The sequence below is a fragment of the Hyaloscypha bicolor genome (assembly GCF_002865645.1).
Source record: "Hyaloscypha bicolor E unplaced genomic scaffold K444scaffold_60, whole genome shotgun sequence".
In the NCBI taxonomy this organism is placed as follows: Eukaryota; Fungi; Ascomycota; class Leotiomycetes; order Helotiales; family Hyaloscyphaceae; genus Hyaloscypha; species Hyaloscypha bicolor.
Genome location: NW_020194562.1, coordinates 1 through 67,583, shown reverse-complemented (window position 1 = coordinate 67,583; position 67,583 = coordinate 1). Strand labels below are relative to the sequence as shown.

General features: G+C 40.8%; 18 protein-coding genes across 18 annotated transcripts; 10 read left to right on the top strand and 8 right to left on the bottom strand.

The window, feature by feature from the left end:
• The first annotated feature begins 1,582 nt into the window (after window positions 1-1,582).
• Window positions 1,583-2,569, top strand: K444DRAFT_390126 (uncharacterized protein). Its single transcript, XM_024872428.1, has 2 exons — window positions 1,583-2,022; window positions 2,102-2,569. The coding sequence occupies exons 1-2, from the start codon at window positions 1,756-1,758 to the stop codon at window positions 2,477-2,479; spliced, it is 645 nt and encodes a 214-aa protein (XP_024737206.1). The 5' UTR covers window positions 1,583-1,755; the 3' UTR covers window positions 2,480-2,569.
• A 1,052-nt stretch (window positions 2,570-3,621) lies between these two features.
• On the bottom strand, window positions 3,622-4,610 carry K444DRAFT_528146 (kinase-like protein; the record flags this gene model as incomplete). Its single annotated transcript, XM_024874694.1, has 2 exons — window positions 3,622-3,953; window positions 4,019-4,610. The coding sequence occupies 2 exons, from the start codon at window positions 4,608-4,610 to the stop codon at window positions 3,622-3,624; spliced, it is 924 nt and encodes a 307-aa protein (XP_024737205.1).
• Window positions 4,611-4,793: 183 nt separating this feature from the next.
• On the bottom strand, window positions 4,794-5,369 carry K444DRAFT_528291 (uncharacterized protein; the record flags this gene model as incomplete). Its single annotated transcript, XM_024874710.1, has 1 exon — window positions 4,794-5,369. A coding segment is annotated over one exon (576 nt), but the record flags the coding sequence as incomplete, so codon positions are not given.
• A 1,245-nt stretch (window positions 5,370-6,614) lies between these two features.
• On the top strand, window positions 6,615-7,866 carry K444DRAFT_560836 (uncharacterized protein). Its single transcript, XM_024876913.1, has 4 exons — window positions 6,615-6,721; window positions 6,775-7,069; window positions 7,119-7,430; window positions 7,488-7,866. Exons 1-4 carry the CDS (start codon window positions 6,639-6,641, stop codon window positions 7,788-7,790), a joined length of 993 nt encoding a protein of 330 aa, XP_024737203.1. The 5' UTR covers window positions 6,615-6,638; the 3' UTR covers window positions 7,791-7,866.
• A 1,230-nt stretch (window positions 7,867-9,096) lies between these two features.
• K444DRAFT_390092 (uncharacterized protein) lies at window positions 9,097-10,405 on the top strand. The gene is made up of 3 exons (XM_024872427.1): window positions 9,097-9,122; window positions 9,443-9,786; window positions 9,831-10,405. The coding sequence occupies exons 2-3, from the start codon at window positions 9,551-9,553 to the stop codon at window positions 10,081-10,083; spliced, it is 489 nt and encodes a 162-aa protein (XP_024737202.1). The 5' UTR covers window positions 9,097-9,122; window positions 9,443-9,550; the 3' UTR covers window positions 10,084-10,405.
• Window positions 10,406-10,607: 202 nt separating this feature from the next.
• K444DRAFT_612496 (uncharacterized protein) lies at window positions 10,608-12,261 on the bottom strand. Its single transcript, XM_024880146.1, has 2 exons — window positions 11,087-12,261; window positions 10,608-11,032 (listed from the first exon to the last, which is right to left on the bottom strand). The coding sequence occupies exons 1-2, from the start codon at window positions 12,156-12,158 to the stop codon at window positions 10,728-10,730; spliced, it is 1,377 nt and encodes a 458-aa protein (XP_024737201.1). The 5' UTR covers window positions 12,159-12,261; the 3' UTR covers window positions 10,608-10,727.
• A 1,251-nt stretch (window positions 12,262-13,512) lies between these two features.
• K444DRAFT_612494 (uncharacterized protein) lies at window positions 13,513-17,162 on the top strand. Its single transcript, XM_024880145.1, has 4 exons — window positions 13,513-13,937; window positions 13,996-14,489; window positions 14,542-15,096; window positions 15,148-17,162. Exons 1-4 carry the CDS (start codon window positions 13,600-13,602, stop codon window positions 17,079-17,081), a joined length of 3,321 nt encoding a protein of 1,106 aa, XP_024737200.1. The 5' UTR covers window positions 13,513-13,599; the 3' UTR covers window positions 17,082-17,162.
• Window positions 17,163-18,141: 979 nt separating this feature from the next.
• Window positions 18,142-20,035, bottom strand: K444DRAFT_663143 (CoA-dependent acyltransferase; the record flags this gene model as incomplete). Its single annotated transcript, XM_024886791.1, has 1 exon — window positions 18,142-20,035. One exon carries the CDS (start codon window positions 20,033-20,035, stop codon window positions 18,245-18,247), a length of 1,791 nt encoding a protein of 596 aa, XP_024737199.1. The 3' UTR covers window positions 18,142-18,244.
• A 648-nt stretch (window positions 20,036-20,683) lies between these two features.
• On the top strand, window positions 20,684-21,559 carry K444DRAFT_497022 (S-adenosyl-L-methionine-dependent methyltransferase; the record flags this gene model as incomplete). Its single annotated transcript, XM_024873289.1, has 1 exon — window positions 20,684-21,559. A coding segment is annotated over one exon (876 nt), but the record flags the coding sequence as incomplete, so codon positions are not given.
• Window positions 21,560-22,275: 716 nt separating this feature from the next.
• On the bottom strand, window positions 22,276-24,744 carry K444DRAFT_652594 (udp-n-acetylglucosamine enolpyruvyl transferase; the record flags this gene model as incomplete). The annotated part of the gene is made up of 2 exons (XM_024885810.1): window positions 22,276-22,316; window positions 23,487-24,744. The coding sequence occupies 2 exons, from the start codon at window positions 24,742-24,744 to the stop codon at window positions 22,276-22,278; spliced, it is 1,299 nt and encodes a 432-aa protein (XP_024737197.1).
• Window positions 24,745-25,585: 841 nt separating this feature from the next.
• K444DRAFT_663140 (mating factor A secretion protein STE6-like protein) lies at window positions 25,586-29,737 on the top strand (the record flags this gene model as incomplete). The annotated part of the gene is made up of 2 exons (XM_024886790.1): window positions 25,586-29,311; window positions 29,374-29,737. Exons 1-2 carry the CDS (start codon window positions 25,746-25,748, stop codon window positions 29,735-29,737), a joined length of 3,930 nt encoding a protein of 1,309 aa, XP_024737196.1. The 5' UTR covers window positions 25,586-25,745.
• Window positions 29,738-32,103: 2,366 nt separating this feature from the next.
• K444DRAFT_629278 (uncharacterized protein) lies at window positions 32,104-32,976 on the bottom strand (the record flags this gene model as incomplete). Its single annotated transcript, XM_024883036.1, has 2 exons — window positions 32,104-32,667; window positions 32,734-32,976. The coding sequence occupies 2 exons, from the start codon at window positions 32,974-32,976 to the stop codon at window positions 32,104-32,106; spliced, it is 807 nt and encodes a 268-aa protein (XP_024737195.1).
• A 5,329-nt stretch (window positions 32,977-38,305) lies between these two features.
• K444DRAFT_612492 (uncharacterized protein) lies at window positions 38,306-39,289 on the top strand. Its single transcript, XM_024880144.1, has one exon. The coding sequence runs from the start codon at window positions 38,327-38,329 to the stop codon at window positions 39,074-39,076; it is 750 nt and encodes a 249-aa protein (XP_024737194.1). The 5' UTR covers window positions 38,306-38,326; the 3' UTR covers window positions 39,077-39,289.
• Window positions 39,290-43,756: 4,467 nt separating this feature from the next.
• K444DRAFT_588850 (uncharacterized protein) lies at window positions 43,757-44,387 on the bottom strand (the record flags this gene model as incomplete). The annotated part of the gene is made up of 2 exons (XM_024878078.1): window positions 44,001-44,387; window positions 43,757-43,850 (listed from the first exon to the last, which is right to left on the bottom strand). Coding segments are annotated over exons 1-2 (306 nt in total), but the record flags the coding sequence as incomplete, so codon positions are not given.
• A 2,458-nt stretch (window positions 44,388-46,845) lies between these two features.
• K444DRAFT_390023 (uncharacterized protein) lies at window positions 46,846-47,529 on the top strand. Its single transcript, XM_024872426.1, has one exon. It carries the CDS (start codon window positions 46,970-46,972, stop codon window positions 47,144-47,146), a length of 177 nt encoding a protein of 58 aa, XP_024737192.1. The 5' UTR covers window positions 46,846-46,969; the 3' UTR covers window positions 47,147-47,529.
• A 2,725-nt stretch (window positions 47,530-50,254) lies between these two features.
• K444DRAFT_390017 (uncharacterized protein) lies at window positions 50,255-51,501 on the top strand. Its single transcript, XM_024872425.1, has 2 exons — window positions 50,255-50,603; window positions 50,654-51,501. The coding sequence occupies exons 1-2, from the start codon at window positions 50,346-50,348 to the stop codon at window positions 51,326-51,328; spliced, it is 933 nt and encodes a 310-aa protein (XP_024737191.1). The 5' UTR covers window positions 50,255-50,345; the 3' UTR covers window positions 51,329-51,501.
• Window positions 51,502-51,605: 104 nt separating this feature from the next.
• K444DRAFT_663136 (carbohydrate-binding module family 6 protein) lies at window positions 51,606-52,475 on the bottom strand (the record flags this gene model as incomplete). The annotated part of the gene is made up of 3 exons (XM_024886789.1): window positions 52,390-52,475; window positions 52,192-52,299; window positions 51,606-52,045 (listed from the first exon to the last, which is right to left on the bottom strand). Exons 1-3 carry the CDS (start codon window positions 52,433-52,435, stop codon window positions 51,606-51,608), a joined length of 594 nt encoding a protein of 197 aa, XP_024737190.1. The 5' UTR covers window positions 52,436-52,475.
• Window positions 52,476-56,562: 4,087 nt separating this feature from the next.
• On the top strand, window positions 56,563-61,412 carry K444DRAFT_588846 (uncharacterized protein). Its single transcript, XM_024878077.1, has 10 exons — window positions 56,563-58,492; window positions 58,539-58,553; window positions 58,608-58,761; window positions 58,834-58,907; window positions 58,958-59,593; window positions 59,668-60,256; window positions 60,329-60,552; window positions 60,596-60,748; window positions 60,799-60,901; window positions 60,952-61,412. The coding sequence occupies exons 1-10, from the start codon at window positions 56,609-56,611 to the stop codon at window positions 61,140-61,142; spliced, it is 4,023 nt and encodes a 1,340-aa protein (XP_024737189.1). The 5' UTR covers window positions 56,563-56,608; the 3' UTR covers window positions 61,143-61,412.
• Window positions 61,413-67,583: the final 6,171 nt, after the last annotated feature.

Here is a 67,583-nt window from a genome sequence, read left to right as displayed (position 1 = left end):
CTTTGAGCCTTTATACCATTGCCTCGATCCCGCCGTCACAAATAGTATTTAAGGGAACTATATAATAAACTAAGGAAATAAGTTTCAAAATATAATTCTTAATTTCCTGAAAAGTTATTTTAAGTTTTTATTATTATTACTTTAATTTAATTATATATTAAAAATATAATTATATAATATTAAGTTAGAATAAGCTATTAATTAAAGGAATTATCTTATAAGCTAAGGGAATGCGTTTTATTATATAATTCTTAATTTCTAAAAAAAAAATAAGTATTCCAAGTCCGTGAAATTCCAGGCCCTTATTACGGCGCTGAAAAGGGGATCCACGCCGCGCAGGGTATTTGGGTGTATGCCAAGGTCGCCGTCAAAAGTGTTTTGGTTAAGAAAGCAAGGCCAGCCCCGATTCGAAGAAACCACTGCTGCTGATTATCGCTTTGAACGATTACCCCATTTAGAGAATAATAGAATAGGTGGTGTGTGACAGCTGCCGACGTGCCTGGCGGGATCCGGCCGCATATAAGCCTGGGAGAAAGTGGATCCTCGCTATTGTGTTGCCGCACGGTGGGTCCTGACTCCTGACGAGCCCACCCTCAAAAGTCCGTGTTTTTAGGGCATTTCGCTAAGAAGCGAACGCCAAACCCAATTTTGTGCCTTTTATCTTATTCTCTAAATCGCTTTAAAAGAGTTTTAAAACTCACTCTAGCTTCTTTAATCATATATATATATAAATTATAATAGGTTATAATTAATAGTTATTATATATTTGTCAAGTGAAGTGGGAGACTTTGGTTTTGCGATACCTGAAAATATCGCTAAAAACACGGACTTTTGAGGCCGGGCTCGTGAGAATAGACGAGAGTAGGCAAAATATAGAGGAAATCGATGGCACATTTTTTAAGCCAGAGAATTCAATAACAGCCACCTGGGCCTTGAACACGCCCTTACAAATAGAGGCCTGGATGCATATGCGGGGAGAGATAGGGGTCAAAAGTGCGGCTGATTGTGCGCCACTCACCAAAGGTGGTTCAGCGACGGCAGGCCGGCTCCAGGTTGGCACCGACCAAATGGCACCAACACGAGCTCTTCATTCGCCTCCTATCTTTCCTCGGCAGCGGTCGTCACATTTAACATGGTACAGGGGGTGTAAAGCTAAAGTGCAACGCTTTCACAAGGGAAAATGAATATGGAGGCATATATAAGCTTATGTTCTTCAGCTTCTTCTGGTTTAGCATGCATGAAGGACGAACCCAAGTCTGTAAATATGATTTGTAGGTCTGCCCCGTTGAGGCTCGGTTCCAGATCTTAAAACCAGCAGGTTACTTCAGCTGCAAGCCACACATAAAAAGCTCGCCCAAGCAGCAGTCGTACGCCCGTGTTTTGCCACATTGATTTTCTTGGCAATGGCTACCTTGGACTCTTTTAGGGTTGTAGATCTTCGCCAAGACGCGGGAGAGCCCGGTGAACGAAATGAGCGAGGACAGCTCCTGCAGCCACAGGAGTATTGAAACAATAACTCCAGGATTTAAGCATGCGATGATTGGCCGTCTGATATCAATTGAACCAAGAAGGTAACCATTGGCGATACTGAAGAGCCTAATCTAGACCACCAACTCCGTGGCGAAATGCTCATGGCTACTCGTACATATTGTGCGCGAAGGTCGCGACTGAGGATGCGAAATTCAGAGCTTTTCAAAGTCGCATTAGCTACCGTCGAGATCGCATTGCAACTGCGCCGCAGACAATTCCCTCACAATGTTGAACAAAGTTCTACCCCTACTGTTTCTCTTTTTCTTTTCGACACACCGAGTTAAAGCACAGACTGGAACGATTAGCGTTGGCCCTCTCCTGAGCTGTGGTATCACGACCTTTAACTGTCCTGGCGTGAGCGGGTGCTGTACAATTGGAGGCTGCTGTGGAGGAGGATGCTGTGAGAATGGTTATACCTGTATCAACGAAGGGACATCGGCCGAGGCATGTTGCCCAGCATCTGATCCAACCAAGTGTGGCACCGCAGCAGCGGTAAGTCTCTAGAGCAAGACATACCATCTTGTTCTCTCCTGTCGCGAAAGCCAACGCTGATAAATGATGCGTATTATAGCCATCTAGTTCTCCTTCCGGGGGACACACATGTACAAATGTCGAAGCTTGCGCTGCGGTAACCGAAGACGGTGTCGGCTGGACATGTGTCTTGGGAAGGACATGCGGGTTTTCATACGGAGAGTGCAATCCATGTCCCTACATTGCGGGCAGTGGGTCTGGTCCATCAACCGTCAGCTATGCAGGGAGTAGTCCAAGCACTACTAGCTATTCAGGAAGCAGTCCAAGTTCTGTTAGCTCTCCTGGGACTAGCCCAAGTCCCAGTAGCGGCTCGACAACATCTTTGGGGTATAGCTCAAGAGGAAGTGGCGTTGGATTACGCTGGCTGGCGGCCGTTAGTCTTGGGGGTGTAATTGCTATAGCTGTTTTGTATACTTAGAATTCTTCCGATCCCCGCAAGACTTGATGGGCAACTACACGAAAGAAAAGTGGCCTTGATGGTTTTCTTATCTTGGACAAGATTTCACCAACGAGCATGCCATGTGTGTTAACGTCTGTGACAAGGTCTTCGGCATTCATAGTTTGGTCAAGGATTGCTGTAAGAAAGCCGTCCCTGTTGACTACTCTAAGGCCCCGGTTCAACTAAGGTGATGTTCTCTTGCACGCCTTTCGGCACCATCGACCAAGTGGATTTCAATACGTTCAAAGTAGTCTGAGGAAGGTTTGAGGGGAGTGAGGAGTTCTTGCTTCTCGGGGGTTCTGCCTCGTCCACTGTTGATATTCTGGTTTTTTTTGGAAAGCTCGAGGTGGTTCGCAGCTCTTGCTTGAAAATTTCAAGCCACACAGGATCCTTCTCAAGCATGTCATCTCCAATTCAACCCCCAACTTTCTTTCTTGCTCTAATTAGGTAGCAGACCTCAACTCAACGAAGAGTGCGGCCATGCCTCCTCCTGCTCCACGTGTGTCCAACCTTCAGCTGAGGATGGTTATCCTACTGTGCTTCTACTTCATCTCGTCCTTTAACATCCCGTGCCGAGCAATTTTCTCCGCAAGTCCAGCTCTCCGTCCACATGATAATATGCTTGTGAGCAGTCTGGTCGGCCAGTTCGCAATTCTAGCACATGGCCGGGCGACTTCCGAGGATGGTTGATCAGTTCGCTTTTCAGTGGATTTGGCATCCTCGCGTTCTTGATCAGGAATTATGTCGTGTTGAAGCCTAGGCTGGATGCAAAAATTGTCTTCCATATGTTTCCTGTTGACTACCTTGCTGGTGGGAAAGTGCTGGTGGCCTAATCGAAGTCAACAACATAAGTCCGTGGCATACATGGAATGATCTTTGCGAGAATGGTGCCGCTGATATGTGTCCTTGGTGATGGGAGGAAAAGATTGATCGGCGAGTCGGACGCTTGACATAAGTATCACCAGGTGGGCCAGAACGAAAGTCGTCAGCTCGAAACCATCTCGAGTTCAGGAAGATTTAGGCAGCCAGTTAGTGGTTGGTTCTGTTGGTTGGATCTGGACAAGGCAGTGAGTCAGCGCTCCATCTGCTGAAGGCCCCGTGCAGCAGCGAAGCCTTAACAATCAAGTGTTCGAAACATGATGTGAGTAGGGCAGCTCAGTCCTGAAAGAAGGGCACTGAGAGACTTCGTGCTTAAGCTCCTGAATACTGATCCGCGTGGATGGATCACGATCGAAGATTTGACACAATATAGAATTTGCTTCTTCTGATAGCGGTAAAGTGGTCCTGAGAAAGTTACGGTCGTTCATAAAGGCAACATACGTGGGGTCATCGAAAGTTGCTTCTTTCCACGGATTGCGACCGCAGGTCAAGTTTACTAGGATAACACCTAGCGACCATATATCATGAGGAGCACATCTATATGACGCGTCTGTGAAAAGTGCAAGCCGGTTTTCTGATGTTGATGTCACTGGTAAGTTTATGAACGTTTGAAGGATCGCAATCAATACGTGCCTGGACTAGCGTAAAATTTGCTTCCTAAATAGCCTGCTATCTCTTCCGTTCTTGACAGACTAAAACCAGCCAGTAAAATTTGATTACCAGAGACCAGAATATGCTCAGGCTTGAGATCCAGGTGGTAAACTCTGAGGCGGTGACAGTGTTCTACAGCATCCAGAAGCTGAAGAAAGGTGTTGCGAATGGAATCATCGTCAAAAGTCCTCCTTGACTGCGTAATACTGTCGAAAAGGCCGCCTTCCGGGTAGTAAGGCATGACAGTATAAAGATAGCGGTCGGAGTCAACTATCTTAATAAGGGGAATTATATTTGGGTGAGCAGATACTTTATCATGGACGCAAATAGACTCTTTATGTACGCGTAGACGCGCCGATGTTTTGTTGAGAGCTTTCACTGCATACCAAAGCTGGGTCCTCGAATCGAATGCTTTATACACCACTCTTTCATTTTCGAGACAAGTCACAGAATTCACTACGCCAAGGATGTGAAGCGACCCGCTCAAGGTCATACCAATCATCGATTCCGGTTTGCAATGGTGATTGCATGCAAATTGCTGATTTGAGTGGGGTGTATAGATTCGATTTTTATGCTCCATGCGATTGACACAAATGACGATTTGTGTGTAAGTACGATGCTCTGGATTTTGGATCCTCGTACCTAGCTGTTCAAGAGCCCACTCGCCGTTGATATAGTTTCTAGTCATACGGATTCCAGAGAGATTGAGACCACCGTTAACAATCCTACGGGTTCCAGAGAGATTGTGATCAATGTTTTCAATCCAGCGGTCCATAGCTTCGGCAATGTTGCGTATCGCGTCAGCGCGTTTGTTCCATCGGCCATCCCTAATACCACAGGAGATGAAAAGGTAGCACTGTATGAGTTCATTCAGGAACACCCTGATTAATATGGCCCTCTCTTCAGACTCTTGCTCAAAAGCCCTTAGCCTTGCTGAGAGCATGATCGACGTCTCGTAACCCCCATTCGCGCTGGGTCGGACTCCGGTGCTCGAGAGACATAAACCGCCGTATGGTTGCTCTTGCGACCAATGCCATCGTACACGACCAGAAAGTGCTTCATGGAAGAACGCTTTGTTGGCTATGGTCAAGATGCTGTCTAGGGCATCATCGTCGACGAGCCAGGTTCCCGAGATAATACCCTGAAGCATTGTCCGGAGCCTACTCTTTGACCACCTATGTTGAACCTCCAATTCAACCCTTCGGACTGCCTCCTGGATACTTGATGTCTTGTAGGGCGGGTACCACCGGCCAGGTTTTGGACTAAGGGAGTTCTCGGCGTCATGCCAATGGCCAAAATGAGAAATCGATCCACGAGATACGGAGACATCCGAGGACATTTCATCTGATGAGAAGGTTATAGTCGCAAGGTTTGACCCGGGTTCATTTTGAGTTAGATTCCTATCCGAGGTCTGTAACCCGTTGGTTCGCGGGACGGAAAAACTCTGACTCGGTTCCTCCGTGAGATCGATAATCGGTACGTTATGCTCTATGCCACCAATCATCGCTGTATCATCCTCCAGGTCCATATTCTCCGTTTGAATATCTTCGAGTTCGTGCTCGGGAAGATTCCCTCTAAGAAGAGTCACAATTTGCGACTTGTTTCTGTAAAAGATCTCTGGAGTTAAGCCGGCGGATTGCAAGTCCTTTCGAATCTGTCTCCAGATTTCCTTGCGATTCGGGGTTAGTGAACGCGATGTGTCTACTGAAAAGGCAGAGGTCTCGCGGGATTGCCGCCGAACCTCAACGAACCTCCCCAACATTTGTCGCAGCTTCAAGGTTTCGAGGGACCTGACTCCGATGGCTGGTACTCCATTTTATAGTTCGACGGAAGTATGTCTCCAGAAAGCTTACTGTGTGTATTCGGTATGCTTCATGGTGAGCCAAGAAGTATCCGCCTTTATTCTCGTCTTGGTATCTTTCATCTGGGTCGACACTTCGCTTCTCTCCACACTCGATGCCGAGTCATCCTCAATTCGCAACCAACGTTCCCGAACTGCCTGTAGATCTTCAATGATTTTTGCATGGCGCCGCTCGGCCAACGCAACAGCTTGCTTGCCATTGTCGTCCACCTCGATATCTTGCAAGAGTAGCCGTGTGTCCTCCAAAATTGCGGCAAGGCTTTGGGCCAAGTATTCTACTGCTTGGAAAGAGTTCGAGGATTCTGGCCCGCACCGACCGTTAGCATACGGTAGCGTTCCTTCGCTTCGGGGCGTGAATCATAGCCTGGAATCTTACCGGTATAGAATTGCCTCATATCGTTCAATTGCCCGACATTGTGATTGCCCTGGAATATGTGGCCCGAGCCGTGGGCATTGATCGTGCCAGAGTACGTGCGGGGGCCATCAAGCTGGGAGTCGTTGGAAGCGCATTCTCTTGACATGCTTGCCACCGACTCTCTTCGTTAAAATGCGCATAAACCCCATAAGGAGTATAGAAAAATGTTCAGATGATAGCGAGCAAGTGAGGCTGGATTGCGAAGTGATTGATTGGTCGGATACGAGTACGAGAACGAGGACCCCGCGTTTACGAACCCAATGTGCTCAGACAGTGGAGTTGAAAGATAAATAGCCTCACTGCAACTACAAGCAACTTCTCAAGACGAAGATATGGCTGCGGCCAACGAGCTGCCTTCCACAGCTGGCCCCTACGGTCTGCAAACACTAGCAGAACCCGTATTCCCAACGCTAGAGTAAGCGCATAATTCCTGGCCGTGGCAGGTGGGTGGTGCTGAGCAAACCGCAGTATTGTTTTTGTCCACGGATTGACAGGAAACCGAGAAACAACTTGGACACATAAAACGACCCGAACTTTCTGGCCCTCAGATTTGCTACCCAAAGATCTTCCAAACGCCCGAATACTTACATTTGGCTACGACGCAGACGTCGTCCGCGCGTTGGATGCTGCGTCTTCCAATTCGCTCCGCGATCATGGCAAGAGCCTTGCGCATGAGCTCGCTATGAACAAAATGAGGGCTAGAGCTATCGATCGGCCGACATTCTTTGTAGCCCATAGCTTGGGAGGCCTTGTGTGCGAGCAGGTAACCAATTCTTACCTACGTTACGCCAAGCTTCTGATCATGTAGTCAGGGTCTCTTAATATGCCGGAATGCAGCAGAAGCACACCTGAACGCGCTGCTAGACGCTGTTAAGGGGATCATTTTCCTTGGAACGCCACATGCCGGCTCTGATTTGGCCAGATGGGGAAATGTGTTGACTGGAATATCGTCGATCTTCTCGAAACCCAATAGAGACATCGTGCGTGTTCTGACTCCAGGCTCAGAGATGTTGGCAGCTGTCCAGCAAGACTTCCATACCATGCTGGATACCAGACGCGAAATTGGGAAGAAGATGAAGATATTTTGCTTCTATGAAGAATACCGCGTTGGCGGCGTTGGAGAAGTGAGTTGATGACATTAGCATGAGATAATCATGGGCTAACATGTATCCTTCGCGCAGATCGTCCCAAAGCACTCTGCCATTCTCCCCGGGTATGAAAGCCAAAGCATACACAGTAACCATATGAGCATGGCACGGTTCACCGGATTGGATGATGGAGGTTATATAATGGTTTCTGGACGACTCTGGCTGTGGGCCCAGGAGCTTGAACAGATTCCTGCCCAGCTTCCAAAGGAACGAGAGAAAAGGATCGAATACTCGGGGACTGTGAACATGATGGGTAGCGGATCCATCTTCCAAGGAAATGCAAATATTGGGTCGCTTAACCTGGGAAGAACCAATGCAGCATGTCGAAATTTGTGAGATCTGGCTTATTAACGCACGCTCTCTGAAATACTCACTCTTACTTAATAAGTAAAGGTTAGAAGTTCAGATTTGCTATCTATATTACTTAATATATATTTCAAACAAGTTTTAATTAATATATAAGTTATAAATATAAGTACTAATATAATTTTAAAACTTAAATAATATATAGCTTTAATTTTTAATATTAGTTTTTTATTAAAGAAATTAGTAAAGGAAATTAATAAAGAAATAATAAGAGATTTAAATCTTATTTTTCTTTTAAAATTTAATAAAAGTATTATAAAGTTATATAATATTAAAATAAAATTAAGTTTTAATAAAATTATAAAGAAAATATAATAAAAAATTAATTTTTAATATTAATTCTAATATCAGTAAGAGTAAGGAACCATATGACTGTGATAGGGGGCCTCGTACGGAGATCGCGGCATAATGTATCGGGAATACAGCGCGTTGGGACTCTAAACCCACTATAGCGTGCAATAGTAGGGGCTGAGCCCGCTATAAGACCCTGTAACTCTAGGCTATACGCCCTGAAAGCACGCTGTGAGACATTCGCAAGGCTGTGGAAGATCTTCAGGGGTGTTAGCGCTGCTGGCGGAGCAACTATAGCGCTCGGACGCTGTAAGGAGAGCAATCATAGGGCTCTTTAGCGAGGTAGCCCCTGTAACGACAGGGGAGAAGGCTTTAAAAGGTGTGCCACCCCTTGTTAACTGCTTATAGGGCATTTTCAGGGTAATAGCCTAGAAATATAGAGGCTTATAGCGGTTGAGTGTGCCAGAAATGAGCTCTATAGTGGACTTTCAGCACAAATGCCCTGTATTCCCGATACTTTATGCCGCGATCTCCGTACCTGGTGAGGAATTACTTTTCGGTGAGAATTTCTGTCGACAGCCACAAATGCTAGCCTTGCACCCACTTTTGCTTTCGAGTACAGCTATGCTTAGAATAGTCACTTATTAAGCCTCCCTGGTGTTTCAAATGCACAGCCTTCCATGCCCTTGCACCGATGACATGCGATGGCGCTGGAGCCTGCCGCACGCCCCGGGGGCCCCCAATGAGATTGTCGCACCCCTGATCAGGCTCTGAGAGTCAGCCTCGTCGAGTTGGTCTTGAAAAGGCAGACCTTTCCCCGTTTCGGTTTTTTTCTCCTCAACACTCTTGTGTGTGATCCATCGGTAGGTCAACACCTTCTTCTCTGCACCTTGGCAAGATAATTGGAGTATATTTTTCTAATATTAAATGGTATTTCTAGTTAGTCCCCGCCCATTCAAGGTAAACCCCCGACGAAGCGCCAGAGGGGCGGCTTCGTCTTCCCCATCATTCCCCCAAATCATCATGGTCATGACCTAAAACTCAGCGGGTCATGTCAATCTAACAAGTCTGAGTTTCTTCTTAACCCATACCCTCCGTTAGCATCGTATCAATTGCAGGGCCAGGTTTGGAATGATGAATTCCGCGCCGCCGTCACGATCGCTGCTCCGCATCCGCCTTGGTGGATTGATAATATCAATCCCGAATTCGTTTCGGGTGATGTTGAAATCCACCAGGGATGCCCAATTGCGCTTGAGAGTGTTTCTTACGAACCTCCGGGCGCAATTGTGGCTGGAACGGACAGCTTATCAGCGGTATTTCAACCAGCCTATGAACCATCTGGATTCAGTCAACAATCCCTTGACCTTAATGTCCCCGCCAATTTTGACATTGACGTCGAACTGGAAGCTTTGCTAGCTTTCCCAGATGGTTCAAACTGCATGGTATTTCAGGATTCCACATCACTACTTCAATCAGATTGGAATTCTATGCCACTATCGTCGATTCCGCGCTCTGATTATGATTTCTCCGGCCTGAGCAGTACAGTTTCAACACCACTTGGGAATGAAACTCTCTGTCATAAGTCACATCAGAATCGCAAGAGTCAAATATCGGTCCTTCCGTCCTTCAAATGTCCGCATTGTTCCGCATTTTTCACAAGCGAACAACGAGTCGGGTATGTTCTGTTGTCATATGGCTGGATTTTGCTAATGACTACAGGTCTCACATTCACACATCCCATCGGCATGCCAGCAAATGTGATGGTTGTGGGCAGCGTTTCACGATCCCAAAAGATCTAAGACGCCACCTACAAACAGCATCATCATGCCGAGAAGGATCAGCACGTCCCTTTGCTTGCAAATGTGGAGAGACATTCATTCGAAAGGATCATCTTCTACGTCACATCAGAAGAAAGACCGAGAAATCAAAAGATGGCAAACGCCATGCAGTTCAGGTTGGCCCTAGCAACTGAAACGATGCCGACGAAAAGGATGATGTTGGGTATTCTAGACATGAAGAACTAGCCACGCTGCGATCACAGAGATCCACGTGCTAGTTTTATCCGTCCAGACTATTATCGGACATCTTATGGAGCCCCCACGTGCCTGGCACCAACCTGTCGGCACTGTTGTTCCGTGGATGCCCTCTGACGAGCGGCACAAACCCACCAAAAAATCCCGTCAGGTACAATGGAACTCTGAGTTGGAAAGAAGAACTAGACTTGTAGATTGGCAGGATCTTGCCTGTCAAAGTTTAAGGGAATGATCACAGAAGTGTTTTGGGGATTATTTTGGGGAATCGATGGGGAATGAATGGGGCCTGGGGAGATGGATTACTGGTTGTCGTTGGTAACTTCGTGACAGCCGTTAAGGCCAAGCAAGGAGCCACAACCAATACGTTATTTCGTCATAGAATTTGAATACAACACATTCTTTGATGATAAAATCTGCCTGTCTCATCATTGTGCACCATCCCTCATGTGTTTTGCAGGTTTCAAGTTATCACGCAATTTGTCATCACTGCTTGAATTCTTCCACAAGACATATTTGGCAAAACATATCAGTTCTCAAAGATAAGTTGACAGAAATGGAGAGTCCATTGACTTGGAAAACGATCTTACATAATAACTTTTGACAACTTTGAACCCCGATTGCGGAGGGCGATACCCTGAAGCCTCCTCCTGCCCACCGTCACCCAAGCAGAGAAATCCTCGCTCTTCGTGTCCAACTGGCTCTCTTCAATGGCACGACTGGGAACAACTTTGGGTATTGCCTTCGTCTTGCCTCTTCCATTTCGGTTCTCCCAAGCCTTGTATGCTCGATGATTAGAATCAAGACAATGCTTCGAACTTCGGTTCCGCCCTACCACGGCAGCATAAGAAATCCTGTTTTTGTTTGGGCGAATCTTTACAGACTTCGGATCTAAGAAATTATTGTCAGCTCCAGAATTATTTAGAAAACCTGTGGACTTCTCACCAATACCTGGCAATGGTGGAAACTCCTTTTGCGTATTATTGAGATGAAACTCCTCTGCGTTTGGACCGGCCTTCATGATAATGATAACCCTTCCTCGTTGAATAGTCTCAGTAAGAAAATCTCGACTTCCCCGCAGGTGCTTCATCTTCCTCTTCGCAAATGTAGACCAATTGCCCGACAAACCATCATTCAAGAAAGCATGAGCGTGGTACAATTTGAATGGGTTGTTGGGATTTTGAATCAAGTAAACATCGGCATGACTCTCATTCCGTAGAAAACGCAAAACAGGAAAACACTGAATCCCGGCAACTCTCCAAGGTCTTTTGCTACCAGGCGCGTCTGATTTTGAGAGATCGATTTCCGAAAGGTATGCTTCTCGTGTGAGGTTCACGTCCTCACGGTTGATTGTGAGACGGAGGAACCCCAATTCAGCTCGATGTTCACTCCCCTGACGTTTAGCCCATCCAAATACAGGACGCCCTCTTGGGAGTGGGACATATCGATTCTGGTCTACAGCCAGATACCCAGATGTCCGAGCGGTTGACAATCGCTTTTGTGTGGGTTCCGAATTGACACGTATGCCGTGACTTCGAGCAAACAATGATGGTGTTACCATACTAGAGAATTGCCACCCGAAAGAAACTGAGCGTGTCTGTGACTGCGCCAGGAGCTCTAAGTCACCTTGGCTTAGTTTTGTTCGTCGACAGTTTGCCCAGGATTTGCTTCGTCCTGAGGATTTCTTCCACATGGTAAGAGTCTTTACGCCGATGATGTCGGCAATGTTGTCCTCCTTTTCCTGTTTGTGGAAAACAACGATTGGTGTTTTGGTGGTTCCATCTTCGTCAGGCTGTGGCTTCTGGGGTGATTTAGATCCTTTTCCAGCTGAAGGAGGGCTGACAACTCGAAGAACGGGCTCCGTGAATGAGGATGGCGTCAAGTTATTCTTGTTTGCATTTTCAGTTGTTGTTGTCTCTTTTGTCGTTTTTGTCTTCTGAATTGATTTGGTCTTCTGTGTTGTTTTCGTCGATTGGGTCGGACTCGGCTTTAACTTCGGCTTCGCCTTGTGGGCCATGTCGACTTACTCCAAATAGACCAGTTCTCAGCTTTTCTGGAGGGAAAGAGAACTGCTCACTCGTATATCCTAGCAGGCGAAAGAGCACTGAGAATCATTGTGAGTTCTGAGAATATATGATGAGGCCCGTAGGTAAGGCTCGGGGCTGTGTTCGGGGGCCTTCAATAATAGCCAATCGATTTCACAGCCCAACCAGGTTGCAGCCACGTGACCAAGCCCCAGCTTTGCTTTTGTTTGGAAGTGAGACAGAGCGTACGTAACTTATTCCCCAAGATATAATCGAGAAGGAACTTTCCCCGAGAAGAGGCAGGTCAGGTATCTGGCCTCTCTACTCGCTTCGCCCGCTCTTTCCATCCCTAGTCAGCCTTATCATTGGGCCAAATCCTCAAATACTGAGCCAACAGGGAGTACCAGCCATGATTCCCTAGCCAGTTCACTCGATGCATCCAAAAGGGGCTAGCGGCCGGGCAGGTAAGGCGAGAGCTCGAAAGACTGCATAATACTGTGGGAGGATGAATTATCACATGACGATTTCTGGAATGCGGAGGAAGGTGCGTCCATTCTGCGAGGGAGCTGCCTGTGGTTCGCTCTTCCCCGGCGTGAGCCTGTAGGAAGTGGCGCCGCCCTTAACCTCAATCGACTTACAACCCAGGCGGCAATGGCGAGAGGTTTGGTGGAGATGAGAGGTGTGAGGGATTAGCGGTCTTCACCCCCAACAGCCAGTGTAATCGTCCTGCGTCAAGCCACCCAAAGTGGTCAGTTGATTAAGCCAATGCTGCAACCCCCACAAGGGCTTCCCCAAATTCCACTAGCTTACGAGTTCTTGACCCTGGGCTGGGTTTATTCCATCGTTTGCTCAGACATGCGGAGTCCGTACTCGGGCGAGCCGATAGAATTGAGCTAATTACTCACCGAAAAGATGCGCCCGTACATTCCGATGCACATATAATGCCTTCCATCTTATTGGCTCGCTCGCCGACTTGTGAGCTGAGGTAGCACTTTGTTCTGTTCTCACCTTCTATATTGACATCTTATTCGGGCATCTAACAGTATCTCCATCCTCGACAAGTGCGCCCTCAGGTAGCAAGTCTTACAATGGGCTCCCACCCAGACGTATCGTATCCAATGGACTGCACTGGTCCGTACTCGGTGAGATCCAGCATTTGAATCCATGCAAGCCACATATATTTGCTTGGCGAATCGCAACGCACTCATGGATGGCAAGTCTTAATCTGCATAGGACTTGACCAATAAAGTGAACAGTGAGACTAGGGCGGGAAAGCTTTGCTCCTCTACCTCAGAGTCTGCCTCTGACAGAGAATTTTACACTCCTCAATGACATTCCGAACGGTTTCCAAACCTTCAACATCGAGAGCTTGAAACTTTTTCCATACATCGACATCTCATACAGCACAATTCAATAATCCTACCTCTTCTCAAAATGTGCTTCTACGATGCTAATGAGATGGCTTGCCAATGCTGGAAATGGGGACACTTTCGACGGCATTGCCAAAAAGAATATCGGACAGGGGAAGTTTGTGGCATGAAGCTTGTGATGAATCGCTACAAACTTGCCGAGAAATGCAAGATCTGCACGAAAATCGATAATAAGGAGAGAGCTATCCGGAAGGAGGAAGAGAGAATCCGCCGGTGGAAAAAGGAACACGGCCGCACCGCTTCAGTTGCCAAGGCTGAGGAGGATATCTGCGGCCTCAGGCGTGATATCCAGAGGCTCTTGCACGATCGTGCTGTGGGGCAGGACAACTTGGAAGACGGCGGGTACGAAGTCGACAGTCCCCTATGAACGGAATTAAACATGACTGATTTCATCCTAAAGGGGTTCGACTCTCGCGATTCCAATACATTCAAGCAGCACAACAAGTGCCGGCCACCCAATGATTTCAATGAACACAATGAAACGAATCTCGCCTAGCTTTTTGATGACTTCTGAAGGCCTGATCATCGAAGACCACAGCATTGCCCCACCGGTATCTGCAATTACTGGACCGGAACCCAAAAAGCTATTTGATATAATCTTTCGAAATGTTCATGCCACCACGTTTGACCTATCGTTAACCGAAGTGGACAACCTTAGCCTCCCCGAATTCTTTGCAACATACTCCCGGAAATCCGGGCTGCCTCTTGCATCGTTAGATGGCTTCAGATTCGAGGCTCTCCTTTCAGGTCACGATGCCATCACTGACTTCACAGTGAAAAAGGGTGAAGATAGCCAAAGCTGGGAAAACACGAAAAATGATATCGCTGGGTTGATAGCAATTGCTAGATTGAAGACGCCAGGAGAGAGCAGATATGAAATCCGGGTTGATCCTTGTAAGTCGATATCCCACACGCGGACGAAAGCCAGTATATGTTAATTGCGTAGTGTTCCATCAGACGAATCAATCACTCTTCGATATATTACTTTTCTCAGACAATCCTCCAAATACATCGAACACAACCCTTGACATGGTATCAACTGGGACGGGAAAGATGAAGGATCTAAATAGCCAGATGACTCAGGGGGATCTAAAATCAGATTCCATCTTTAGAGGCCATACTGTCAACGAGATCGAAGCAGTAATCAGAGCCACGCTGCTACGGTTATGCTGCCAAGATGCCCTCAAAAAAATCGAAGACAGCGAATTTTATATCAAAGATGATCAAGATACAGGCACGCGGAATGACCAAGATCATATGGCTCACTGCGTATACAAAAGCACCTTCCAAGTTCACTGGAGCGCCGAGGAGTTTTGGAATGATCAGTGCAAGAGCGGAGCAACGATATCACTTGAGTCTGTCATTGTCTTGATTGGGCGTGCAGTTGACGCTCAAGCCGCAACTGTTGGGGAATACACGAGGAGTCATTGGCCAGAATCAGGCCAAGTACTCTTGGATGTTCTGCAAAGATTTCTTGAAGTTGGCGACTCCAATTCGAGGGGTATGTTGACATGACTTGTTATGCTTCGGTGATTTTTGCTAAACTTTTCAGAGTTCGACAAGCACTTCTCAGCCATTACAAGAGTAGTGGGAGTGTCTAAAGCAGCATCAAGTATCGCAGTCGAAGTTATCGGGCCCCTGAAAATGGTATCAGAAATTGGCCAACAATTGGCTTTCCTTGGCGCAGCTCTTCGTACTTCGGGTACAGGTCATGTTGGCCGCTCCGAAGCTCTAATCTCCCCATTCCACGCATTTTCGACAAATTTTCACATCAAGTTCAGTGTTAACCCCCTCAAAGAGACTGAAATCAGTTGCTGGCACAACCTCTTTGTAAATCCAGTTATTGCTTGCGGTTTTCCAACCTCAAACCGGGCAGATGAGGTTGGTTTAGAGATTCCGCTCGAGATTATGGCTACTTTAGGTGGCGCCAGTCACGCCGTGGAATACGAGGGTGGTGTCTTGCTGAAAGGGTTTTCGAGCATGTTCGTGCCATTGAAGCGCACTGGCGACTCTATCCAATGGCATTTCATCCGGAACGAGGATGATTCTAGACTTCCGTTTTGGGAAGTGGACGGACGTTGTCCAGGAAGAGCTCTGGTTGATACAGTTGGCCTGGAATCGATCTCCTCAACACGGGCATTTCTTGGGTGGTGGGAAAAGACAAGCACCCACCTTGGAACTGAAGATGCTAAATATGAGAACATTGATTGGAGCGCGACCAAAGAACCAGTAGCATGTGCAGCCTTTTCGGGAGGGAGTATCGGATTCCAGAACTTTATCACCGGCGATCTCAAATTTTCCGTGGGTCCCAAGGATAGTAAGTTGCACATCTCCCGAACTGGTCCTTATCAGAGGATAGTCAAACATGCCTCCAAAACTCCGGTTGTTTTGTATGATACGGAAGAGAGGAGGGGTTGGCTGGTGCCATCATCGGCGGTGATTGCACATATCGCCCAGACGAGACATTTTCGAGAACGTTTTAGTGTCCAACAGAAGCTCGTTCGTATGAATCCCGCGGACCCAGAGCTGGATACATATGAAGCGGCAGAAAGGATGTTGTTAGAAAATTCCTCAACAGTTCTAGGTGAAGATGACGCAGGTAACCCCAACTTCCATTTCAGAGATCTGGTATTGGGCGTCTGGTCCATACTTGAATGCTTGATGGATAAAGTAGTAAAGGTTGCATCATCTGCGGACCGAACACTTCACTGGCCAATTCGGAAAAACTTGCATGGTTGGGAGTTCATGGACATAGTCGACGAAGTCTCACCTCTCCGGCTCAAAGAAACTCCCATTAAGAAGACATGTGGCGGTTGGGTTGACCTTGCAACCGATATCAACGCCATAGTCCTCTTTGCCAGCGGCTTTGGAGATATTATCAAGCCGGCAGAGTGCTCGCTCAAGGGACTTTGCCATATGTGGAGAGCGGTGCCGAAAGAGAAGGACTATCTCACAGTAGGTGCCACCACCATCAATAAACTATTCGAACAGTCTGGATCTCGCCTAACAAGGAAACATCTCACATCCACTCATCTACAATGGCACCGAGGCAGAGTATTATTCGAGAAGTGCCATGCGAGCGATAGCTCTTTCCGCTGTACATGCGAGAGACTCCAGCAGATTTTACCCGACTCTGGGCTGACTTTCGGGACTATGGTTCCTCCTGTAAGACTGGAGGAGGGTGGGGCTATAATATTCGGCCAGGCTACACGTCGACTTCCGCTGCCAGCCGTCACTCATCTGCAACCGAACACCCGCGCATTTTACAGCCAAGAAAATTGCCCATTGAATTTACAAACAAACTTCGCAGAGTCACGAGAATCGAGCTCTCCTAGCGAAAGTGGGAGTTCTTCGTTAGATAGTTTTAATTCTGGAACTTCGATAGAGCTCTCTTCCGAGAGTATTAAGGTTGGGTCTGGGGAGGGGAATAGAACGGCAATAAAGAGACTTGGAGGGGATGATGAAAATAATAAATCTAGCAAGTAAAATGCGTTCGAGGAAATTTTAAAGACATAGTTAAATAGTCGAAAACAGTGTGTCAAATGATTAGGTTTGATTTGATTAGACCCCCCTACTCAAATCAAATCAAGTCAAAATCAAGCCAATCAAATCATACTTAATTATAATCAAAGATAATCAAAGATAATTAATTAGATTTATCACGTGATTGCGCACATGACTCTGGAGCTTCGGAAGCCGAGATAAGGCCAAAATAAGGTCTGGGCTAGCCGTATTCGGTATTGCTAAAGGCGCTCTTTACTAAACCAGGCCTAGCGCTAATTAGTAAGCGAAGCCAAAGGCGCTAGAACCTCCTTGATTTCCAGTGTTATAGTAGTAGTAAAGAGCTTGAATTGAGCTAAAGGCTATCTGCCAGGCTAAGGAAGCACTGGCTACATGCTAAGTCACGTGCAATAGCACCACGTGACTGGTACCACATAACAAAAACTAGTTTGTTATTTTAGATTTAGACTAATTTTATACTCTTATATATGCTTTATAGATTTTATTTATATTTTATTAATATAGCTATTAGTTATTTAATAATCTTTAGAAATGCCTAAGAAAGTATACTTTTGCATTATCACGTGATGATTATAATTAATTCTAATTAATTAGCCTTGATTATTTTTTGACACACTGGTCGAAAAGCGATCACGTAATATGGTAGGGATATGGGAGACAGTCACGTAGGCAGTTATATGTACTTGGCTGTTTTAGCACGTACTACTTATTATTACGACCTTTTCCGGACATGCGCCTTATTCAGTGTACGACGCTAACAATCGAACAATTTGAGCTACCCTACAGTATATTCAAAGACTTCTTTCTTCAAATACCTTGGATGTTGTAGAATATTAAAAGGCCTGCTCCCTTTTAGTCTAGATAAAAGTTAAACTTTTGCGGAGACGCCGGAGAACATCGAAAATCAGTGCCTCCTTTTTGTCCACTGCGAGGCGAATAATTAAGGAGTCTTGCTATCTCATACGGATTGATAACTCAGTGGCAAAAGAATGAAAATTATTGTTTATTTCAATGCTTTCAATGCCCGCTTTCTTGCTCAAAGATTCTGTTACATCAATGCCCTCCAATTTTGCCATTTCCTCCTCGTTCCACAATACAAGCGGAAAGTTGACTGTGCCTTACCTCAGTTAGATTGATATAAGACCTGAATTAAGAACGGCTTGAGTGATACCGCTAATATTTTTCTCCATGACTTCCTTGATTCGATGAAGAATGCCGCAGAACATGCCAGAGCCGGTCAAACAAATGATGACTTCCGATTCGTGGCCGATGTAGACACATGATACTCGGTCGGCTGCAGAGACGAATCCTTCAACAGCATCAACAGCTGGCGCGAAAGGAAACCCCGTAAACAGTGCACCACGCTTCTTGAAAGTTTTCGCAGCCTGTATCATCTGACTTTTGCTATCAGAATCTTTCATTGAGGAAAGCGATTTCTCTAAAATTCCGATCGCAGCCCCAAACCCCTGACCCCTTCTCGTGGCCTCCAAACCAGCTCTGTACATCTGTAGTGCCTCCTTGAAGTCAGAGATCAGGCTTCCCAAAGACCTATTTTCTTCGAGAGCTCTGCAAAATGACACCAATTCTTTTGTAGTGACATAGTGTCTGTCGCATCGACCTTCGGCATAGCTGCGAGTCGACACTGGCTCGTGGATGGAACAGTCAGATTCGTCAAATATAGACAACAATGCCCCCTGATAGGCAAAAAGATAAATTGCGTGGGAGAGTTTCGTGTACCGCAAGATACGAGACAGATTTGGATCCTGGGGAATCCTTGAAATAACTGATTTGCGCAGAAGGGCTGGCCCTTGGATTGAGGAAGGTTGACTCAACGATTCATTTCCGATATGAAGCTCTTTCGGTAAAATGGCATTCAGGAGGTGTTGAGCTGCATGCTTGTTGTCGATGCTTATTCGGAGGGAAGACAAATGCTGCCAGAGTAAGACCAATAGTCCACCGTCAGCAACTGAGTGATCGACTCTCCCGGCAGCTGTCCCATCGGGGAAAATCGAAAATCCGAGAACGTTGTCAGAATACACGCAGCTGTTGTCTTCCTTTGCTAGCTTCAGTTTTTCATCCTGGTCCAAAGGCAATGCGGTGTGCAACGCAACTGAAACGATCGCGGACTCAATATCGTCGATCGCCTCTGGATTAATTTTCACATAGCGATGTCTTAACTCAGCCCAGCACTGTCGTTCCATCAATGTTGAGTACAGTGCTATGTTGATTGATTTTGGTTTTGCCGATGAGATGTGAAGGATGTTTTGAACTTGTGTTGCCAGCACCGATACTGGAACAGGCCGTAATTGTCTGTCTAGTATACAGACTCTGAAAGTATGTCCATTCGAAAAAAGGACTGCATGCGAGGATCTAGGAGAGGTCTTCAGAACGTCAATGTCGTGACCCGGTACTCGAGTAGTAGCAAATATATCCCGAAGCTGCTGCGTCTCAAAACGATTCCCTTTTCGATCACAGCCTATCGCATGAACCGTATCAAGTGAGGTGATTGCCATGGCGACCTTGTGAAGAAGCCTGGCTGTTGAAATTGTTTGACTTTCTGCAGGACTAGAAAGGATTGCAACTTGCGACATATCGCAAAGTGGGCCGCGAAATGACAGATATCGTAACCTTAACTGGTTCGTGAACCAATTTCTAGACGACAAACTACCCATCATCCGGGACACCTCAGCCTGAAATTTGTTTTCCAATTCTGGCTCTAGTGATACGACAGATTGGCGGAGATGCCCCAAATCAAGATTCTTGTTTCCAACGGCAGCCTTTTCGATTATGTTATCGACTAAGTTTGCATAGGATGGGTTTGGAAATGAGGGAAGACGTTCATCTTGGGAAAGCGAGTAAAGAATGAGTCGCTGAAGATTGGCTCCTTGTGAGCCATCTTTCCCAATAGTCGGGTTCATAATGTTGGTTGCCACTGTGGTGGTAGACACACGCAGAAATAGAAAGATTTGAAAACCCGAAAAGCTCAAAAAGCGAGCTAACGTTAGGATATCTGTAGATCTGAAGAATCTTTGCAGTTCCCAGGATAAAATGAAATATGTGTAAAGAAAAAGGCACGGCGTAGTTGAGCAATCCCGCGCCGAAGGAATCTTTTAGAAACCCGATACGCGTATTTGGTCCTTGCTAATTTTAAACTTCTCTATTCTAGGAATGGGAGGTTATTTTCTGTCAAGGATTCAGGAGTCTGAGTCTGGGGGCATAAAAAGATGCCGTGGGGGTTCGACTAAGCCTTGAAACTAAATTGGGCACCGCCGCATCAGCCCGTTGGGGGTTGGAAGCGCCCCCGTCAGCACCATTCAATCCCTGGCTGTACAGGCCCCTGAAGAAGCTGCATTAGCATGGTGTAACAGAAAATACAGGCGACAAGAAGGTTGCTTGATTGCGTCACGACCAGAACTGACTATATACACGCGGCTGCCTCAGTAACACCTTGATGAGAAGCGTCCACTTCCTTTGCGAGCTACCTTATCAAAAAAAAAGGGGGGGGAGGCTTTTTCGTCACAACATTCACAATATCTTTTACTCTTCTCGCTATCACCAAAGTCAACATGACGGGCAATGATCCAACATTTCGAAATTACGCACCTGCAGCCGCAGCCAAATATGCTGCTCTTCGTCCAGGATACTCTGAAAAGGTGATCAACACCGTGATCGAGGTGCATGAATGCACCGGAGGCCAAATGGATCTGCTCCTCGATGTCGGATGTGGTCCAGGAACTGCCACCCGCTCTTTGGCTCCCCTTTTCCAGCACGCTTTTGGGTCCGATCCAGGAGAGAGCATGATTGAGACAGCCCAGGAAACTGCGCCTCTGACTGCAAGCGGCGAGAGAACGAAATTTATTGTCTGCGCAGCGGAAGACCTTACCTCGATTTCGGAGATTCGACCAGGCACAGTCGACTTGATCAGTGCTGGAACGGCCGCTCATTGGTTCAACCTCCCTGAATTCTATACATCTGCTGCAAAGATGCTGAGACCAGGTGGCACTATAGCTTTGTGGTGTACTGGGTCCTTGTATTGCGATCCTTACTCAACTCCCAACGCGGGGAAAGTCCAACAAGTCTTCGCCGATGTTCATCGAGAAATCCTTGGAGCGTACGAGCTACCTCAAAATAAACTCTATCGGGAACTTTATCAAGACCTGGAATTACCTTGGACCATCAAAGATTCGGATCCTAGCATCCAGGCGGCTATGGCGGCATTTGACCAGTCCAAGTTCAAACGGGTAGAGTTCAACAAGAATGGTCAACTTGAGCCAGGTCAGAAATATGTTCAAAGTATGACTAGCTCGCTCAAAATGTTGCAACATGGGCTAGGCACCACGAGTGGGGTCAACAGATGGCGCGAAGCTCATAAAGAGCAATTGGAAAGGGGAGAAGTTGAAGACTGCGCGGTATATATGATCAGAAGGGTGAAAGAAGCTATGGCCGAAGTTCCAGAAGGTGAATGCAGAGATTGGATAGAGGGAGGTAGTCCTGTTGGCATGATATTCCTAAAGAAAAAGGAAGAATATTGATACAGGACCAATGAGAATTTAGATAGTGATTAAGGATCTTACTGGCCGTACCGAGTGCCACATCATTCATATCGCACGTGCACTTGTAAGGACTTCTCTCGATGGAAAAGGTTTCTATGTCGAGGACCAAGAAACACTGCTTGAAACACTGCGCACGGCTGTGACAATATCACTGTGACGTATGTAGGGGAAAAATGAATTCTTAATGGACAAATATGGGTTCCATCTCGAGCCATATAGAGAATCTGAGATGAACACTTTTCCGGATGTCATGAGCAAGAGATATAATATCATCAATACTTGCCCCTCCATGATTAACGAGCACTAGACTGTGTCTGTGGTCAACTCCAACTTTGTTTCCCTGGTAGCCCTTCCAGCCACATTGGTCTATCAGCCAAGCTGCAGCTAGCTTGGCGCATTCTCCAGGTTGCTCATAAGCTTTGATAGCTGAATATTGCATCTTCAGCGTGTAAAGTTGTTTTCTGGGTATCACAGGATTCTTGAAGAAGCTTCCTGCATTGCCAATGAGCCGTGGATCTGGCAGCTTCCTTCGACGGATGCGACATACTGCATCAAATACGTCCCTCGGTTTTATAATCCCACGATCAATAGAAGATAATTCCCAATCATTCTTGAAATCTGGGTAGTCCAGCTTTGCTTCCCAACCCTCGCGTCTCACTTCCAATGAGACGCTGATGATCAACCATCGCCTTGCGTCAAGAGATTGGAAGCGACTCTTCCGATATGAGAACACGCACTCCTCTCTCGACAAGACAACAAAGCGCCGCTCCTTCATATCCCATGCGGTGACATCGAGAATGAAGTCACCTATCTCGACACCGTATGCTCCAATATTTTGCACGGGTGCGGCACCCACAGTGCCAGGAATGAGCGCTAGGTTCTCGAGGCCACCCCATCCTTGCTCGACACTCCAAGTAACGAGATCGTGCCAGTTTTCCCCTGCCATGGCCTCGATAATAATTCTCCCATTGCCTTCTGTCTTCCATTTAAGGCCACGCATCACCTGGTGTACAACGAGGCCTTCTACGCGGGAAGGCAGAATGGTGTTGCTGCCCCCACCGAGAATCCAAACTTGTTCGTACTCTGATGCAAAGTTTGACAGTTCAATAAGCAAATCGAGAGAATAGATTCGGACATAGTTCGAAGCTAAACTTCTCAAGCCGAACGTATTGAAACTCTCTAGATCTTGAATAGTTGGTATTAAGGCTTTTGTTCCTCCAACTGTCGAAGGGGATGTAGGTGTCTTTAGAGACTTCATAGTGGGGCAGATAATTACAAACAGGGTCGCAGGTGGGGTCTGGAAAAAAGAAACGTTGAAAAGCAAAGAGGCGGGTCGGAGTGAAGGATGGGCCTTATAATAACATTGGTCAAAGATGGCGCAGCTGATGCTCGTGTAAAAAGCCACTTGCCGATAGGTGCATCCTAATTGCCATCGTCGCTCAAGTAGCCCCAATCCATCGCTTTTGCTCCTGTGGGTGATTCTAAAAGCAGAAGTTTCTGAGCGTAGAGAGTCATAATGCAAAAAGTCAGTTTGTTAGCAGGTAATAGACGTGGTAACTTGATTTCCTTTAGTTATATTTAATGTAACTCAAGCAATGTTAGATTCCGCGATGCCCAACAAAATTAACATACACGGTACGATGAGCGGCCGGAGGTCTGCCTGCCCATTAACTTCCAACAAGTAGGAGAGGTGGTTATTGCGGTAATTTTGTATAATACTGTATTTTTTATAAGATAAGAAAACCGACTTAGATTCCATGACAGGATTTGGTCTCTTGTTGCCATATCAACTCTCCTCTGGGACCCAAGTGTACACCCTCGCGCCATATACTTGCACCAACGTCAGCAAATTTGTCCTCGATACTTTCATACCCGCGGTCTATCAGCGAGATATCCTCAATCATGGTGTAGCCGTTTGCACAGAGGCCAGCAAGAACTAATGCGGCTCCAGCCCTTAAATCCGATGCTCTTACAGTGGTCCCAATCAGTGTTGGAACCCCAATGATGACCGCTTTCCTGCCGTGAACACGAATTTGAGCCCCCATTCGATTCAATTCCAGCACATGCTCAAATCTGTTTTCGAAGATATTTTCAGTGATGGTGCTAATTCCAGGAACAGTAGCAAGCAATGTCATAAGTTGTGCTTGCATATCTGTCGGTATCCCTGGGAAAGATGCTGTTTCGATAGTTATCGCTCGCGGGTTTGTTGCTCGATACACCATTATAGTATTGCCATCCACAAAAATGGTGGCTCCAAGCTCCTCGAGTTTCTTCTGGAGAATTGTTTGGTGAGTAACTATACCTCCCACGATCGTCAAAGGTTGCCCAGCTAAAGCACCAGCCACCATATAAGTCCCACATTCAATGCGATCCGCCATGATTCGGTGTGAGGCAGGCTTCAGTGACGATGTACCACAGACTTTTATAGAACTCGTGCCCGCGCCTTTGACTAAGGCGCCCATCTTGATCAGAACAGTTACCAGGTCCACAATCTCTGGCTCTCTCGCTGCGTTGAAGATGAAAGTTGTTCCTTCTAAACTAGCAGCTGCCATGAGGATATTTGCGGTTCCCGTTACAGTGGGAACGTCGAATCTGACTTCCCCAGGTCGTAAACCTGTCAGAGCTTTTGCCTCAATAACTCCTCCATCCAAAGACACGTCAGCCCCCAGAGCCCGAAGACCCTTCAGGTGTTGGTCAATAGGTCGAGTACCTATGGCGCAACCTCCTGGGAATGGAAGTTTGACGTATCCAAAGCGTGCTAAAAGCGGCCCAAGAAATAGAATCGATCCTCGTATTGTGCGTGCGAGGCTGGCAGGAATCTCGTTAACTGTAATATCGGATGTTTGAACATGCAGACGATCATTCAGATGGTACACCTTGGCCCCTAAATGCTGCATAATCGAGCACATCTCCGTAATATCTAGTAGATTCGGGACATTTTCGAGGGTATTTTCGCAGCGGTTGAGGAGGGTAGCGGCAAGGATTGGAAGGCTCGCGTTTTTAGATCCTGAGACACGAATGGTTCCTTTGAGGATATTGTTGCCGCTCATCTGGAGGACTGGTCTTTTGGTCATGTTAAGTAGTGAACTTGGTATATCCTGAAGCATGCTAGGCAGTATCTCGCCGGCAACCAGACCTTTAAGAATTATGACTTTAAACTAGATGAATTGCTAACGCAATAGCATTTCCCACAAAATGTATGGTCGCTTATTAATAAATAGTTGAGGTTATTCTAAAAACTTTCCTAAGATCGTTCTAGCGTCCAAACCGAGTTTTCCGCATTACTAGTTTACTAGGGTCCAGTTGATGTAAGATTTATTATGGGTAGGGTGAGCAGGATGTAGGGATGCTAAAATTATATAATTTAGGACTTGCATACGTAATATCGTAAAATAATCACTCCGACTTGATTATGGTGATATTATCTTGCATATGAGACATAGCCAATCAGAAGCCTCCATTTGACTAGCGCGGTTTCGTGCTCCTCCCCAACAATCAAATCCACTAATTTACCCTTTTCCACGTGCCGAATTATGCACGATTTTATACGCTCTTTTATGCAGTATTTTATGTATTATAATATTGGCGACTTGATTATTATATAATTACGCCGGACTTGATTATTATATAATTGTAATAATTATAAATCGTGCATCCCTAGCAGGATGTGTGGTGGCTGAAACGCGCGTGTTCAAGGATTAGAGAAAAGGGAGTTTGGTCGCATACCCAATTAAAAGTACGCTGCCTGTCATTCCTCACAGTACTATATATAATACGTATTAATAGGGACACAACTACGTTGTATCCCTTCGTCTGGTGAGACATGTCCAGCGCTAGCAAGGGGGCCTGGCTCAGGGCGGAAATCTCTTAAATTAGATCAATGCATGCAGAGTGTTCTCATCACACCTTCCCCCACCCTCATCCTGCGACGGCGCGTGTAGTTCCTGCCGCAGCGTTTTGTCATGCAGCAGGCCGAAGACTACATACAGCGCAATGCTGCACTAAGTCCACGGAGCCTTTAAGCAACTTTGCAAACTCGATTACATTGTCGCCCATTTCAAGCTTTAGAGTCCTTATGGCAAACGCGGCTTCAAGAATACAAAGATTTATTCGGGGGAAACATGAAAAAGCCCCAAGAGCGGAAGACCAGCAGTTTGAACTGCATCATGAACCCAGCCAAATTGCGACATTTGATACACCTCAATCTTCGCAAAACGGCACCACTCAAATCACATATGCGACTTTATACCGATACGCAACCCCATGGGATTTATGCTGCCTGGCTTTGGCTGCTACTACGGCCGTTGCAGCCGGCGCTGCCCTGCCCTTGATGAGTGTTATTATTGGAAACCTGTCAGGAAGCTTCGCAGACTATTTCAATGATCACAAGGCAAGCGATATATCAGCAGTCCTGCAACGGCATGTAGTATACTTTGTGTATCTTGCTGCTGGCGAATTTGTACTCATTTACCTTTCGACCGTACTGTTTGTATATACCGGTGAAAAAATATCGTCCAAGATTCGAACATCTTATTTGCAGGCCATCTTAGCCAAGGATATTGCCTTTTTCGACCATACTGGCGCTGGCGAGGTTACAACATGCCTGACTGCTGATACCAATTCAATCCAAGAAGCTATCTCAGAAAAGGTAGCCCTTATTCTCAATGGGATTGCTTCGTTTATTGCCGCGTTCGTCATCGGATTTGTCAGGTTTTGGAGACTGACAGCGATTTGCATGTCTACCGTATTCGCTATCATTCTTGCCATGGGGGTTTCAAGCTACTATATTACTCTGTGGAACAGACTTTCCCTCGATCATTTCGCGGCCGGCAGTAATGTTGCAGAGGAAACTATCAGTTCCATTCGGTTAGTGAAGGCCCTTAAAACCGAGAAAGCCTTTGCCTCCGCATATGACGAGCATCTTCAAGCAGCATTGCGGGAGAGTATCCGAAGCCGAGTCACGTTGGCATGCATGATAGGATCAGTAAGCTGTATTGTCTTTCTGAATTATGGTCTAGCATTTTGGATGGGCGGTCGCTTCATTGGGAGTGGAGAGACTGACAAGGCCGCGGTTTTGACAATCATTATGGCTATTATGATGGGAATCTTTGCTGTCGGAAATTTGGCACCAAATATACAATACCTTTCAGCTGGTGTCGCAGCTGGGTCAAGAATATTTGGCGTCATCGATCGCTCTTCGTCGGCCCCCATAAAGCCAGGCGCGGAGCTTGAGTTCGTGAGGGGTGACTTGGAGCTCCGCAATGTGGGGCACATTTATCCCACACGACCCAGTGTTATCGCCCTCGATAATGTCAGTTTTACAGTTCCAGCTGGGAAGACAACAGCAATCGTTGGCTACTCAGGGTCAGGCAAGAGCTCTGTCTTAAGTCTCATTGAACGATTCTACGACCCAGTAAGTGGGGTCATTTCACTCGACGGGCACGATATTGGCTCTCTAGATGTTCACTGGCTACGGCGACAAATTGCGTTTGTGGGACAAGAGCCGGTCCTATTCAACAAAAGCATCAGAGATAACATTGCTGATGGAATTGTTGATTCTCCATATGAGTTTGAGACAAAAGAGCAGCAAGAGAAACGCATTATCAAAGCTGCCATGCAAGCAAATATTCACGATTTCATATCCCTCTTGCCTGGAGGCTATGAGACTTTAGTTGGTGAAAAGGGTGTCTTGCTCTCAGGTGGGCAGAAGCAACGTATAGCTATCGCGAGGGCTATTATCCGAAACCCTAGGATTCTTTTACTCGACGAGGCAACTTCAGCGCTAGATACGTCCGCAGAGAATATAGTTCGAGTAGCACTTGAAACAGCAGCAGCGAATCGAACTACGATTGTGGTCGCCCACCGACTTTCAACAATCAGAAATGCTGACAAAATTGTCGTGTTGGATAAGGGTGCCATCGTTGAAGAAGGCAACCACGAATTTTTGCTAGCCAAAGGCAATATTTATGCTTCGCTGGTAGCTAGCCAAAGGTTGGATAACATTTACGAAAACTCGACGTCTAAGCTCGACCAATTTGACTTTGACTGGAATGCAGTCAAAATTCCATCTTGGAGGTTCAAAGACCACATCATTGTCGAAAATGATGGTGAATTTGGAGCTATACCGACAGGCCTCACCTGGAATGAATCGTCAACAACTATCCGGTTGCCAACTACCAAGATGGGAAAGTCCTCTAGCGAGGTGCAATCATCACTATGGCTCGTTGTCAAATTTATTGCGACGCTCACTCGGCAAGACCTAAGATATCTAATACTAGGACTCATTTTCAGCACAATCAACGGCGCCGTTCAACCTGTACAAGGGGTCTTCTTCGCCCAGGCTATTGTGGCCTTATCGCAGCCATTTCCTGGATCAAAAAATTTCCTGCATACAATCAATTTCTGGGCTTGGATGAACGTCATGATCGCCATAGTGCAATTAATTGTTCTTCCAGCACAAGGACTTATGTCGGCCATTTGCACCGAACGACTCGTTTTCAAAGCCCGTTCTCGTGCATTCAGATCGATAACACAGCAAGAAATACCGTTTTTTGACCTGGAAGAGAACTCTATTGGAGCACTCACCTCGTTCCTGTCCACTAAGATCAACCACCTTTTAACTCTTTCTAGTCAGACACTCAATATTCTAGTATCATGCTTGTCGACTATTATCATAGCCGTTAGTGTCTCCATGGCCGTCGGATGGAAGTTGGCCATTGTTTGCCTATGTACGGTTCCCGCTATCCTCGGAACTGGTTATTTGCGAGTCAAATCTATCGCGAACTTCCAAAAGTCTGCCCAGGCCGCATACCAAAAATCTGCAGGGTTTGCTTGTGAATATATCAATGCTATAAGAACTGTAGCGTCACTCACAATGGAGAATCGAATTCTCGAGGCGTATTGTCTGCAGATCTATGCCCACACCAAAAGCTCATTGTGGTCAAACCTGTTGAACAGCGCATATTATGCGGCTTCACAATCGATGATCTTCCTAGCGTTGGCGATTGGATTTTGGTATGGGGGTATTCTGCTGAGCCGTGGCGAGTATACGCTCCTGCAAGTCTTTCTCATCCTTTCCGAGATTATCTTCAGCATTCGATCTGCCGGGACTGCTTTCGCTTTCGCCGGCGACATTGCCAAAGGAGGGGTGGCTGCTGCAGAGATACGCCAGCTTATCTGTGGAAAAGCAATAACTGAGGAAAGTGGCGAAGGGGGTCAAGTAATCGAGAGAATTGAAGGGCATATTGAGTTTCGAGACGTCCATTTTAGATACCCAGCAAGACCAGATGCCCCGGTCCTACAGGGGCTGAGCATGAAAGTTCAGGCGGGCCAAAGTATCGCCTTGTTGGGCTCCTCGGGAAGCGGCAAGTCAACTGTTATTGCGCTTCTTGAACGATTCTACGAACCTTTGGCGGGAGAAATCCTTCTTGACGGACAAACTATAACTTCACTGAATCTCAACGATCTGAGGAAGCACGTGGCACTCGTAAGCCAAGAGCCACTAATGTGTCAAGGAACGATCAAGGACAACCTCCTGCTTGGCTTTGACACCACGAACAATGCGACAGCAATTGTGCCCGAGGATAAAATAATTGAGGCATGTAAAGAGGCAAATATTTACGATTTCATCCAGTCTCTACCGTAAGTGTTCGTTCCCTTATACAGCAACAGTTCATCTCTACTCACAAGCGGTTGCGTCTCAGTGAAGGATTTTCTACTCAGGTCGGCCCAAAGTCAATCCTCCTCTCAGGAGGCGAGAGACAACGATTAACTATCGCCCGTGCCCTCCTTCGCGATTCTAAGATTCTATTACTCGATGAAGCAATGTCTTCCCTCGATGCCCAATCCGAAGAACTAGTACTGCAGGCCCTTGAGAGAGCCTCAAAAGGTCGAACTACTATAAGCATTGCGCATAGGCTGAGCACTATTCGGCATACAGACTGCATTTTTGTGATTGATGGAGGGGCTGTAGCTGAGAAGGGAACACACGAAGACTTGATGAATATTGAGGGCGGGCACTATCGGAATCTCGTATTAAGAGAGCATCTAAGAACTAAATCACATTAACAAGCAGTTAAATTGTCTTAGCTTAGAATCTTATATAGAGTATATGGCTTTAATTTATAGTATTATAAATTAATTATAATAGAGATTAATATTTCTGTTTATTTAAAGTAATATAATATAATTATTTATTAACTTATTACGAGTAAGTTTTAACTTTAATAAGTTAACTAAAAATATAAAAGCAAGAAAACTACTTATTATATATAACTAATAAGGGAATTATTTATTTATTAAATATACTTTTTAATTTTTATTAAAAATAATTTTTATTATAAAGTAATATAAGAATAATTAAGAAAAAGCTAAGTCTTTCTTATTTATTAATTTAAATCTAAATACTTTCTTTCTTATTAATACTTTTGAAATATTAAAAACACTAGTAGCCTTAATATTATATAATAATAAAGTGTTTTATATATAAGCTAATATAAGTAAAATCGCAATCGTCTAATTGCTTCTAGGCCTCCTACTATTAACGAAGCCAACGGAAACAACAGGGTCGCCCTATTAGCCGCAAGCCTGGCCAGGTGCGGATATCCTGTGCACGGGCCATATTCGTTTCCCACTTCGTCTCCAGGCCGAAGAGTCATAGTGTACGAGTGAGTTGAGGTTCACGCGAACTGGGTTTAATAATAAACTTTGTGTTTTGATTTTAGCGCAGTATATAGCTTGACGGAAATCAGTGTGTCAAATGATTAGGTTTGATTTGATTAGGCCCCCCTACTCAAATCAAATCAAGTCAAAATCAAGCTAATCAAATCATACTTAATTATAATTAAAGATAATCAAAGATAATTAATTAAAATTATCACGTGATTACGTACATGACTCTAGAGCTGCGGAAGCCGAGATAAGGCTAAAATAAGGTCTGGGCTAGCCGTATTCGGTATTGCTAAAGGCGCTCTTTACTAAACCAGACCTAGCGCTAATTAGTAAGCGAAGCCAAAGGCGCTAGAACCTCCTTGATTTCCAGTGTTACAGTAGTAGTAAAGAGCTTGAATTGAGCTAAAGGCTATCTGCCAGGCTAAGGAAGCACTGGCTACATGCTAAGTCACGTGCAATAGCACCACGTGACTGGTACCACATAACAAAAACTAGTTTATTATTTTAGATTTAGACTAATTTTATACTCTTATATATGCTTTATAGATTTTATTTATATTTTATTAATATAGCTATTAGTTATTTAATAATCTTTAGAAATGCCTAAGAAAGTATACTTTTATATTATCACGTGATGATTATAATTAATTATAATTAATTATAATAAAAATCAAGCTAATCAAATCATACTTAATTATAATTAATTCTAATTAATTCTAATTAATTAGCCTTGATTATTTTTTGACACACTGACGGAAATGATACTATGGGAAGGGCTTACTATCGCATTCGGAGGCAGGGAAAATTAGATCTCAGCTACTATTTATCCATGCGCGAGCGGTTTGTACTTTAGTTACGTTGTCAGCTTCGCTGCCTGACTGACTCCTTCAAGGAGGTCCTCTGAGATAAATACAAAAACATTATATTATTCACGCTAGAATGTCCCGGCCATCGTTATACTCATGCTTGGTTTAAACTATAACGTCCACTCCTGCGTAGCGGAAAACCCTGCTTGTCAGGAAAAATGATAGGTACTTTGACTAAGAGTGTCTCAAAATCTATATACACCTTAATTTCTCTTGTATATTCTGCATCATATCTAGCTTAGTGATAACGGCTGACCGATTCGGTCGACCGAGTGCAGATGCTGGCTTCGTCTTTCACCCTCTGCTTTCCCAGAATCGTTTTCGGATTGTGGGCCGAAGTTGATCTGTAACATGGATTCTTAGCGGCTATTGTTTTGGCCGTGGACTAAGAGCGTGAGCTGTCGGGGTTTTTTGAGGGTGACTTGGCCGTACCGAATTAGTGAGAAATTACAATTGGTTTCCCTAAATGCAAGGAGAATAGTGCAAGGAGAGAAGCCAAGTCTGGGCTTTTGCGGTTGTTTGTATTCCGTACAGAGCTGTTGACAGGGCACGTAACGCATGTGCTTAGAGCTCACAGGCACCTAGTCTCTCCACAAGTCTCAACCCGTCACCCATTTTCTCTACTTCTCTCTTTGAGAAAGTCTTGCACGCTCTCATTAAGAAAGGCTGGCAAGATCGCTGCTGTGCATGCCGTTCGACGACCGACACCGGAATCGACTAACGCTTCGACGAGGGCCTTTTCAAGCCCCTTCTTCTCCATCTCTTTCAAACTTGGTTTTTCTAAAACTAGTTCCCTCAGAAAATTTGAAAGGAGGTCCATTGCCAACAATTCAAGGACTGAGTGTCCATATACCTTAATAACAAATTCAGCTGTTTTTGTGGCTCTTCTATATTGCTTCAGTAAATAGCAAACTCTTTTCTTTCGGTCTGTATAGAGGGGAGTGGGTGAGCGTGGGGGACATATGCGGTATGACTATACGCGCTATCGGCGTGAGACAGCTCGAAAACTGTCTTGCTGCCCGTGAAATTCATTATACCCGGGGAAGCTCCACTCAATCTTCCATCAGATCCTCTAAACCAGACACCCAGATAGTCAACGAAAATGAAAACTTCCTTTGATAGTACCTTCTTGATATTGACTTCCTTTGCCTTGACCTTTGCCTTGACCTTTGCCTTGAAAACGGGCTCACTTTCGCTGTCGGCCTGGCAACCCCCAACTACGAATAGAAATTCGTGCGATTCGGAAGCGCAGTCGTTCCGTGACTGCGAGTGAAAGTACATAGTGAGACTCAAGAGGGCCTGTATAACCTTTCGCTGACGCTCTGCTTCGTCACTAAAGCTAACTCTAATTTTCGGGTCGAAACATCCAATCCGTAGCTTCAATAATCCTTCTAGAGATTTATTGGGTGACTCCCCTGGGCGTGGTCTTACAAATGCACCTGCTCCTTTGAACAATATGGTCTATAATGTTGTCCAGGTTCCTCCTAAATTTAGCAAGGGCATTATCCTTTGCATAGCGCCGTAAACCTTTGTGGCCATTTCGTCTATCTCTTTGGAACCTGGCTGAAACTCCTGCAAAGAGATTTGCGACATTAGCACTCGGTAGGCCCTAATGTATGCTTCGTCGCCGCGACTGGGCAGAACTGAATCCGAATTGTTGAATGGTATCAGTTCTTCCGAGGATAACGGTTCACCATTATTATCCTTAATAGCTCTGTGACAATCGGCATATGGTGGGTGAGATGGACCATTCCAAACTCCCAAGGGCATTATCAATCCCTTAACTTGATGGATATGGCTCGCTAAGTGACTCGCTTCAAAGCCCTCCGTCAATGGAAAATCCTTTAATAGAGGGTCGCCTACATAACTTCGCAATATAGCGCATAGTAATACTAGCAAGAGAGTTGAGATGAGTTATACCACTCCGGCCGACTAATGCAGTTGTCTAATCCCCAAGTTTTGACTTATAAAGCCTGTCAGAGTGAGAACTATTCCGATTAAAGTCATTATAGCGTTAAATATACTCTTTTTGAGACCGAGCCACGTTTCTTTGTCTTCAGCTTCACTTTCGGATTTCTCGGCTTCAGGTACTTTTGTTCTTGGTAGAAATATTGTTCTCCTAGAGATGGCCACGCGTGGATTGGTCTCGTTGTTAAAAATTGCGTATATAGGAAGATTTATTAACGGTATTTTTTTCTAAAGCCTAATAATACGGAATATAGTATTACCTTCGAGATTACTACTACTATTATCCGGTATGATTTCTTCTCTGCCTTATATTAAACTGGCAAAACGCAATATTGGCAGAGGTTCTACTATTAACTCTTTTATATAAGATTCCATAACTTGTATATAAAAATATAATTCTATAGTAATAAAGGTTATACCAATTGCCCAAAGCGGAAAACTATATAGAGCTATAATATAGCCGGCTCGAGGCCATTAGTAGTAATATACCGCTAATATATTAAAGGCAAAGACTATAGCCTATATAATAGTTCTTATTAATATTATAAGCTATAGCTATATTTGACTTGATATAGCTATAGTAATATTAAGAGTCAAATTTGGATCTCTTCCTTTTAGCTTATTAGCTAGCCGAGTTTTATCTGAACTATCTTTTATGGGATTATGAATTGTATTTGGGTCTTTAATATCCGAATTGTTTAGTTAATTATGTCTCGTATGTTTCCGAGGATATTTCTAACTAGAGGGGTCTTTAATACAGTATAAAGTAGTACTCAATCCAGTCTCGGGAAGTATATTACCAAGAGTAGATTACAATATCTATATACCTGGAAATAACTCTTTATAGCCGATCTTTTTGCTTTCGGTATAGATATATTCTATTATTTGCGAGTCTCTATATTAGTAAATAATTTATTATCCATTCTAGATCTTGCGGATATTCTTAGAAGTAGAGGAAAGGATATTCTTCTCTTCGTTATCTGGCAAGTCTCGGACTCTGAATCGAAGTTAATATCTTTCTCCTGAAAGGTTACTAGAAATTCTTATCTCCCGATAATGGATTTCATTAACGGATAACTACTAATATGTATGGCACTAACAAGTACTGTCATGATTCTAATCGGTGCGAGGGCGAGGAGAATATCGGCACCCCACCCCATAGAAGTAGCCAGGTACTGCTTTGTGATCTCGTTACCAAATAGTCCAAGTAAAGGTGCAAAGTCGGTAAATAACCCATTTATAAGGCTTCCGACGTCAAAATTCGAGCTCCCAGGAGCGGTCGCGTTACCAGCTATTGCTGAGGCCATGGTTGGGGAAAATGGGATAAGAGATTGGAATCGTGATGGAGTGAACTGCGGGGGAAGCAATGACTTTGTAGTGCATGCATGATCTGCTGACACCATGATTTCCTTTGAGGCTGCTGTAGTTGTGGTTGGTGGACCGTGCCCCGATTTGTGTCCAAAGACGCAAACGAGCCTTTGATTATGGATCAGGGGATTCAAGAATAGTTTCGGTGTCTGTGCGGTATCTTGTAGGCTCTTCATACCTGTGCCCGAAGATTTTGGGGGAGATCATATGTCCAGATCCGCTAAATGAAGCAGTATACCTGGAATCATGGCTCGATCACATATCGCCGGCCACAATTCTTTCATTCTGGGATATATTTTGTATTAGAATTGCAATGAAATTTTTTTGGAAAGCTTGGCTATTAACTCACGTGAAGATTTCGGTAGTGCTCCGCCATCGCTTATAAAGAATTTCCGAGCATCTAATCCTCACATCAACATCTCACTTGCAACCAAGGACATCGAAATGCCCACGCCAGCATCGGATCTTGTTTAAGTGTGAAAACGATATAGAGATCTGTTTAGAGCACCGCCACCAGAGGAACTATAGTGATACGACTTCGACCAAGATGAATTCCTCCAAGCACGCTAACCGCTCGAGTCGCGGCCAATCCACAAGAAGTCGAGGTCGTAGTGGAAGGTCACGAGGAGGCTTCAGCGGACAGCAAACACCGATTCAGAACTGAAGCCGGTACCACCAACAAGTTGTGCCAGGTGCACCGGTTTCCATGGTCTTAAAAGTGGACCAATCCACCTGACTCGCGGGGATCACCTAAGAGGTATCAAATTCCGGTTATAATATAGTCGAGTGGGGAGAGTGCAGAGGATAGCCAGCGAAGAGACGGCCTTTTGCCTCCCCCCTCGCTTTTGCCCTCGCTTCGCCTCTCGCTTCCGTTTTGACCCCCCTTTTCCGCTTTGGGAACCCTAATTTCCGCTCGAGATGTGTCCAATTCTTGGTATATAGAAGAGCAGGCGCCTGCGAGAGACTCATATGGCACAATGGGCGGCATAATGTCTGTTTTGGTAGAGAACCGGTTGACCTCGCGATGCAATTCCTGGATTATAAACTTCTTTGACTCTTCGCTCCACAAAGGAGGCGATTTTACATCAGCGGACATGAGTCTTTGCTGTGCGCTAGTTTGAAATGAAGTTGAACAATTTGCCGTCAAGTCAGCGGATAGAGTCGAGAAGAGTTTGTAGGGGGTTCCTGTGAAGAGCTTGCAAATCAAATGAGTTCTTGTCGCTGGTGTTGAAATTAGGGGCCTGAGGCCCCTAATAGGCTTAGTAAGCCCTGGAACAGAGCCTTAGGGGCTGTGTACTAATGGAGCTTAAGCCATAGGCTTATTACTGAGTAGATTATGCCCTGTGAGGCTAAATCAGTTCAGCTGAGGTTGAATGGTTCAGTATAAGGCTCTCTGGTTTAGGGGTTTAGTGCATGTGACTTAGGGGGTTCAGGGCTATATATACGGGCTACTTACCACTGTAGAACAGCAGTCAATTCAGTACGTTTTACTTGGTTTACATTGCAAGCACGTGACCCTAGCTTTATTACTTAGCTAGTTCAACAGCTGGCGTCGACATGATGTGTCACGCCACATGGAGCTAGAAATGAGATGGAAACATCAGATCACGTGCACGGTTCTCTGCATGCTATTTTGGTGGATTGGTTTCGAATGCCTAGACCGTGGAACACGGAGGATTCTCTCCGCGATAACATCGCGTGCAGCCTTGGCGCAATGAGGCTCGCCCAAGTGGGTGATTTCCGCCACTATACTGCACTCGTAGAGTCTCATCATTGGCCGCTTCTGCTTGCAGGATCCAAGCATCCATCCGGCTGGCCACTTATCTTCTTGTGTAACCTTTCGATTGGGATGTCGGTCGCGGTCCAAAGCGGGATTGCTTAATCGAAGGTCTTTATTGGAAGCCGTCATGTTTCTTTTTCGTGTGGAACCCAGGGTTGACTGCGGGCACGACGGGCCTAGCTGCACAGAAACCTCGATCCACCACCACAACTTCGATACTGCTGACCTTCTCTGCCGTCTTCAAGACCTGGACTGGACGCATATGTTTCGCGCAGCCCAATTGAAGCCCTGTTTAATTTTTTGCTTTGTTTCCTAGCGTTTTCTAACAGTCACTTGACGCTTTCACGGCTCTCTATTCTACGCAAAAGGGAGTCAAAGGTCAGCCCGCGGGCGTAATTCTTAATATTCAATTGGTGTGGATTATCAGATGATTAAGGTGCATTATTGAAATCGTACGACTTAGGACGCGAGCGTAGTCTGACATGCTAAACGCACTCTAACTGGCTGGGTTGTTCCATATTAAAGAGGTGAAGAAAGACGATCGACGGCGACCCCAATAGCTGTCACATCACGAGCAGGTATATTTAAAGATCGGCTCGACACTAATAGCTTTATAAAACATACGTACTAGCGGTAGAGTACGGCTGAGAAAGCAGAGTGCTAAAGGAAAGTATAAGTCTATGAGATTCAAACCTGATAACATAATTACGCGGATAGGTAAAAACTAAAAATACAATATATGAGGCTGCGTTTAAGAGGCAATGAGGCTCAGCCAGTAGAGTTAATCGGTCAGGAGAAACCACGTGGCTGGTTGAATCCAAGCCTGTTGCATGATCCAGCCTGCCAACTGGCTGTCCCATATATCTAAGGAGACAAGCATGCTCTCCATTGTCTGGTAAAAGATGTTATATTCCTGCTCAGCCTCAGCCTAAAGACATTTGCTGATTATTATACTATTTCACAGAATGTTTTGGGCATTGTCTCGACCCTTCCTCAGCCTGCCTCGCATTGACTTGGTGCGAGCTGACCGTCAGCAGCTGCATCAAAACCGATCCAATTTTGTAATTATCACTGAAAATGAAGCTAATATTGCTTTCCAAAGGCATTTTGACTGTACTGTCAGTTGTTAGCCAAGCCGTAGAGCTTGTAGTGTCTACAACCGAGAACCACGAGCACGTTACTCCTACACCGCATCTATTAGTGGAAAGAGATCAGGTTATCATCGGAGGAACGTTCCTAGGCTATTATTCAACCATAGATCTTGGAACTACTTCTTGTATGTCGTCCTGCTTAGAAAAAAGGATCGATTGGACTGCAACGCTGATATCTAAATACAGGGTTGTCAGCTACTTGCGGCACCGGATACACATTCACTACGTCTTCAACCTTCTGGGCTTGCTGTTCTAGCGGAGTCGATTGCGGTGTCGATGCCTGGTTTACAACCTGTTCCGGCGACGTTGACATCGCCGGAACTCAATCGATATTGTCACAATGGTATTTCTTTACTGCTAACTTGATGGTACTCGCTAACAAAACAACAGTACTTCCCCATCCTCATGCGCAACAATGCCGCTATACAAATCACTAGGAGATCCATATCCTCTATTGGATGTACACTGCGACGGCTATGTGTTGACGCTATACGAACAGATTCCCGGCGGCTCGCCGCCCTCAACTACTAGCAGCTTATCTGGCTCTGCCACCACCTCCTCCAGCTCCTCTATCACCCGAGCCAGTAGCACCAGCTCACCTTCCATGTCCTGGCAATCAAGCTCCACACTCGCTGTCACTACCGGCCCACAGAATGGAACCAGTCCTGGTTCTTCCTCGAGCGGCTTGTCAACGAGTGGGATAATAGGCATAGCCATTGCAGTAACCTTGTTGGGCTTGATAGCAGCAGGCCTGGTTCTGGGGATACTTGTCCATCGCCAGCGTCAGCGGAGAAAGGTAAAGGATAAGGCTGCAGACGAGCCTGGGACTCACGAGCCAGCTCCCCCTCACGAGATGTTCACGAAATCAAACACAGCAGAGCTACTTGGTAGGGAGAAGTATGGCGTTGGAAGCCCCGTAATTGCTACCGAGGACAGGACGGAACCAGCTCACGTCCTTGCCAAAGAGAAGTTGGCATATTCAGAAAACGAGAGGCTGATTGCGGAGAAGAAAGACATTTTATCTCAAGTCCCGCCAGTACCACTAAAAGTACCCATTCCTCCACGGAAAGATCTCAACCATTCTGTTACTCCAGCAGCGCATGAATTATCCCACGAAGCGATTTCCAATCAACAAGAACTAGATGCTCAACTCTCCGCCGTCCCCAGGGCCCACGAACTTGAGTCCGACTTATCTGCGCTGCGCGAGATGGATCCACAAAGCCGGGCCGAGCTGGAAGAAGTTTTACCCGAGTGGGTAACGAGAGTGGAGCTCGAAGCACAGCGAGCCATCGAGATCGGCGGCAGTGAAGCTGAAGCAGCGCCTTCACCATCTTCTACCAGGCACTCGATTTCCAGAAAACCCATCGCATCTCCTTATCCAGGATCGCCAGGCCCGAGTAACACGATTGAAAAAGTAAGTGATAGTGCTGGGGATGAAGAGACGGATGAGCAGGGAGAAGCTAGACTGAAAGTGTTGCGAGAGCGCATTGGAAGGATTCGCGCGGATAAAGAGCGGCTTTTGGAGATCCAGAGGTTGGCGCAGTTGGAGGAGGAGACGAAGGTTGAGATTTTGGCTGAGCAGAGGAGGTTGATGGGGAATTGATTGTGAAATAAAGACTTGTGATGACGAAAGTCTAAAGATGTGGCGATTTCAGGTTGGTCGAAACATCGGACCTGGCAGAGAGGCAGGAGTTATGTTTCCCATGAGACTGGCTAAGGAAACAAGTTGAGGGAGACTGTATTGTCCTGCAGGTTAAAGTTTAACAACTACTATTACAGCAACGCGTGCATCTCGGCGGAAGATGTAACAGCGCCGCCAGAGCTAAGGCTGGAGTGTTACTAAAGAAGCTAAATATTTGTTTATAATTAATTAAAGGCTTTATTAAAATATATTTTAACTATATTTCTAGTCTAGCCTTTATATATTAAAAAGTAATAATTCATTTTTATTTTTGCTTTTCTTTTAATATTTAATTAAATTTAAATTTTATTATTTATTATAATTTTAGAAAAAGAAAAAAAATATTAAAAATTTTATTATATATAATATCTTATTATTATTTTAAGTAAATTATTAAATATAATAATACCAGTTATATATATATATATATATTTTATTTTAAGAATTTTATTTTTTAAAAAAAAAGATTATAATTTTTTATAAATCTAAATTAATTAGCTTTTATTTCTAGTTATATTTTAGGAATTTAATTATAATTTAATAAAATATATTATAATATATAGCTTTCTTTAATAAAAACATTAAGTTATGTTTTATATTAAAAAGTAATATAATATAATTAAAATAAAGTTATTTAATTATTTTTATTAAATCTAGCTAATATAAAATTTTATAATAATTTAAATATTATAATAATAAAGTAAATATACTAATATCATATTACTAAAAAAACGCGTCTTTACTAAATATTATTTGAAATATTAAAGAAATATTATATATTTCTAATTTCTTTTTTATTAATTAAAATAAATATTTAAAATAAATAATAATTAAAAACAATATACTATTTAAGTAATAATACTTATAACTATTTCTGGAAGTTATTTACTAAATTCTTTATAAGCTTTCTAGTCTTTAATATTAATAGATTTATAATAATATTTAAATAAATTCAGTTAAATAAGCTATAAGTATTATAAACTAGTAATTATATTATTATAATACTTGCTATTTGCTTTTAATTTGAGAATAATTATTAAAAAGTAAATAAATATCTAATAATAAAAGATTTAGTATTCTTATAATAAAATAATAATTTTTAATATAAATATAAAAGATATTATTTTATACTTTTATTATAAGTAATTTCTATTTCGAGTTAATTAGAAATAGCTAAAATTTTATTACTTATTTATATATTAAATAGTTTTTATTAATAATATATTTCGAAATATTTATTATAAAAACTAAATTTAAATTATAAACTTAAAAAATAATTTCGAATATATAAAAGCAGTTAAATAATAATAACTTGAGCTTTACTAGATAATTAATAGCTCTTAAATATTTATAATATAATTCCTTTTCATTTTAATTATATATTTTTATTAAAAAGATATATTTCGTTATTTTAAAGCTTTTTTTTAATTTAAGGCTAAAGAAAATAGTTTTAAATAATATTTTACTAGAAATATTTAAAATTTATTAGAGTTTTTTGAGGTTTAAATAATAGAATTATATAAGTTAATAAAAACTTTTATTATTATCTAAGCTTTAATAAACTTTTATAAGCTAATTAAATATTATATTATAATTATTAATTAATTTCTTATTTAACTTTAGTTAAGTTTATTTAAAGAAATTATAATAAATAGCTATTTTAAATTAAGATTTATTACTAATAGCTAGCTTATTAATATTAGAAAAAAATTAAATATATATATTTAGATTTTACTTCATAAATAATTAATGTCCGTTCTTGGGTCGGGAGACGCACGCCGTCGAGAGACAAACTATAGGTAGTTTGAATTCAGGCGGCTCTGAGTCTCTGACTTCGTGAAAGCATCAGTGTGGGCAAAAACTACTCAAGCTACTCAAGCTACTCTAGAGTAGTCTTGAGTAGAGTAGAGTAGAGTTTGAGTAGCGTAATATGGTACTTGAGTAGAGTAGAGTAGAGTACTACTCTAGAGTAACTCAAGAGTAGTCACGTGCAAGTTACGTAAATATAATAAATTAATATTTATTTAATTATTAATAAATAAATAAGGTACCTATTAAGCAGTACTATATAATTTAAGCTAGAGCTTATATAAGGCTACTTAAATATCACTTTTCTTTTATAAAAACCAGATTTCCCTTCTTGAAATATTTTCCCCCCCTTTTTTTCCTTCTCTTTTTACTTCTTCTAATTCGTCTTTAAATAATCCCCAGCTTTTTAATAAGATATTATCTTAATAGTACCCTTATTAAGTCTATTATATAATTTAGATAATAAGAGTACCTTAAGAGAAGAGTCTGCCCTTAATAGCTAAAGAAGCCTAAGAATATATTAAGGTTCGACCTTGCTTACTAAGCCTTGCCACTACTTGATTGGACAGTGCAGTGGCGCTAGACTCGGGGCCACCCCGGAGCCTTACCTAATTAGGCTAGTATTATCACGTGTGGTATCATGTGCATACTACTCAACTACTCTAGAATATTCTAGAGTAGTTGAGTAGAGTATTGAGTAGAGTATGAGTAGTGAGAAATTTATTTGAGTAGAATATGAGTAGGGCCCACTACTCTACTCTACTCTACTCATTTCCCACACTGGAAAGCATCGAAGTTTCTCGTGGTTTTGTATTAGTCGTGTGTTGCGGTACCCCTTGACACTCTCGAGCTCGGCGACCTAGAAGATTACATTCGCATCGTCGCCGCCGCCCTGATTCGCTGGGAGCCTCCTTTTCATGGCGTCAGTACTCCTCCACCACAGCACCACCACTTGTACCACTATCGAACCTCATTAATGAGCCTTATCCGAGCCTTAGAGTCCCACAGGAACGCTGAGAAGTCATTATCAGCCTTGTGGCGGCCGTGGCGCGATGTATTATGTAACGTCGCCACGCCGGTCGATACCTCTAAGCAAAGAGAATATCGACCCTGGGGTGGCGGACTGTAACCCTAAAACTGCCACAATAGAAATTTCGAAACCCCGAAACTGCGTCCACTCTCGACAGTTTCCAGCATACATCAAATACCTTCCATAGACGAGTAGCACACAGCACATCGCCGCCCCTACAGCATATGTCGCATGTTCTTGTCGGCCTCCAGCACATATCGCATCACTCTAGCACCTCTAGCAAACGCAGCTCACCCTCCACTGCCTCCAGAATACAGAGCAGTATACAAAATAACATGCAGAGCATGACCCCCAGCATCCATAACACACATCGTACACCATTCACTAAGGTTCCTACAGCAGAGAACAACTTCCACTTTCGGCACAACCTCTACCACCTTCGGCACAATCTCCAGCACAAAGTCTACAGCTTCAAGTAGCTAGTGAATAGATATAAGTCAATTTGTCAACGATGGTTTTTGAAGCTTACGTGAAGCGCAAAGAGATGAACAATCCAAAGAATTTTGGGAAATGAATTCCTGAAGTCCTTCCTTCCGTAATGAACCTTGGAACGCGCCTGCCTCAGATAGAGACCAACGAAACCCCAACCAAAATCGTTCAAGAGATAAGGATATACAGCGGCCTGCTATACTTTCTTGAGATTCTCAAGTTTTCCCAAGCATTCCCTTGCCTGGTTACTTTACCCAGGTGGTCTTCTCATCATATTCATCGAAGACTTTTAGACCCCCTCGCTGCTGCCCAACCCATCCATCTGGAGGTTTTGCTACAAAGACACCACATCGATACCAAATCTTCCCCTCGTAGTCTCTTGCATTCCCGGCTTCCATAAGGACCAATCCTAATGCTGCTCGGCATCCATCTGACCTTCCCTTAACTGCAGCTGAAGCCAACAGCAGGAACATAGTCATTACACCCAAGCTGTCGAAATTGAAGATGCCATCATCGTCAATTCCCTCCTCGACGTTACGCCAGTCCAAAGCGCAAAAGACCTTAGCCTCCGGGAGGAGAACTGGGACGGTTACTTCGTTTCCAAACCCTCCCAATTCAGGGTTGTAGAATCCACTGACAGGTTTAGTTCTTTTAGTTCTGAACTTGAGGATAGTACTGTCGTATCCTTTGCTGTGGTCATTCTCTCGCGCATTGAATTCACTGAGAGAAATTGTGCATTCAGGGCGAAAATCCACCAAGCCATCACACATTTCGCCGGTCTGGTTCAGGAACTTGATCCTTTGATTTCCCATCCAACTCCAAGAACACAACCCTCTTATGGTTCCTGAATCTGGACTGTTAAAATCCGCGCGAAGAGAAGACAGATAGCCATGGGGTGGATCAGCGTCATTAGCTCCAAGACGCCAAAGGAAGCCCCAAAGATCTCCTTTCCAGATTCCCATGAGGTACTCATCTCCTAGGCGTCGCTTATACTCGAGTGCTGAGGCCCAGAGCGCCGGGAACATGTCGGCCTGCTTGGTAAAGGCTCGGTAAGAGTAGTCGGTTGCAAACCGGAGCCAGGTAAAGTAGAGATACTCCTTGCGCCATCTGGAGCTTCCGTAGATGTCTTTGACAATCGTATGAGATTTTTTGAAGGTGTCCTCGTCCAGGATAGGATCCTCGCCTCCACCCGGATTGCGACTGAACCAGTAATTCTTATTCACTGGGTCCTCGTCCGAGGAATGGTAGCCACTATACTGCGTGTTGGAGCATGGACAATTGTATTGAATACCCCCAGGCCAGAACAGAAACATGCGAAGGGAGTTGTTCTGCTCCTGAAAGGTCCAGCCACGAGTAACCCAGCGGTTACTTGGGAGGGTTTCACCTAGCTTGTCCATCAAAACAGGACCACAGAGTCTATTTTCGACTCCATCTAATCGAAGTTTGAACCTCGCAGAGATGTCTTTGATTGAAGATTCGTAGGGAAGGGTAATTTCCGGGACGGTTGAATTCAGAAACTTCTGGTCAAAACTGCTTCTTAGGCTGGTAATTGTGCACGCAGCACACTGATAAATCGTACCCATTTGACTTGCCTGAGTTTCCCAATCGTCACTGTCATCTTGGCAGATACATAATGCATCATTCCAGAGATACTTGAAACCGAGGTCCCGGGTAGCGGTGATGGCATCCTTCTGGGCCGCTGAAAGCCCTTCCCATGGAAGCTTTTTCATCAGTTGACTCCGATATGCACGGGACAGCTTCAGTTGTTCAGCATTCTTCCCTCCCCAGCAATAACTCAGAGCCACATATTTCGGTATCCAATCCAAGTCCCCCTGATCCCGTTCAACTTGTGGGTAGACTAGACGAGGAGGGCGGGCTTGGACATCTATCAATCGATAAGGCAAAAAAGGGGCAGATTTTCCGTTTATCCGATAGGAAGTCCTATCCGATTCTGTTCTCTCCCACGTCCTTCGACAGTATTCGTGATTCGAATCGCCTTTGCTGCATGATGTATATTGGTGTCTGGCCCAGCCGATTGCTGATGAGTCCCAGTTTCGTCCCGGAGAGCGCCGTAGCCCTAGCCAACTACCAGCATCCAAATGATAACCGTGTGTATCTAGTTTCGTTAGCATTAATACTGGCTTCTTAGGATTGAACGTTTTACCATCCGCTGACACACTGTAGCGTATTTGGCACAACATGCCCTTTAAGTCGGGAATCTCGTACCTACTGGACCGCCTTGAGTTCAAACACGCGACGAAGACATACAAGGCATCTAGGCCAACCCTCTCAGACCTTCGTTCTGGCTCCCAAGAGTACTGAAGGGAAACCTCAATCTGAAACGACTCGTCATCTAGATCAAGGTCCGCACATTGATCCGAAATGGACAGACGGACCTCCTCGGATCGCAGTCCAGCTCGAAGAAACCGGCAAAAGTCACAGTACTCGGCTCGCGAACGAAGATCCGGAAGTTCGGGGTAGTTATCCTCAAAGGAGCAGCCAGTTCGGAGGGAAGTATAATCGCCAATTCCGGTAGCGTGTGGACCTTCGGAAATTACTCGACTATTGTTTGATGACAATTTAAGATGTATCTGTGCAGTGTCCCAGTTGAAGTTGCCATAGCCTCCAAATTTCACGTCGTCAAACTTAATGGATTCGCACCTGGAGCAGAAGCTAACTGCTTCTGCCGGAATTTTGTTATTGTACTCACTATCCTTCCAATCATCTTCCCTTTTCCCATAGTCATCATCGCCGCTGTACGTATAATCGTCGTCAGATGGCATTTTTTAGATTCGAGGAAGAAATCTGGTTCAGGTCGAAGCCGAAAGGAGCAAAATGTAATTGTTCGTGGACGAAGCCGAGTTCAGGGACAGTTGCATAGCCCCGTGCACCTATACATATAGCTTTCCCTGAGATATTCATAGCAATCAATCATTATCATTTCCATCCATGAGCCCACACTCTCTACATGTAGCCTGATCGATCGGCGTCGATGGTCTGTCCTGATTAGCCGGGATCGGATAACCATGGTCTCCTGCTGAAAATAATCCTTCGGAACCGACGTGGAGGGTTCTTATTCGTGGATTAGCAGGTAAGGACTCGGATTTTCCCCCACGGCCGATAACTTTGGGAGATAATTTGTCTGTCCCGACAGCCGCTCGCGCACCACCCTTACATAGCTCAAAATATTCCGCTATTAGCTTGTTCTCCACGAAACTGAATCCTTCTATAACCGGCTTTTCTACTTCCGATACCATTTATCAAATCTTAGAAAGTGACTTTCTGGTTATTTGCCTCTCATATATATGAAAGTACTAAGGCCGACTAGGGTCTAGAAAACAATTCGCGAAAAAAGAATTTTAAAAAAGCGAAACTATAATATATGCAGGGTCGCACGTAATTAAAGGGCACATAATAAACCTCGGATATTGCAGGTATTAATTAGGGAGATTAGCAGCCTTTTCATAATATAATTATATTATTATTTATATTATAGGCTTTAGGCTTATAAATTATTAAATATATATATATTATTAAAAGCTCTTTTAAACCTTATAAAAGAAATAAAAATTAGTTTTATATTGAATTTAATATTATAGTTTTATAATTTACTAATTTATTTTATTATTTTATTATTTATTAATAAATATCTTATAAGCTAATTTCTTTATTTTTTAAAAAAGTAATCTCAGTCGTGGTGTTTGCTATCCCGGGTTTAGTGCCCGCCACATCGGGCAAGGTGTGTACACGGTCCAGCCGCTGCTTTCAACGTCTATAAAAGTTGCGCTCCCTTACTACTCAACTATTTTCTTTAATCTTTTCTTAACCCTTCCTTCGCTCGGTTGCCTGTGTCTCATCCCTGCGCTCTTTTACTCCTCTGCCTGGACCCTACACAACATCCTCCGTCGGTCTCGCCGTGTCAAACTTGGGCCATGCAGCCAGTTTGAAGCTTGATCCACCATTTTAGACTCGATGTCGCGACGGCAATTAATCCTCTGAGTCGCGTTGTATTGATCGAGATACAAGGATGGACCTCGCTCAGTTTCCTCTCCTTGTCATCCTACCATCATAACCCCAATAGCGATGCTTCTCAGCGATTGCGATAGCAGAGGGGTTGCTTTGGCCCAATCGAAGAAGTGCCTCACAATGACGCAGTTGGCTGCTACCTGGCTGCGCTGCGGGATGAATTACGTCCAAGTCTCGGTGAGCTTGAGCTCTGTGTGCCTTGATCTGGTCTGATCTGAGACGAGAAGGACCGATGTCTAGCTACTTGGCTGCCACAGATTTCAGATTGCACCATTGGCCCTGAGACCGAACACGAAACGTGCCAGAGACTGGGACACAAGTGGGCAGGGAGACGTGGGATTGCAGGCAAGTAGAGTCATCAGAAACAGTTCTTCCGGTGCAACAACAATGATCACCATGTCTCACCTCTGGCGTGACGAAATTTCATTCCGCCATTGACAAGCCTTTTCACCTCTATCCCAATGCCATGTATCCACTCTGCTCTTCCCGAGAAATACCGGCATAGGGATATATCCTCCGAACAAAACAGAGATGGGCCGATTTTCAATCAAACCACAAGCCAGTTTATTGGGAGTAAGTTTTCATTGAATTTCAATATTTGCCACCCGCGCTTACCTCTCCAGGCTTCATCAAGCTAGATCCTCACGATCCATTGCGGTCCCCATTGCTCTGGCCTAACGGGCACAACAATCTCCCACCCACATACATGGTTGTTGCAGGTGCAGAGCCCTGGAGAGATGCTGGTCTGATTATGAAAAGATGTTGAGAGAAATCGGTATGGAGACGATAGTTGATATCTTTGGTGGGTTGATACACGGGTTTTGGAATATCTTCCCTGGTGCGGAGTTCTCTAAGGAGTATAGGAGGAAGGTTGATGAGGGGTTGGAATGGTTGGTTGAGCAGCCGAAGTGAAGGGAAACAAGGCTCTAGATATTTATCATTCAAGAATTACTGCAAAATCTAAGATTTAGCAATTCCATTGCTGATGCGGGTCACACTTAGCTGCATTAGGAGAATAACATACCGAAAAGCAATCAACGACGGATCTAGAGTCTTGCCCCACTCTGCTGCCAGTTGCCAGCAGCCTCGGATTGTTCGCTCAGGTCTCGGACAACCAGGAGACTGAGAGCCAGGAATTCGATTGATTTTATCAGCTTGAACTCGCAGGTACTTCTCTCACTCCGTCCGCTTAGTCCAAATCGCCATTTGTCCGTTGCGTGGTTCGATTGGTCTCATCGCCAGAGCCCAGAACTACGTAGCTACCAAGGTAAAATATCAATTTTCCACCTTGTGACGAGTATGTGTCCACGTGACTAGCTCACTCTCGTCATAGATAGCGTGATAGGCGTGGGATGCAGGACTCAATACCTGTACGCGGTGCATCCTACGAACCTCCAGCCCTCTATTGAGAGTCTGCAGAGCCAAGTTTGAGTTAATTGCGATATTTGACGCGTTGTTAGAGCCTTCTTTCGTTGTGAAAGGCTTTATAGACGCGTTTTGTCGCGCATAGCAACAAAGACACACGTCGATTCTTTAAGATCCAACTATTGCCACACACACATTGAGATTACTTTATACTAAGGCATAAACGTAGCAGCACATCGAATCGACGAAAACACGACATTTTAGAGATTAGAGGACCTTTTTTCTAAATATAAGCGCAAATCCACTCCTCCTTCGACGCGTATGACGAGCTATACCTCTCGTTAAGATCGAAGGGTGTAACCCGCGCACAGTGAAAGCTAAATACACACAACGTTCAAGCAAAGAAAATCGCTAGTTAAAGGCTTTAAGACCTCTAGCGACAGTGATAAATTAATAAGAAAGGGCTTGTAGTGGCATAAAGCAAAGGCGTTAAGACGGACAAGAATTTATAACCGGAGTTTAACGTGTTTCTTAAGTAATTATAAGAGTAGTTTATACGAAGGGCAAGGAGGCCTTAGCTATTATTATATATAAAGCACTAATCCTTGAAAGCGGGCTAGCTATTCCTTAATTATAAGCTTAATAAAGGACACTCTCTTTTATTCCCTCGAGAAGTATAATAATAGTATAAGAAACACGTTAAGTAAAAGAAGGAGTTAAGAGACTTAAAAAGAGAGACGTCAAGAGGATAATGCTTGACGGCAAATGCATAAAAGATAATTATATTACATTTATACGAGAGAGTTTTAATTAAGTTAATACGTTAGTTAAAAGTTATAAAAGCTTCTTATTATTATTAAGTTAAAATAAAAGGATTAAACCCGGTTATCGAGCTTTAAGGAAGCATGAATTAAGCTAGCAAGAATTGCTTTAAAAATTAACTTATAATAAGTGAGCTTTAATTTAAGAAATTTTGTATATAATGCATTTGTATAATGCTTCCGGGCAATTAAAGACTAATAGAACACAAAAAAAAAAGCGTGATAGGCGTATTTAATTGCACTGAATACTGTAGTCTTTTATTAATGCAACTAGTTATTGCACAAGTAAAGATCTAAGGGAGTGAGGTTTTAAAGCTTATTAACTCACGTTATATACTTATTATAATAATAAAGGCCGCTTTGTAACGATTTACTCATTAATATCTATAATTAATTAATAAATCAATTAATTAATTAATTCAGGCTTTATTTGGTTAATAAATTATTATTAATTAATGAGTTATATAAAGCATTAATAAGCTCTTTTTAATTAATTAATTAACTTATTACCTTAATTAATCTTTTATTAACTTTCTTTATTTTATACTTATATTAATATTATTATATTTAATTAAAAGAATATTCTTAATATAAATAATAATTCTTATATATAAAGTTATATTTAAGAGTTTTTTTTTAAAAAAAATTTAAATAAGTCTTTTTTTTTTATAATAAATTTTAAAGTTTAATTAATTGAATTTAACTTTTTAATTATTTTATTAAAAAGTGAAAATAATATTATAATAAAGATTTATATAATAACTTAAAAGTAATTAAAGTATATAATATAATTACTTATATATAACTTTTCTTTTTTATATTTTTCTTTAAGTAATTTTTTTTTTTAATAAATTTTAAATTTAAGGATTTATTCTTTCTTTTAATACCTTTTTATAATACTTTTAATATAAGTTATATTTTTAATGTTTAATATAATAAATAAGTTTTAAAATTATTTAAAAAAAAAGTTTTAAAAATTATTTAATTCGAATATTATTAAGTAAATTATTATAGTTTAAAAAAGTAAAAATTAAATAAAGAAAAGTCTTTTCTTCTCTCTCTTTATATATATAAAGCAATTAATATTAAACTTTAATATATTTACTTTAAGTAGAAATTTTTATATAATAGTATCTTTAAGTTAATTATATTAGTTTATTAACTAATATACCAATAAATTAAGTTCAAGCGTTTTTATTATTAATTAATACGAGTAAGTTATATAGATATTACTCTTAAGCCGTGGTTCTCTTAGCTTTGTAATAGTAGTTAACTTTGTATCCGTTTAAACTGGTTGAGTGGAACGCGAAGGATTCGCCCACTTATCACTTTCTTTTATCGACCTCTTCGTCAAGCTCAAGATCGATCGAGGGGCTTGGCAGTGGAGTTTCGGCAAGCGTGTTAGGCCAAATGCGGTTAGATGCCCGAAAGCCAGAGTCCTGCTTTTCGCTTAGACTTGTTACACAGCATACTGCATGTATGCGCTGGCCAGCTAAATATGTAAGATGCAGCTCTTCCTATTATCTTCTTAAGGGATGGACTTTCGTCTACAGTCAGAATAATTTTATTCCAAAATATACTATCTCCCTCAAATTATAACTTATAATCCCATTTTGTCTGTCATCCGCCATCTGTTCGAAGCAAAAGAGTCATGGACCCTATTAGCGTGGCCGGCAGTGCTCTTGGAATTGTCAGCCAGGCAAATAAGATATATCAGCTCATTGCCGAGGCACTTGCTTTAAATTACCGTCGCGAAAGGCTTGGGAAGTTCGAATTTATTAGTACTCTCGGCCTGCTTAATTTAGCAGATGTCCAAATAGCACATTGGAATATCAATTGCTGGAAGGACGAGGAAATGATGCAATGGAAAAAAACATATACTGACGGGTGTAATGCCGTTGCAATAGCAGTAAGTCAACTAGTCACACAGTGGAAACCCAGTAGATTGAATTTATCAAGGGAGCAATCTTTGCGAGTATCGGCCTTTCAGCTTTGCAATTACCAAATATGGACGATATACACTGGACTGTTCGTGCATTATTCTCGACTAGTATGGTGTTTGGTATTCTTTCAGTTACTTCTGCAACGTCCTTGAACCAACAGGTCGGAAGACTGAACAGCGCTCTTGATATTCGATTATGGCTAAGTCGAGGAAAAGGGAGGATGAAACACTGCGAACCGTATTCCTTAATGCCTCTAGAAAGTTCGATTTCGGCGTTGAAAATATCTGAGATTCCAAATCTTTTGCTTAACCTTGCGGTAGTGCTATTTCTTATAGGGTTTGGACTCTATCTTTTGTTTTCATGGCTAAATCATATTGAACAGAGTGGTATTGCATATCGAAACGTGTTCATTGTGTTTGTTATTGCCGTTGTTGTCTCTTGCTTATACTATTTCACTTGGGTTGTAGTCAGGATTCTTGAAGCTCAAAAGCGTTCTGAAGAGTTTGAGTTGATCCCGCCAGAGAAGTTCCAAAGGCCAAGTTCCCAGCAACTGCTTCAACAGAAGCTACACAGTGTGCAGAAATTGCAAGGGCTTAGAGGGGATGAGGAAGAGTATTTAAAGAAGGTTAAAGAATGTTTGGAGGTGTTGCAATTGCAGGAAATAGCAAGGGGTGTAGCAGAAGAAGCATGAAGGCAGGGATGAAAGAGTATTAAGTTCCCCCGGCGGACAAGCAACTCAGGCGAGAGTACGAATAAACTTTAAGGATAAGAACAAGATTGAATACGAATTATGTATCTCTAGAGCAAAGTAACCATTCTATTTTTTTCCTTTTTATTCTTTTCCCTTTTTTTTTTGAGAACCTTTTCCACAGTCAGAACAAGAGCTTAGCGAAAGAAGATGTATTAAACTATTTGCGAAGTACAAGAAGGCCCTCGGGAGGCGAAAGTCATCCCTTCTCACAAACCAATCAACTAAAAGTAACCCAATTAACACTCACAAAGTCACTCGACTGCCCACTCGCAAAAGTCAAGTACAAAGTAAGCACTCCAGACACAGGAGTCAAATTTGCCGGAATAGTCTCCCAACTCTGCCAACCACCTGTATTCGCGATAGCGAACTTAGCTACTGGGACAGCGGTAGGACTATCAATGCAGGCCTGCACAAGTCCGCTGATACCCGCTGCAGCTCCAGATGAAACTCGAGTAATGAACTGGGTTAGGCCACTAGCGTAGAAGTCCACGTTGTTAAAAGCCATCCAGTCTCCGTTAGAAATCCATCCGAGATCCTGGCCACCACTAACGTCTGCGGTTGTTTCGGTCTGCACTCCGTCGTTATTGGAGCTAAATGTCGAGGCCAGAATGTGTGAGGTAGCATCTATGGCGGTTCTTAGAGTAGGAGTTGGCGGAACTGGAGAGTAGGAGTTTTGTTAACAAGTCCGCCGACCATGGTGGTTAGAAGTACGGGGTTGGATCGGACATTGAGCCGGATTAGTCGAGCCCGCCAGTTAGGTGTATACGTGTCTTGGTGCCCCCGTTTCCGTGCCGCAGGCTCACTGCCCAGGGCCGGGTCTGCTGGGCAAGAGGAGCCTCGAGAGGTGCGTGACGCATCGCGGTGCTCGTCAATGATCGGAGTTACTAAATGCTTGAGATAGACCTCAGACTCTGCTTAGCTCAAGAGATGGGGAGAAGACGCTATTTGAGATGTGTTCCGTTAGCGACCTGTTGGATAACCTTGGAAGAGAAGGGGCAGACCATGAGCGTCCTCAAGCAGTTCAAAAGATGGTACGGCGACGGCCATGATGATGGGGATGAGGCCCTCCACATTTGGCTGGCCAGCGGGTGGGTCCTTGGGAGGTAGGAAGACGAAGTCGCCGTTTTGGGAATTAGTTTTGTGGCGGTCGGCAAAGGAATTGCCGGTGGACACTGTGCACATGATGATGCTCGCTTAATTTTAGTATTCCGACCCCTATACTACACCGCTATGGAGTTCTCTGAGAACTCCATGACTTTTTATTAGAAGCACTCTAAGGAAATCGAAATATCTATGAAGTCCTCTATTTTTATTAAACAAGTTATATAAAAATTTTATATATCAAATCTCCTAATTTAGCCCGATTTCTGGACCCACTTTTTATAAGAATCGGTCTTATATAAGCTAGGTTATTAATAAGTAAAGCTAGAAAATAGTTAAAAATACAAATGATTTTTACCTTAGGCTATTTCTTATATAAAAGGCCCAAAATTTAAATATAAGCTCTCATAGTAGTATAAAGCTAGACTAGCGGCTAAAAAGTCTAAAAATAGATTTATAATATAATAAAAGAAATTTTAGTTTAATTTTTCTAAGGTTTTTAAACTCAAACCTAATAGTTTAATAACTAGAACCTTTCCAAATAAGTTTTATATTATATTTAGGTTTATTATATATAAAACTAGTTATATATAGATTTTTAGCTAATTCTATCTCTTATACGAGATTTCTTTTTTAGTAAAAAATAAGAATACTTATATACTAATTAGTATATATACTACTAACTAATATACTTTCTAGTAAAAGGGATTTTAGTAAAGAGGCATCTTTCCTATTACTATTTAATAAGTATTTCCTTATCTCGAAATATATTCTTATTATATTATTATATAATCTAGCTTATAGAATTACTATTTACTATATCTATAAGTCCTATATTATTCTAGAGATATATAGTTAAGAATAGTATTTATAAGTATAGCTATATTAATTCTTGGAAAACGAGCTTAAGGCAACTATAAAGCTTCTTAGTAGCTATAATTTAAGAAATATAGCCGAGCTAAGAGAATATAAGCTCTGGCCTAAAGACAAGTATTAGATAACTAAGTATCTAGTTAGCTATAATAGTATTTACTATTTATAGCTATAGTATAGCTATAATACTTGCTTATAGAACTAGGTCTTATATATTAAAATAAGGAATTATTTTATAAAACTCTATTATCTAGTATAGGCTAAATAAGAACTAACTATAATTAAATAATAGTTACTAAAAGATCTAATAATATAATAATAGTATATAGAATTAGTAAATTCTATAGCCTAGATTCGATTCCTAATTAGGCTTCTAATTTGCTTTTTAATAAATATTCCTATAATATTTAGTAATAAATAAATTCATTTTTTTTAGTCTTATTTTTTAAATAAGAGATATTATATAAAAATACTAGTTTAGTTTTAAGAAGTATATAAAGCCCTTTTTACTTACTTTTTATCTTTTCTTTTTTCTTTTTTTTCTCTTTTCCTATTCTCTTTTCTTCTAACTATTTCTTCTTCTTTTCTCCTTACTTTTTCCTAATTAAATAAGTAAGAAATAGAAATAGTATAAGAACTAGAATAGTAAAAGAATTAGTAACTAGTTATATTTTAGGGTTTTATTCCCTAAGCTTTCCTATATAAGTTATTTTATTAGGTATTTATTCCGGAGGAAAACTATTTATATTACTTATTAGGGCTTTAAATTTATAATTAGCTTACTAGTATAATATACTCGAGACTATTTATAGACTAACTATTCTATTTTCTCTTTCCGGAAAGCTATTAATACCCGAAATAATAATAAGAAAGCTAGAGCTTCTATTATATTATAGCTAAGGGATTATTATAATAGTAAGAATATATATAGTTAGTTCTAACTATATTATAAAAGCTTAGTATTAGGCTTTTAGTAAATTAAAAAAGCTTATTTTAATATATATAACCTAAAACTAAAATAAATGTAATTATATATTTATTTAAGTTATATAATTATATTTATTTGAGATATTCTAGTAAAATCTACTAACTAATTTAATTATAAGTATTATAAGCTAGTAATATATATAGCCTAGCTTAAATTAATCCAGCTTCTTTAAAGAAAGAAATTATATAATTATATATTATTTAGGCTCTTTTTTATTTAGAAATAAGAAATTAGTTTCTAGATTCTATTATATAATATAAGCTAAATAAGTATATTATATACTTTTTTATAATATATTAAATTTAATTCTTTATAGAACTTTTATTCTTTTTATTTTTTTTATTTTTTTTTATTATTTAAATTTTTTAAGTAATTTATAAGATTTAATATATTTATTTTTCTAATAGCCTAATTAAGTTAAATATTAAAAGAAAATATAAAGATAGAATTTAGATTCTAAGTTTATTAGAAATAAATAAAAGAAATTAATCTACTATTATTATAAATATAAATTATATTAATATAATAAATTATTATAAATAATTTATATAATAATAATAAGAAAAAAAAAGATTTAAAATATAAAAAAAATTCTAAAATTAAAATATATTTTATTTATAATATTTAAATTATAAATAAAAGAAAAAATTAAAAAAATAAAAAAATAAATAAAAAAAATAAGAAATAAGATTTTATTTAGAAAAAATAAAATAAATTTTTTATATATTAAAGGAAAAAATATAAGAATTAAAATTAAAGAAATTTAGTATTATATATAAAAAGAAAATATTTAAATTATAAATTAAATTCTAAATATTAAAAGAATAAAAGAAAAAAAGAAATAAAATATTAAAAGAATTATAAAAGAAAATAAAAAGAAAAATAGAAAAGAAATTAAAGAAATATAATAAAAGAAAAAGTAATAATAATTAAAATAAAGAAGAAAAAAAGAAAAAGAAAAAATTAAAAATTAATAAAAAAGAATAAATAAAAGAAGAAAATAAATTAAAAAGAAAAATAAATAAAAGAAAAAAATAAATTAAATAATATTCTAATTATATTTTTTTAATAATAGAAATTAGCTTTATATATTTGGATTAAGAAGTTCTAGATAGAAATTTAAATAAATTAAATAATATTATAAAATAATAATAAAAAGTATTATATAATTATAAATATAAAAATACTATTTAAGTTAAATATAAAGCTTTAAATATAATAGAAAATATTTTATTTATATAAACTTTTGTATTATATAAATTTTATAAATTTTTATAAATTATATAAAAATATCTAGAATTCCTTAAGATTTCTTATATAATCTAATACCTATAATTTCTATTTAAGATTCTATAATATAATAAGTATTATATTAAATCTATAATAAATAGTAAAGAAAAAAAAAAAACCGAATTTATAAAAAAAGTAAAATTAATAAAAGAAAAAGAATTAAATAAAATTTCGTAAAATATAAGATTAATTAAAAGAAATAAGATATATAGAAAATATAAGCTAAATAATAATAATAATATAAAGAAAAATAAGTTAAATATAATAAATATATTAAAAGAAAAAGAAATTAGAACTAATTACTATATTACTTATTACTAGAGTCTAATAAAGTAAATATAGGCTATATAATATCTAGAATAATCCCGGTTCGAGAAAATCTCTATTAGGCCTTACTAGAAATACTTTTTATAATTCTAATTCCTATAATTACTATATCTAATAGCTCTAGTAATTTGGGAAAGCCTTTCCTAGCTAGCCTAGAATATCTGCTTTTACTAAATATTAAATATTAAGTATTTATTTACTTATTATAAGTTTTATTTAAAATAAATTTATAATATTAATTTTTGATAGCTCTCAAATGAGCCAGTATAAGGCAAGAGAAAAGGAGCTGCTTTTAGAGCTGCCAGGAATTTCTAGTCGGTGCCTCAAAGCCACCTCAAGTTTTGTAACGATAATTCCCACTACGAAGGACTTTCTCGGCTCTTCTCAAGCCACAAAGTGCTGACACTGCATATCTGCAACCACAATTGGCTTACCCCCCCCCCCCACTAGCTTATCATGTCCAGGATCGAGCCTATCGGAGCACCGATTACTTCTCTCCTGCAGGCATAGCGGGTTTTAGGCTTGGTTGTTCGATAAATGCCCCACCGACCCCCTTGATCAAGACACTGGAGTGGTATTCTGACGCTTACAATTTCGAATCTCATCAAATATTCTCGTCGTCGTATTATCATTCTCGTATAATGGCCCCCTCTGAATACTACACATCAGAAACAGACAATTCCTGGTTCCAGCTGAACTTTTACTTGATTGATGTTCTAAATGGTGACTTTGCACCAGAGGACAGATCAGCTCTGGTCTTGCTCGGAATTCGTGCTTTCGACCGCGCAACACATCGTCTCGGGAAACCTTCCAAACTGAAATTTGAAATTTCTTTCACCTGCGAGCAGACACAGGGGACGGATGGGGAGCAAAATGAATTTAAGATTTTGGAAAGGGGGTTATTTTCCCTTGACATGCTGTCACATACGTATCGACCAATTCCAACCGCCGATCCAACTTATACCACTCTGAAGATCAGCGATATTCCAGAGTCTCCATCGCGAGTCTCTCTGGTAGTGGACGAATTTCCCGTCCAGGGAGAAATTTTGCTCCGTATTGCAGTATCGATTCAACAACGCCCTGAAGATGATATCGCAGATAAATTGGGTTTTTACCCAGCAAGCTTCTCGTACTCGATTGAAGACCTTAGTTCAGACGTGCTTCCAGCTAGCATAGAGTTTGGGGGAAGCGTCGGATGGACTATTCCGGAGTTCACCCCTGGGGCTGAACTTAGGGGGGCTGCACTCAGGTGGGCCGCAGCCCATGGATGGGTCGAGTACTTGAATCTATACTTGAAAAGGGGAGGCACAGCTTTTGACCTGGAAGACAATGATGGAAGAACGCCACTCTCATTGGCAGCAGCAAATGGTTGCGATAAGGTTGTGGAATGGCTATTGGAAAAGGGAGAAGACGCTTCCACACACAAGGTGGATCACATGGGTCGATCAGCGCTATCATGGTCGGTAGGCAACGGTCAAGTGGAGACTATGAAGGTTCTATTAGCCAAAGGGAAAGAACATCTCAGCCAAGGAGATAATGATGGACGGACGCCCTTATCTTGGGCAGCTGAGAATGGACATGATAAGATAGTGGAACTGTTGTTAAATGGGGACTACAAGGTTGATGCAGATCAGGCGGACAAGAACGATCGGACGCCGCTATTTTGGGCAGCAAAATCTGGGCGCCACAGGGCTGTTCTTTCCTTATTGAGGTTTGGCAACCGCTTTGCATCCGGTCATTCCGAAGCCAGACAGCAACCCGTGGATTTTGATCATATGGATAATGAGGGTCGAACTCCACTTTCTTGGGCTGCCCAGAATGAGCATGGTGAGGTGATTCGCATCCTCACAAAAGAAGGATTGCAAAGACACCCAGAACTCAATACTGGAACTCCCGAATCGCCATCTTGGGCCACGAGCTATCTCCACGAAGCTGCAAAAGTAGGGTCGATACAGCTGACGAAGCTGTTGATTGAGGGAAAAATCAAGGTCGACAACCTATTGAGCGGTGAATCGACCTCCAAATCGACCTCCAATAACACTCGAACACCTCTGTGCACTGCAGCAGAGAATGGACATGTCCAAATTGTTGAGTTACTAGTAAATAATCAGGCAGATCGAAACTTTCGGACTCCGGAGGAAGGCGTCACACCCATTCTTTTTGCCGTCCGAAAAAATAGGGAAAGGGTGGTAGAGATCTTGGCACAAGCAGGTTGCGATATTTCTTTGAAAAGTAACAACAACGAGTCACCAAAAGATGTGGCTATCAAGATGAATTATGGCAGTATTCTCAAGATTTTGGCCAAGCGAGATGAAGATGGACCACTTGCGGAGACGTGGGAAGCGCTGAATCATGACATAGACAAAGTTATCAACGCGACAATCGTGGATTTCTTCACCGAGTCAGACATCCAACCTTATGTTAGGGAAAGATCAGTCAATGCACTCCTCGAAAATCCCCGACTTCCACACGAAAAGAACAATGCCAGCCCTTCTTATAGATGGATACATTTGCCAGCTAATAATGTAAGTAACTGCTTGCTCTTAATTCGTACGAGCTAACTGGGTCTAGATGAAATGGGTTGAGGTGATCACTTTCAGCCTTTTGCTTCTATATCAGACCAAGACCTGACACCTACAGATTCTCATATCGAAACTTTATGAGAACCCAACATTGGCTTATCATATACTAAGCTCCGAACGGTGGGTTCGTCGACAACATCGCGGTGCTTCTGGCGTCGATCATGCGAGATTTATGCGACCACTTTGTCAATCCTTTAGCAGCGTTTCTGGCTGTATGTTTTTTCGAAGTATTCGCATCAATATAGACCAGGGAGACCTGTAATGAACGCTGACGCTTTGATAAGCTCGTACTGTTTCGCGTACTAGAAATATTCCGCAACCAGATCGGACAGACCTAGGGATGAACTTCATGCTATTCGTAAGTCTTCTAGTCCAAATGCTTCTCGCATTCAGCTTAACCTTGCCCAGATGCCGTACCTACACTGGGACTTAGAGGAGCAACAAAAAAAGAGAAGAGCCACCATCGAAGAACTGCGAAACAGAAAAAGACCTGTGAACACCCAAAATTCACCAAATGCTGTGGCACAGGATGGCGATGACGACAGGCACCAAAAGCTTTTACGCGCATATCTGCGCGACAAAAACGATTTACCACACCAACTGCATGTCCGACGGACATTGGATCAATACTACTACCACGCGATGGAGGATACTGCAGTACGAGATGGGGACCAAGTCATTTCTCGGTATCAAGCAAAAAAGGGGATAGAGCCAAAGGTTCTAACGATGGTCGACCAATTATGGCTATGGGTGCTCGATGGAACTGATGGACGACTCAAAACCGTTGTCACCTGTTTTCCCTCTAGAATGCTGCCTCCCGAGATGGTCGGTAGCGATTCTACCAAGGATCCAGACCCCAAGGAGTTTACTGATGTCCTGGGGCACATAAAATCGCACTTCCTAGCGGAACCGCTTTCTGTCAAGACCGCATACGATCTGGCTAGTGTCATCACAAGTAAGTGTTCCAGGGCTTATCTGGACAATGGGTCTATGGAAGAGAATTTGCGTTTCTCAGAAGTTTATGAGACTGCAATTAGCGATTTGGTAAGTACATAATCCACACCCGTCCATTTTCTCCCTACCTGAGCGCCTCAGCTTACAGTTCTGCCTCGTGCAAGATGAGCAAAGGAATGTTACTTTTCGATAAATTCACGACCTTGACGAAAGCGCTAGATAATGTCGAGTACACTTCGGAGATTATCAAAACAGTCACAGATCCTTCTGTGGATGCAGATTCCGTCATCGAACTATGTGAAAAGTATCACGATAATTCGTTCCGTGAATCTGATCTCGATGTTCTTAAATTACTCAATGCACTTCAAGGCACAGAGAAGAAGAAAAGAGCTTTGGACTTATTGAAGAAAATAGGGCGAATTCAGATCTTGGATATCACAGAAGAAATTGAAAAACTTCGCGAAGTTAAAGACATCCAGGACGAATTAAGTATCATGTCGATGTTGTATGAGGACCAAAAAAAGGTCCTCGTCACCATGGACAGCATTATTAGGTCAAATTTGGCAATGTACTCGCGCTCACAAGTAGCATTACAGGAAAGAGAAAATCTAGAGGTGGAAAGGCCAGGTGAAAAGACGCTGACAAATGCACTGAGAATGGAAGTAGTGGATGACGGGGAGTATCGTGCGACACAGGCTGGTGAGGGGTCACCACAGCCAGAAAAGATTAACCTCAAGTCAAAAGACAGGCCAGGTGAGCAAATACTCAAAAAAAAAAAAAAATTTGAGATATCTGTAAACTTGACTCATTCTGATATGAACACAGTTGAAGTAACGCAAGATCATGATCACAAGAAAATTTTCAGAGAGTTAAAAGCTGGCTCAGACGAAAGCAACAAATCAAAGAGATTTTCCAAGAACCAGCTCACAGACTCAATGTTTGAGACAGGGGTTCCTTCTAAACAACCCAGTTTAGCTCTTGCGGCGGTTCAAGTAAGCATCGACGAGATCGACAGGATGTCGCAACGTGCTAGGCAAGCCAATCAAGCAGTAAGTATCATCCCGAATCTTCCAAACATTACTGATCTTTAAGCTTGATTTCCTCGTGGATTTGAAGCAGAAGCAATCCAACGTGCTGGATGCTCGGTCAGCCAGGATCCAAGCAGAAGAATCGCTCAAGATGACGAAAGAAAATGAGCGACAGGGGAAAACACTCATGGTATTCACCGTTGTGACAATTATCTTTGTAGGTCTCGCCCTGTTTACTGTTCAAATATGAGTAGCTAATAAAAACAGTTGCCTTTATCGTTCTTGGCTGCATTTTTTGCTATCAATATTACTCAATTTCATCGTGATGCCGCTGGAACTCTGGGTCTCGGATACGTGTCTGAAATCATGTGTAAGAATCAGTACCATTATTTCCGAAAGCCGTGATATTAATACTTCTAGTTCCTATCTCGGGCACGATCACAGCAGTACTGATTTACGTCGCTTTCAAGGTGGAGGACCTCCTGGGTGGATGGAGATGGACGAACATGCAGCTTCAAGCAGCCCTTAAGAATTCAGGGACTGGGCTAAAGAAACTTCCATTAACAGATGTGGAGGAGGGACCCACTCCTACAAATTTGAGGAAATCTTAACCTTGGAGGCGTGAGATGGTACTTAAATGGCTAGTCACGGGCCAGACATTCCCTCCAAAAGCTCTGGAAAAACGCCAAATCGGGGCGGTCGGCCGAGAAAACATACTACTCTTAAAGAGGCAAACGAGTATAAAGTTGCAAAGCAGAAGCAGAAGCGGCTTTAGTAGTAGTAACTACGAGACTCGAAAGCACTTTAATTCATCTCATACTATTCTCTATTAATAGAGCCAAGTAATAGTCGGTCTACCTCAACTATAAAAGATTAATAAGGGCTATATATATCTATAGGAAAGGCTTTTTCTCTCTCTTCTTCTTCTTTTTCTTTTCTTTTTTAGTAATAAGTAATATAAGATATTAGAATAACTATTTTATATAGTAGCCTAGCCTTAAAAAATCTAGAGTTTATAGCTAGAATAGCTTCTAGTAAATAAGAATCTTTTATATTTAGCTAATATTATTATTAAAATAATAATAATTTTAAATAATATATTATTTTACTTTTCTATTTAGTTAGCCTTAAAGTATTATAAATACTTTTTACTAATATAATTTTATATTATAGAACTTAATATTAATATAACTATATTTTTATATAATAGTAATAAAGGCTTAAAGCTAATTAAAATTAAGCCTATAAGACTAAGATTAAGATTAGAATTAAAATCCGTAAGTAGTTATAGCCTACCTCTTATATAAGGCCCCTTTTTCGGTGAAAGGTAAGAATACCAGTATACTAATTAGTACGTGTACTACTAACTAATGTACTTTCCGGTAAAAGGGATTTTAGTAAAAGGGCACCTTCCCTACTACCCCCCACCCCCCTTTAAATAAGTCAAATGCCTGAAAAGCGGGCATGTAAGCGAGGCGGTTTTGAAAAACATATATTAGTAAGAAGCTCCCTTACCAAAATCATATAGTTAATAACTCGATATTAAATAACGGGCAAATAGCTACAAGTTAGGTACTGAAATAATCATATATTACCAGGTTTTTAAAAGGTTATAGCTATATATTATATATTAGTTATATAGCAGATTAATTGCGATTTTATAGTAAGAGTATATATATTAAGAGCCGAAAAAGCGTAATATATATAATATTAGTAATAACTTAATAAATAATAGGCAAATAGTTATAAGTTAGGTACCAAAATAATCATATATTACTAGGTTTTTAAAAGATTATAGCTATATATTATATATTGGTTATATAGTAGATTAATTATAATTTTATAGTAAGAATATATATATTAAGAGCCGAAAAAGTATAATATATATAATATTAGTAATAACTTAATAAATAATAGGTAAATAGCTATAAGTTAGGTACTAAAATAATCGCATATTACTAGGTTTTTAAAAGGTTATAGCTATATATTATATATTAGTTATATAGTAGATTAATTATAATTTTATAGTAAGAGTATATATATTAAGAGCCGAAAAAGTATAATATATATAATATATATATCTTAATAAAACTAATATTATATTATTAATAACTTTCTTTATATTAGTTTAAAGCCCTAAAAGGCTATAAATTAAGTACTAAATTAATTATATATATTATAATATATATAATAAATTTATTATTAAGAGTTTAGAACTTGCTTAAAGATTAAGGCTAGAAATATTTCCTGAATCTAAACCTCTTTTACTTTTAGTATAATTAATAATAATTTTTTTAGATATTATTTCTAAATAAGCTAATTCTTTAATAGCCTTTTATTCCCGAATTCTTAGTAAATTATTACCGGATTTCAATCTTTTATTTCTAAATCTAATTCTCTAAGAATGCCTTACCTAAAGAAAAGCAAAGAAGAAAAGAAAGAAATAAGATATAAAAGTAATATAACTAGATAAGTATACTAGTAGGAAAAGTATTAATAAGTTCCAGATTCTAATTTAATAGGTTATTATTTACTTACTTATATTTCCTCAAGCTCTTTCTATTTACTATAGATTTAATAACTAATATATACCTTTTCCTAGCTTCTTTAAATACTATTTAGTAATCTTTTCCTTAATAATTTCCTCCTTAATAACCTCCTCCTTAATAATCTCTTCCTTCTTTATAATCTCCTTCCTTAGATATACTAACCTCTTTAACTTTAATTATATAATAGTCTAATTCTTTATATATATTACCTTTTTATTATATCTAAGAATATTCAAATACTATAAGTACTTTAAATATAGAGCTATTCGGCTTCCAAATACTATTAATTTGACCTCGAAATATATAAGAATTATTAACTAGATATTAAAGATTTATATTCGATTCTATAGGACTTTTATTATAGAATATAGGCCTGCCTTATATAATATAAGAGCCTGCTATTTATAAATCTACTAGAATTTAAGGGCAAAATACCGAGTTATTACTAACTAAATAAGAAATTACTATTTGCTTATTTATAAGAATCCGAGAACAAAATATTAAATAATAATTACCTAATAATAGATATTATAGAGAGATCTAAGAAATCCCTAGCGAGATCTAAAAGACTCTCTACTTAAGCCCAAGTATTATAAATACTATCCTATCTTATAACTCTTCCGAAAATATAGTAGCTTTCTAGCTAATTACTACCAAATTAATAATTATATCTCTATAAATCTATTATAAATACAAATCTCCTAGATATTTATAACCGAGAAATAAAGGGCAGATATATATATATTCTATAGAGCCTGCTATATAAATAAGCTATAAATTCGGTAAGACCTATAGGATTAGGTATTTATAATATATAAGTAATAAGAAATTAGAACCTATTAGTTAATCTTAAAAAAGTTAATAATTTATTCTCTAAATACTAACTATTTACTAGAGTACTAATCTGGAACCTCCAAATTTATAAGACCGGAATAGGGATCCCTTACCAAGTTATAATCTTTTATTATATAATATAACTTCAAATAATAGTAATTATAGTATTAATAATTTTAATAATAGTTCTCTAGAATATAATAGTAAAACGGAGTCTAATAGCCAGGAGCTATATAGCAAATTATAGGTAAATATTTCCTTTTTTATAAATAGTAACTAGTCTAGTTTTGGGTATTTCCTGGACTAACTATTCCTAAATAGTAATAATAATAATAGTAATAATCCCGACTTTATTCCCGAAAAGACCCCTAATATGCCTTATCTAGATAATAATAATAGTATTAATAAGAATAATAATAATACCGAGAATAACTAAATTATTAATAATAAGAATATTAAGACTAAGGATAAAAGTAAGAGTAATAATAAGAATAAGGCGGAATTAGAAGCTTAATTATAAGCCGAGATTACTAGACCTAATAGGCTACTAATTAACTATATTTCGGAGCTAGCTTATTATTTATTCGATTTCTAAAGATATATAAATAAGTAATATACCGAGTCTAATAATAAATAAGATTTCTTTTATTTTACCAAATAATATATTATATTTCTATAATACTATAATTTTCTTTTGAATTATAGTCTTAATAAATAAAATAGTAAACTATTATATCTAGAATAAATAATAAACTAGTAAGAATATATAGTAATTAGGGATATTAACTAGTAAACCATATTTACTAGTCTTATTATAAATAATAATAATAATTATTTACCTAATAGCCAGGTTATAAATAATAATAATAATAATTCAGATAATAGTATCCTTTATAAGCTTAATTTTAATATATTACAGGTAAATTATAATAAAAATAATATTAAACTAGTAGCTAATATTCCAGACTATTATCTATATTTATATATATTTTACTCTTAAATAAACCACTATATAGGTTCAAGATAATATAATATTAATAGCTTTTATAGGTATACTAATTGCCTTTTTTTTACCTAATAAGGAATTTAAGTTAACTTATATTCTTGTTTTTAATAAAATATCTCTATTTCTATATATTTATATATAAATATTACTAATTCTATAACGAATCCTAACCGGTCTAAGGTCCAGAAAATAGCCTTTTATAAGGTATTTTACTATTACTTTAGTTATATAATTAGTTATAAGAATATTTATATTTATATTATCTTTCCTTTTATATAAGATCCTATAAAGAAAACTATATTTCCTGGATATAGTAATAGTATTTCATTTTCTATTTTCTAATATTAGTTTAATAAGATTCTTTTACCGGCTATATTCCGTAATATTTTACTAATAAATTACTAGTATATTTCTTTTAATTAGGAATATACTAAACTTAAAGCCGAAATATACTAATAAAAGAATATTAGTTCTATATATAATAATAATATTTAAGCTAAGGTAATACTTCTTTATTATATAATTTAAGGTCATATATTATAAATAATTTAGTATAATATTATTTAGTAACTTCCCCTTTATAGTAATAAGCTATATTATAATACTTGTATTTACTTTTCAAATAAGAATACTAAACTTAATTTTAAGGCCAATATCTTATTAGAGATATAAGATACTTTTATTTCTATACTATTTCTATTTCTATTTCTATTTCTAATTCTAATTCTAATTCTAATTCTACCCCTTATACGGGGCCCCTTTTTCGGTAAAAGGTAAGAATACCCGTATACTAATTAGTATATATACCGCTAACTAATACACTTTCCGGTAAAAGGGATTTCGGTAAAGGGGCACCTCCCCTACTACCTTTTAATAAGCATTCCCTTGTCTCAAAGTGCGTTCTCGTTATATTATCATATAATCTAGCTTATAGAGTTACTATTTATTATGCCTGCAAGTCCTATATTATCCTAGAGGCATATAGTCAAGAGCGGCACCTGCAAGCACAGCCACACCAACTCTTGAGAGACGAGCTCAAGGCAACTGCAAAGCTTCTTAATAGCTATAACTTGAGGGGTATAGCCGAGCTAAGAGAGTACAAGCCCCGGCCTAAAGACAAGTACTAGATAACTAAGTACCTAGTTAGCTATAATAGCATTTACTATCTATAGCCATAGTATAGCTATAACACCTGCTTATAGGGCTAGGTCTTATATATTAAAACAAGGAATTACTTTGTAAAACTCTATTACCCAGTATAGGCTAAGCAAGAACTAACTATAATTAAATAATAGTTACTAAAAGGCCTAATAGTATAATAGTAGCATATAAAGTTAGCAAACTCTATAGCCTAGATTCGATTCCTAGTTAGGCTCCTGATTTGCTTCTTAATAAATGCTCCTATAGCATTTGGTAATAAGTAAATCTATTTTTTTTGGTCTTGTTTTTTGAGCAAGAGATATTATATAGGGACACTAGTCCAGCTTTAAGAAGTATATAAAGCCCTCCTCGCCCGCCCTTCGCCTCTCCTTCTCTCCTTCCCTTCTCTTCTCCCGCTCTCTTCTCCTCTAGCCGCTTCTCCTTCTCTTCTCCTTGCTCCCTCCCGATTAAACAAGCAAGGAGTAGAGGTAATACAAGAACCAGAATAGTAAAAGAATTAGTGGCTAGTTATACTCTAGGGTTTTACTCCCTAAGCTTTCCTATACAGGTCATTTCATCGGGTACCTACCCCGGGGGGAAACTACTCACATTGCCTGCCGGGGCTTTAAATCTATAGTCAGCTCACTAGTATAGCATACTCGAGACTATTCGTAGACCGACCGCCCTGCTCCCTCCTTCCGGAAGGCTATTAATACCCGAAACAGTAATAAGGAGGCCAGAGCTTCCGTCATATTATAGCTAAGGGATCGCCATAATAGTAAGGATATATATAGTTAGTTCTAACTATATTATAAAGGCTTGGTATTAGGCTTTTAGTAAATTAAAAAAGCTTATTTCAATATATATAACCTAGAGCCAAAGTAAATGCAGTTACGTACTCGCTTAAGTCACGTGACTGCATTTACTCGAGGCGTCCTAGTAAAATCCACTAGCTAATTTAATTATAAGTACTATAAGCTAGTAGGATATATAGCCTAGCTTAAATTAACCTAGCCCCTTTAAAGAAAGAAATTATATAATTATATATTACTTGAGCCTCTCTTACTTAAAAGTAAGAAATTAGTTTCTAGATTCTATTATATAATATAAACTAAATAAATATATTATATACTTTTCTATAATATCTTGAATTTATTTCTTTATAAAACTCTTATCCTTTTTATTTCTTTTACTCTTTTTTATTATTTAAATTTTTAAAGTAATTTATAAGACTTTATATATTTATTTTTCTAATAGCCTAATCTAATTAAATATTAAAAGAAGATATAAAATTAGAGTTTAGATTCTAAGTTTATTAGAAATAAATAAAAGAAATTAATCTAGTATTATTATAAATATAAATTATATAAATATAATAAATTATTATAAATAATTTATATAATAATAATAAGAAAGAAAGAAGACTTAAAATATAAAAGGAATTCTGAAATTAAAATATATTTTATTTATAATATTTAAATTATAAATAAAATAAAAAATAAGAAAAAGAAAAAAAGAAATAG

Bases quoted from the DNA above. Each gene is read 5' to 3' on its own strand.
- K444DRAFT_390092 (XM_024872427.1), top strand. From the start codon at position 9,551: ATGGTATTTCAGGATTCCACATCACTACTTCAATCAGATTGGAATTCT. The intron at 9,787-9,830 runs GTATGTTCTGTT...TAATGACTACAG, and splicing joins ACAAGCGAACAACGAGTCGG to GTCTCACATTCACACATCCC.
- K444DRAFT_390126 (XM_024872428.1), top strand. From the start codon at position 1,756: ATGTTGAACAAAGTTCTACCCCTACTGTTTCTCTTTTTCTTTTCGACA. The intron at 2,023-2,101 runs GTAAGTCTCTAG...TGCGTATTATAG, and splicing joins AGTGTGGCACCGCAGCAGCG to CCATCTAGTTCTCCTTCCGG.
- K444DRAFT_560836 (XM_024876913.1), top strand. From the start codon at position 6,639: ATGGCTGCGGCCAACGAGCTGCCTTCCACAGCTGGCCCCTACGGTCTG. The intron at 6,722-6,774 runs GTAAGCGCATAA...AGCAAACCGCAG, and splicing joins CCCGTATTCCCAACGCTAGA to TATTGTTTTTGTCCACGGAT. The intron at 7,070-7,118 runs GTAACCAATTCT...TCATGTAGTCAG, and splicing joins GAGGCCTTGTGTGCGAGCAG to GGTCTCTTAATATGCCGGAA.
- K444DRAFT_390017 (XM_024872425.1), top strand. From the start codon at position 50,346: ATGGACCCTATTAGCGTGGCCGGCAGTGCTCTTGGAATTGTCAGCCAG. The intron at 50,604-50,653 runs GTAAGTCAACTA...GAATTTATCAAG, and splicing joins GTAATGCCGTTGCAATAGCA to GGAGCAATCTTTGCGAGTAT.
- K444DRAFT_390023 (XM_024872426.1), top strand. From the start codon at position 46,970: ATGCCATGTATCCACTCTGCTCTTCCCGAGAAATACCGGCATAGGGAT.
- K444DRAFT_612492 (XM_024880144.1), top strand. From the start codon at position 38,327: ATGTTCACGAAATCAAACACAGCAGAGCTACTTGGTAGGGAGAAGTAT.
- K444DRAFT_612496 (XM_024880146.1), bottom strand. From the start codon at position 12,158: ATGGCCCACAAGGCGAAGCCGAAGTTAAAGCCGAGTCCGACCCAATCG. The intron at 11,033-11,086 runs GTGAGAAGTCCA...ATAATTTCTTAG, and splicing joins TCCACCATTGCCAGGTATTG to ATCCGAAGTCTGTAAAGATT.
- K444DRAFT_588846 (XM_024878077.1), top strand. From the start codon at position 56,609: ATGGCCCCCTCTGAATACTACACATCAGAAACAGACAATTCCTGGTTC. The intron at 58,762-58,833 runs GTATGTTTTTTC...CGCTTTGATAAG, and splicing joins CTTTAGCAGCGTTTCTGGCT to CTCGTACTGTTTCGCGTACT. The intron at 60,902-60,951 runs GTAAGAATCAGT...TAATACTTCTAG, and splicing joins ATACGTGTCTGAAATCATGT to TTCCTATCTCGGGCACGATC.
- K444DRAFT_612494 (XM_024880145.1), top strand. From the start codon at position 13,600: ATGTGCTTCTACGATGCTAATGAGATGGCTTGCCAATGCTGGAAATGG. The intron at 14,490-14,541 runs GTAAGTCGATAT...TTAATTGCGTAG, and splicing joins TGAAATCCGGGTTGATCCTT to TGTTCCATCAGACGAATCAA. The intron at 15,097-15,147 runs GTATGTTGACAT...TAAACTTTTCAG, and splicing joins TGGCGACTCCAATTCGAGGG to AGTTCGACAAGCACTTCTCA.